The sequence below is a fragment of the Papilio polytes genome, unplaced genomic scaffold (assembly GCF_000836215.1).
Source record: "Papilio polytes unplaced genomic scaffold, Ppol_1.0 DF823731.1, whole genome shotgun sequence".
NCBI lineage: Eukaryota > Metazoa > Arthropoda > Insecta > Lepidoptera > Papilionidae > Papilio > Papilio polytes.
The window spans coordinates 4,197,392-4,262,330 of record NW_013525473.1 but is presented as its reverse complement, the minus strand read 5'-3'; the positions used below and the strand labels follow the sequence as shown (position 1 = coordinate 4,262,330).

The following is a 64,939-nucleotide window of genomic DNA, read 5'->3' as shown; positions in this document are numbered from 1 at the left end:
TATAGCACCGAGCGAGCCGGCCCATTCGTGCGAAGATGTTAAAGCGGGCTCTACCACAATAAAATTTATTTGCCTTAACTAAGCCAGAAGAGTTTTTAATATATTTCATGAATACTGTACAGTACCGCTAAGGAACAAGTTAAAATGGAGCTGAAATAACCTAAATGTGTCTCGTAGAATTTAATATGCGCGGTCTAGCGAGCGCAGGTGCGGTTTATTATAATTTAAAATAACTTACCAAGAAATATGCTGAAGGATTAATTTAACTTTTAAATAAAATATCAAATAAAGAAGACAATGTAGTTACATTGTTAACAATGTAGTTACATAAAAATAAAGATCAATTCCAGGGTTATTTGAGATTTATTTAAGACAATGTAACTACATTGTCTTCTTGGTTAAAATAACCCTGAAATTGATCTTTATTTTTTACTAGCTTATGCCCGTGACCCCGTCTGTGTGAAATTAAAAAAAAATTAAGTTGCCTATATGTTCTTCCAGATTATACTCTACATCTATGCCAAATTTCATCGATATCAGTTCAGCCGTTTAGGCTACAAACTCTTACAAACATCCATCCATCTAAACTTTCGCATTTATAACATTAGTAACATTGTCTATTTGGTATTTTCAGGATGTTTTAATCGAAAAGATAAGAAAATGTAGAGAAAGCCATTTAAACTCATGCTTCTATAGAAATAAATCTCTTTGCAAATTTAAAATTACGAAATTTACAAGCCAAAAGCTTTAAAGATTTTATACATTCTTTTGAGTGGCTTTGTACCGAGAGATATCCCTATGGCCATGAATTTATTTCAAACTCATGCATACAAACTCGGGACGTACTCTTTTTACTTTGAATACCTTCAATGTTTTTATTCAACATACAGATCATGTATGCTTCTCAGTAAAGGGTAAAAGATATATAAAAATATTTTAACTAGGTGTCTAAATTAGCGACTTTGTCATGCTAAATACCCTTTAAGATTGAACGACTTTTACATTTTTTTATAGACATTACGAAACTGGAGACTGCGGTGTTGCATTAAAGGGTTTTGTAATAGTAAAAGCTAAACTTTAGTAGTTTAAACGTAGTATCATTATTTAACAACGAAATTCAAACATAGCAGAGGTTTTTTTGTATATTATAAGTTGGCAAACGAGCAAGCGGCCGACTGTATTCACCGAAATGGAAAGCGACCGCTGCCCATAAACATCTCCAATTGCAGATGCGTTCCTTACCCTTAATTGACGGACGGAGAACCACAAAAAGACACTTCCCCTTCCTATCCGTCTCCTCCACCGTCAAATCCACTTTTCCTTCGCATCCTCTTCTCAAGAAAAGGGTGAAAAGGGAAAGGGACTTAAGTTAGGCCTCCGGCACCACACTCATCAGACAAAACGCGGAATTGCTTGCACTTCACGCCGGTTTTCTGTGTGGTCGTGGTATTACACCGGGCGAGCCGGCCCATTCGTGCGAACATGTTAAAGCGGGCTCTACCACTGTTATAAGGTATGTAACAATATTTAATATCTTTTCTGTTTAACAATAAACAATATGTTGTGAGATCCCATTTACTACAATGTTGTTCTGTATTTTCGCTTACATTTAACAGTTTAATAATAATTACTGTTAAAAATGTTGCAAGATCTAATAATTGGTAACAAAATGTTGAACGGGGACAGTCTAACTGGGGCAATCGATTGAGGGTGGGAATTAGAACTACAAGTTTCTCGCTACCTGCGCCGTTACAGCGGATAATAGCTGTCATTGATTTATGTACAACTTTATTAATATTAGCTCAGCGTGTGTTTAATTAAATTGTTTTGATCGCGTTGTTTGTCGCGTCATTAAAAATTAACAATTAAATAACTAACATTTGTAGAAAAATGAAGAATCAGTATCAATATTATGAGTAAATAATCAAACGTTGGGTGCTATTTGCAATTATAAACGATTTTTATGGTATCGGCAAATATACAACCTAGTGTGAAAAGGAAAATCGATATCGTGCCGATGTAGCGTCGCAACACTAGATCATTGACGTACACGTCCCAACCCTATGACAGCTGTCAATGTCAATTACAAGTAATAAGAAAAAGCGCGCCATTCTTGGCGGTGATTGGTAGGCTTAGAGCAGGCGTACACCTTTGACTAAACTATGGCACAACTGTTACGCGATTGTCGATTGTTTCGTAGCCAATTCAACTGTTTAGTTGCACAACTAAAAATCTAGTAGTGTGCGTACCTCCATATAAGCTCATGGGAATCAAAGCAAGACTAAACTGTTGTGAAAACTAAATTTAGTATTGTAATGTTATAACGTTGTTACAATTCTATTATTGTTCAAAACTAGTAAAGTGATTAGCGCCAGGTTCTCCATAACTGTATTGTACTCAAGATTTGTATTCCTAATCAATTCCAACTACATAGTCATCGTACTAAATGCGATGTCCACGTTGTGAGTTTTCACTTATGAATTAATTATAATTAAGCCATTTACCAAAAAGGGTATGCGGCAAAAGATAATCCCAAAGCTTTAATTATTCAAAAGCACTTTCAACTCGTGGCAATTTATCTGAGGACCCTGTTGTGCTGATTTTTATTTCAATATACGTAAAAAAATACTAATCGATATGTATTGCGTAACGTATTTTATAACATTTTCATGAAAAACAGACCGAATTTATGTCATGACAATGCCAATAAAAGTAGAGTAAGAACGAAGACAATATGGACTGTCAAGGAAGACATCTGTAAGAAGGAAATGCAAATATGTTCGGCTGATACGAGGATGGAATAGTATTCTATACCGTACCTTACCTTGAGTAGGGAAAAAGGCAAGACGACAACCACGAGTACAATTAAAGAAAAAGGGATCCCAGGATTATGTTTTAAAAAATTTGTGATATTTGCTAAGTCGTTTAAATTTTTAGGTGATACTATACAGATTTTTGATTAAATTCAAAGTTCATAGAATGAGCAGGAGTTTACCAAAACAGACCGTTTGACTAGACATACAGTGCATAAAGGATGGGGTAAAATTGAATTTTACAATGAAATACGCGTTTTGAAATGAAAATCCACATCGTTTGAACCGCTTCACCCTTTTCTTTATTATTCAATGGAATGTGACAGCAGAATAGTTAACGTACAAATGTTTTCAGTAATGGATTGTTAGACCATAATTAGATCTTCAAATGTTTTAACTTTTCGAACGCCTTTATTTTATTGCATTAATGATTCTTAGATATTCATTTGTCTTTGAAGGTCTTAAGAATTCAATGTGTTTCAACTTCTATGTTTCTAGACTTAATTTTATATAAAAGTAGTACGTATAAGAGCGGATGCACATCTTTGACTAATCTATCGCACGACCATTGTGCGATTCTAGATTGTTTCGCAGCCAATTCAAGTGTTTAGTTGCACAACTATCGAGTAGTATGCGCACCTCTATATAAGTTTATAGAAATCAAAGCGAGACTAAAACTGAGATTACAACTATTATAAGTCACTATAATCTTTGTAAACTAGTAGAAAATATACCTAGATTTTATAAAGATAATTGACTATAATAGTCAATCAAATAAGGCATCGTTTTATTAAGTTATACATAGACATGTTTAGTTGTTCAACCCTATCACTATGGTCCGCGCGGGTCTGATACCAATTCAGAGATTAATTAAAAGCAAACATGCTCTAAGCAACGCCTCGATTGGCTTGTTCAATTATTATTAAATAGGCAGATTGACTTGTTTTGAATACAAAACAAGTTCTATGGAGTGTTTTGCTAAACTAACTTGTAGTTTTGTGTTGAGGCTTATTTATTTTTGTCCACAATTCAAATTTCTATAAAGTAATATTTGTTAATAGATGAATCCTAATTGCAAATAATTGCTTAAAATATATGGGTTTCTATTGATTTGTAGATAAGAGAAAATGTATAAAACATACTGAAGTCTGGTTCATATTGAATGTAAATACGTTTTCAGATTCGAGTGGTCTTCTAAATAACTCATGGTTGCAGAATTTAATAAATGGGTAACCGTCACCCGAGCGGGGAGCGGGGTACAACGCTACGGCGACGCGCCGGTGCGTTTTATTACGATTTCAAATAAATTTGCGAGAAATACGCACAGAAACGAAATTAGCTTTTTACATTACGCACAGTAAATCTGTTTCAGGATTTGTGAATTTTTTCATTTGGATCAACTTATTTTTATGTTTTTTTTTATACGATTCCTTATAACTATTGTTAAAACATAATTTTTACTATTTTTGTAGATAATTATTATAATAGCGTTTTCATTGTTTTAAAATAAAATGGTGGAATAATTAGAAATGTTTATTTTGGAAGTCGTGTACATTACAATATGGCACTTCGTTCCGTTACTTATTAAAAAACATTATAAAAAGAAACTTAAAATTACTTACATAAATATTTATAAAATAACACAATTACCGAAATACTGGTTACATCGTTTTTAAATTAAATATTCATTCGTGAAGGTTCTACGTCCTACCAAAATAAATATAAAACCTTGTTTGTAAGCGTTATATACGAAATACATAATGTATCGTAAATTTACTTAATAAAATAAGGGAGGCGCAAATATTCAATTAACTTGAAGTACAGTGATTTATTACATTTTTTCGTCTACTCAAAGTAAATTTAATTTACATAACTACATTCACCGAAACAATCTAAATCATGTTATATTAGTATTACATTTTAATTGATTTTTTACTTTTGTGTTAAACGATTAAAGTAATATTACATAGATTTGTACATAATGTGTATGTTTATTTATAATATTGTGCCATAAAATGCAAATGTGACATTGTGATAGCGTCTAAATCTATTAGGTCCACTCAACTATCATCTAAACAAATCTCATTCCATATAGATGGTAAAAAAATCTATATCAAAATTCTACTTTACCTATAACCCTATTAATTCCAAGAGTCCTCTTCAACGATCGGAATTTGTAATGCTTCTAGTTGTAAGATAACCGAAAAGCTTTTCTTTGCGATCGAACGTCGTTACCCCATTTGGTTTGAAGGCTTCACGCATGTGATTCACACAAGAACCAACTAGTCGTGCTAAAAGCGCTAGTTTTACCAACCTACGTCAGCATAGCAAGCAGTACACTAAATGCCCTTATCCGAGTTGGGTTCAATAGCACGACAGGCGTTACAGCAGTACTTCCGAAAGGGAGGTACAACACAGTTCCTTTCGAGCTGGTCTCGAGCGAAGAGTTCACAGTACTGCGTGCCGTCGCTAGCGGGACAGTGCGTGAGTAGTCGCTCTGGGGGCGGGCAGTGGCGCAATCTGCAGCGGCGTCGGTGCTCACGGGGCTTCGGCCCGCACAGCCTCTCGTCTGACGCTGGACACACCAGTGGTCGTTGCGAGATACCTCGTCCACATGTCGCTGAACACTGAAATTTGGAATTAAAATATATAGTTTTAGTTAAATCCTCCATACTTTTCTTTTCTGCATTAGTTTCTATACCAGAATTTGATCAGATGTCAAGTGCTAACTTGTGCAAAGTTTTAGGAATAAGTGCCTTTGTCTAACTTAAGCTATGAAACAAACATTTCATAATTAGATGGCTAGGCGAAGACTAGGCTATTTACCGGAGTCCAGGGCATCTCCTGCCAGTAGGCGGGGCAGGGCAGGCGGTTACAAGGCTGCTGCTTTTCTGGCTTGCTCGGCGGGCACAGCGCCGGCGATACACTACGCCGTACCAGTTCTTTTTTTGTTAATACACTGCAAGAAAAACGTTTGTGGCATAACAGTTGGATGCTTATAGTTGTTCTATTTGCGAAGAGATATAGTAAAAGAGTGGTTTCATTGATTGTCTTCAGGATTGTATATTTATTCTAAGACTGAATTTACTATGATAATTGACCTCGGAAAACTTCTTTAGACTTATTGGAATGAAGATGGTGGGTCCAATGATGAAAGGATAAGTTAACAATATTCAGGTGATTAAAATAAATTAAAATCAACTACCTAATATTAGCAGGTACACAGAATAGTTGTCTCTCTTGTACGCCGTCAGCACCGCAGGTGGCGCTGCACTCCTCCCAGTCACCCGGCGCCCACATGAATTCACAACTAAAAATTGTAAAAGTACTAACGTTAGTATTTTTTATACTCTCTTCTCTTGTTGTTTTTTTTAATTATAATGCATATTTTAAAGTATTTTTAAGTCTATTAGGCTTTTGCCTAATGTTTACGGGAGCTTGTTAACGTCCTAAGCAAAATAATTTTTAAATTGATACTCTGTAGTAAATCAAAATTTATTTCCTGTGCTAACTCTTTGAAGTTTCTAAATATTTTACAGATTCACAGACCTTTCTTTTCAGTTTTAATCCTTTGCAAAAAAACTCGTTGAGAAAAACTTTGAGATCATAAACTTTTGTGAAAAATTATACGAGTAATACAAAGGCGTGGAGGTCTTTTGAATCCCTTCTTAAAACGTCTAAAACTTCTTCGTTTGCGTAAATTGTATTTATGTTCCAAAGTTTATAGTTTAAGACTTGGCACCCGTAATGCGTAGTTCTCAACTAAGCACAGTCGTAAACACTAACAAATGCCCATTATCGCAGCAATTAGTTGAAGTCTGCCAACAAAATAGATTTCGCAGCGAATGGCGTCCATTATTGGACCATTAATTACGATGTTAACGTAAGTTACTGACGGACTGTTTCAGACATAACAGCTTGTCTTGTTTCGTTAATACCTTGTTACCAGATTTTATTACGCTTAGATTTACTTATATTTCTTTTTTTGGTTTCTTCAAATTTTAATATCTTACTAATATTATAAATGCGTAAGTTTAGATGGATGGATAGATGATGGATGAAGAACCCTAGTGCTCGACCACTATCCTAGATAAACAATGTTATAACAAACTTATTAATACATCTTTCAATATGTCCTTTATAATGTAGAATTACCTGTGTGAGTTACAACGCTCGTAGCGCGTGGGCGGACAATTCTGTTCGCGTGGACACCGCTGTCGCACCAAGCGCATGCCGCCACCGCAAGACACTGAACACGGCCCGCGGTCACCCGGCCATCTGTAGAACAGAATATACCTTTAATACCTGTTAAATAGCTGCAGTTGAAATACGACACGCTGGAAAATAATAGCCTAATGGTTAAGAATACGAATTTCCGATCACATGGTAGACTTTAAATTCCGTCAAACTATAAAGTAAACTACATCCTAGTACAAGCTAAGAGCTTCGTGTTGTTAGTTAAAAACAACCTAATAAAAAGGAAGCCACAGTAGTCAGACTGGCTGGCAACAGGAAATTAGATCTAAAGGATAAACTTCTAAAAAAAGGGAAAGTTACATATTCTAGCTTTCGAATTGGAATGGTCAGATACCAAATTACGTTTAGAGTTTACGTAATGCTTATGTTTTTATATAAATCTTTTCACTTTCAAAATAACAGAATTAGTAAACCTAGTTGTACCATCGAGTTCATTTAATATCGTCTATGAAATGTAAAATGTATTTCCGAGTATAGCTTAACATTAGCCACATGGTCTCAGTTTAATGCGGGCTCTGGTATGGCAGGAAGCCAATTTGCTTTAGATATATGTTTTACGACATGCGGGTTGAACCGCATTACTAGACCTTTTTAAAATGAACATAGTAAAAAGTTTATTGTACTACGGTACTTTAAATATGAATAATGAAGATGTTTAAAATGAAAATAGTAATAATCAAAGACTACTAAAGATTTCTTGATAAATTTTTGAGTATCACAGAGGATATAAAAGCAAACGGTAAAGATTTTGTATTAAAGATTTTAAGTGTTATGTTTATAGGAGTGATCTGAAATGTAAGGGAACTTAACGACGAGCCGTTACGCCATTTCGACAGTGCGGAATTAAAAAAAAGTAGCCTATAATGATCTATGTCATCTATCCTTTATTGAAAGTTCAGTCGAAATCGGCTTTGCCGTTTTGGAGATTACCCGTAACAAACATGGCTTGCGGACAAACAGGCAGACATTTTTTTTTTCAAATACGATTTTCGTTATCATTATACATCATCTTCCCGAAATTTAGAATTTTTCCTTTGAAATTACAAAAAAAACACTCCAATTTTATTATATGTATAGATTCACCTATAACTACGGCAGTGTAACCCAGAGAGCTCACTGAAATTTCATTCTGAATAGAATATAATACTTTGTGAATACCTGTATTCCATAGGTCGCGCTTTCGGTGCGGGTGTGCTGTAGTTGACTGACACTACTACGGAGATTTTCTCTTCCAACGGCCGTTCTGGAGCAGCCTGAAAATGACAACATTAAATTATAGGTACAACAGCTTTCGCTCGCTATTCCGTCCGCTTGGAATTAAAGAAAAACTAAGTAGCTTATATTCTTCCAGTCTATCCTCTGCTTCCATGCCAACTATCATCGATTTCCGTTCAGCAGTTTAGGCTACATACTCTAACAAACATTCATCCATCTAAACTTTCCCATTTATAATATTAGTATATCATACCTGTGGAAGGTATTAGGGAAGGCCTATCTCTAACAGTGGGCAGATGAAGAATAATGATGAAGATAATATTATATTAGAACTACACATTTTTGAAATAACAGCTATTGTTATGTCCACACTGGTTCAACCAATAATAAACGAGCCTGTCAACTCAATAAAGTGTTTAATTTTAACTCATCTATACTAGTATTATAAAGAGGAAAGATTTGTATTTTTGTATGTATTGAAACAACTCAAAAAATACTGGGCCGATTTTTAAAATTCTTGCAAAAAAGGCTATGTTATCAGTAATAAGTTACTATATTTTTACATTTTTTTTAAATGCTCGCGGACGAAGTTGCGAGCAACAACTAGGCTTTAATAAACTTCTCACTAGATCATCCAACAAGGCTATTGTTGATAGGCTTTAACTTAACTACGATAAAATTTAGTAGTATAACTTTTACGATAACTAACAGTGTAACAAAACGGTTTAAACTTTACATTAAAGGCGTTACGGTGATTTTCGTCGCAAAGTTTGTGATCCGAGTTCGGAACATCGTTGAATAATTAAAACTGTCTACGCTCTAACCCTCGTCATGAAACGATTCGCTTCGTTAAGCATTTAGTAGTTGGACCCTTTGTTGGACTAAGACGATTATTTTTCGGAGGATTTAAACTTCAAAAGTCATGAAAATACCTAAAAAAAAAAGTTTTATGATACAATACTAAGGGTCTGTCCCACCACTGACTGATAGAGGCTTAGATAGCTTTAAAACGACGTCACTGTTAGATAAAGGAACAAAATCCGATATTTCCATCACATATATCCATTTACACTTTGGATTGTTATCAGATAATTTACAATTTGGTGTGACAGGTCCAAAAAGGTATAACATAAATTACGTGCTTAATAAATGCTATCAATGTATTAGTTAATTTGTCTATAAATTTAATTTCTCCTGAAGAATTTAAGGCCACAATTTTATTGCTTTAAAAACAGAAATTAAATCCCGATTCACAAACGTTTTGAATTACGACCCTTTACAAATAACTTTGAACGAAACCATTTTATTTCTGGTCAAATTTGCCTTCAATGATTTTGTAATTTAAAGAAGAGTTGAAAACATACAATTTTACTTCTGAATCTTTTTCTACGAAGAGCATATAAAACTTTTAAACGTGTGATTAGATAAATAAATTATTCACAACCGAACATTAAATTACTACTAGTCGGTGTTAGAACGATTTCTAATAAACCAGGTGAGAAACATAGATTTATTAACTACCTTCGTTCCAAATGCCAATTCCACTTACCATAATCATTAAATCCGTCTGTAGCCGGGAGTCCGATGTTATAAAGATGTCATTATCGGTCTGCTTCCACCGCACCTGGCTACCTGCAGCAACTACCTCCCCCTCCCATCCAAACCTATCCCCCTCCTTGATATTTATCACGTTGCTATCTACCTCTATTATCTGCAGGTTCTGTGGCACATTAGGATCATACTTCAAATATTTATCTTCTTTATTTTCTAGTTCAAATCGTTTGGCATGATGTTTCGCCAGCTCCAAGATAGGTCTGTTCTTTTTACGTTCTCGGATCGCGATGTTCAATGCAACCGGTGTGGACAGATGGACTGATAGCAAGCGGGCCTCGTGTGGTACCACCGTTAAACGTGACCAACCTAAAACAAAAGGTTTTATTACATATTTAATAACTAGCTAATGCCCGCGACACCGTCTGCTTGGAACACAAAAAACAAAAGTAAGTAGCCTATGTGTTCTATCAGACTTTGTTCAACATCTATGCCTTTCATCGATATTCATTGAGCCGTTTAGACTTCTAACTCCATTAACATCGGGTTTCGACTATTATCTATTACTAGCTTTCGCCCGCGACTCCGTCCACGTGGAATAAAAAAAACTAAAATAAGTAGCCTATATGTTCTTCCACACTATCATCTACATATATACCAAATTTCATCGACATCCGTTTAGCAGTTTAGGCTACAAACTCTAACAAATATCCATCTACACTTTCGCATTTATAATATTAGTATGATTAGTATGAAGTATGATTATTTGATTCATCAGTTCTATAAAATGTATTTTTAACTTTATATTCCACTCATGTCTGTATGCAATGTCAAGGAGGCGAAAGATACACAACGCACTCAAGCGATAATAAAATAAACATTTGTGAGATACGCAAATATTTAGTCTCGAATAGATTCGTCTTAACCACATCTATCATTCTATGTGAGATCATCAAACAAAGAAGAGACGTTTAGTACTTTTTATGTGCCATTTAAATTTAAAACCATTTTACTACAAAAATCAATGTTTGTGTCATCTGTCCAATTCGGTTTCTAAACCAATAATGAGGTTGTGATGAAACTATAATAGAGTGGAGTTTTAAATTTTGATGTAAACGAGCTGTCACACGCAAACTTCGTTGGCGCAAATTTGGACCACCCGTTACGCCATTTTGACAGCGCGAAATAAAAAAAATAGCCTGTCAGCTACCCTCCAGTGAAAGTCCCGTCGAAATCGGCCCAGCCGTTTCGGAGATTACCCGTAACAAACGCGGCTTCCTAACCGACAGACAGACAGACAACATTTTTTCAAATGCGATTTACGTTATCAGGAACGCAAATACATTATCTTTCCGAAATCTGGAATTTTTCATTTGATATTACAAACACACACTAGTTTTATAGTATACATAGACAGATATATGAAAGTAGCATTTTTGGGTTTAATTTTTATGTAAATGATTGTTGATTTGAATTTATTTCTTATATTTTAATTTTAGAATCGAATTATTAAAAAAATGTTCAACGTTTTTACCTTTTCCAAGTGTTCGAGTATAAACATATGTATTGTTATTACAGTAACCATCTGGGCACCAGTTGCAGGCCGGATCCGTCGCGTTACATTGTCCTTTAACACATGTACCCTGTGAAAATGTTAAATTATTTATATCAATGAATAACTTCCTGTGTTGTGGAATTGATGGGAAAATCTATATTAAGAAATACTGAAGATTGACGCATGAGTTGGATTGTTTTGTCTTTTTATTTATTCTTTTTTAGGAGTTGTGTTGTATTTGCGTGGTACTTCAGAATGTAATAATAATAAACGCGATGCTAGCGTTTTTACTGACGCCATTAAACGCAAAATTGATCAAGGGAGAAAAATTTAGGTTATGAAATTTACAATAAAGATTGTTTATTCTTCGTTGAAATACTATGTATTTTAGTTCAAGATTTTTTGTTTTTAATTTTTGATTTGGCGACCACACTTAATTCCGTGTGACTGAAATTCCTGGATCTTGAATACCTATTGAATATAATCAAGAGCTGTCAAAAAGTGACGAAGGTGGAAACCAAAGTTATTAAAACCACATTAAAAATATTCAAGTGTATTGCTAAAATTACTATAAACTGTATTTATACGTACACTATATTTTTTTAATTAGATACTATACAGTTCGTACATGTATTATAAAGAAATATTTGTACAATTACTACGATTAGTCTGAGTTCCACGACGGCGGTGGAAACAATATATTTCATGTCTGTAAGTTGATTCTATCAAATGCTGCTGTTTACAATTCCTAGAACCTTTGCGGTAGGTGCAAACTTCATCAATTTAACATTGTTAGAAATAGAAACATTAGAACTAATCTTTAAGTAGATTAAGTTCTTTTGGTTTCCACTTTCGTATTTGAATATCTTCTAATCATCGTTTATAGCTGTTTTAAATTACATATTAAATAAAAATAAACCTTAAATTACATTACCTGTGAGCAAAGGTCAAACGGTCTCTGGTAGCTGCAAGGCGCACCGTCAGGCAGATGTCCAAATTTAGAAGGCTCCCCTCCGGCGTAGTCTACACACCATGCTTCGCAGTTTTTTGACTCTGGTAAGTAAAATTCTAATTATTTCCGTAGACAATAATTCAAATAGACCTATAACTCTTCTTGAAAAAAATCTTGGGTATTAGTTTGTCTTAAAATCACAATGTAAACTCCATTTTTCATTCGATTACTGTCCAGTAAACATAAAATACACTTGAACGCATTTAAAATTACTTCGTCAATCAGCGCTGACCTTTAAATTGAAACCTTTAATGTACATCACATGTTGGAACAAGCTCATTAATTTTTTCTTCGAACCTTCATCAGTTCGGTTATTCATTACAGTATCATGTTCGCTGTCAGTCATCGTTTGTACAGTCGAGAACATGTAGGTACAGTGGTGTGCAAAAATAATGTACAGCCAAGTGCATTAATGCGTTACCATCTGGTTGCACGTGGGGTATGAGGTGGCTGGCCTGCCGCACGCACATGTCAGCGCGAATGTCCCGCGTGGCCGCGCACGCGGACCCCTTCCAGCACACCGACACTTGGGAGCCGGCGCCCTCGCAAGCACTCTCAGAGACCGACCTGAAATTTAAATGAATTTAGACCTGTTTTCTACTGAGGGAATAACTGCGTGATTAGAACACGGTGCAAATAGTACATGCAGTAGCGCGAGATTGCCTTAAATAAAATAAATCCTATTTAAAAATCAACATTAAATGTTGCGTAAAATATCAAGATCTTTCCTCTAGTGTACAGTGGCTTGCAAAAGTAATTTAGAGGTAATCGTTTGCGAAGACAAGCCAATCCAGTCGTATCCAGTCATGTCGCTTATTTGTTGTACGGCCGTGTTTACAGATTGAAGCCGATTTGATGGATGGAGCGTGTAAGAGATTTACTGAGCTTTACTTGCTTCCGTTGCAAATCTATATCATTTCATTTTACATTAGACTTCTTACAAATATTTAAATTAAACCCAGTGCACACTAATGCTTAAGCTATTAGGAGATTCTATGTTAATAGTTTTTATGTCAGAAAAATACAAAGGCGCATAACACAAGAATTGCTAATAATTTAAAGAACATTAATTGAATTTTGCCTTACAATACCATCAAATGTAATCTTTTATTACAAACTATTAACATTTTGTTACATTATTTAATATCTTACCAAAGATACAGTACGTGGTGTCCATTAATTTTAGAAGACATCGCGAACAAATATCAACTGTCGTTTACTGTCTCTGCTTACCCTTTGTACCGACAGCGTCGTGTGCGTGTCCTGATGCCGTACCCGCAGTCGGCGTCGCATTCGCTCCACGCTCCCCACTCGCTCCACTCCGCGGTGCCTGGACCCTCCCCTTCGTGAGTTTTGCCTTCACCACCGTGACCCGGCATCAACTCGCACACATGGTCAACGCACCACTGTAATAAAGTTAACTACGTTAATCTTGTTCTAATTTTAAATACATGTGTATACTCAACCAACCCGAACTGGGCCGGTGTGTTTGACTATGGTCTAGTCATCTCCTAACTTCGGGAAGGATCTAATACTCTCAATCGGGTCGTATAGATATTTCTATATAGATATACATTTCTACCTCAAACTTTTCCCTTGACATTTATTCAGCACAGACAATCAGTCATAAAACGTAATCCATCAATGGGTTTAATAAGAATTTTTTTCTTCGGGTGGTCATAAAATGAGGTCTGTTGCTTTGCGAGCCGTATGATGCGATATTGCATTTCGCCGTGAATTGGTAACCCTATACCTTTACAGTGCAGCGCCCTCTAGCACGGGATGTTGGTCAATGGACGGTTTATGTGCACGTAATACAAAAGGGCTTGTTGGAATCACATATTCCAGACCTGATTTCCTGTCCTTTAAGAAATAACGATGAATATCTTAAACAATGGCAATACAAATTGTAATATTCTTTACAAAACAAGGAATATTTTTAGCCACCGCAGCAAATAACATGTTAAAAGTTATGTCCTGTATTGACAAGCCAACTTGAATTATTTATTTAATCGATTTATTTATTTAATCAGCTATTATAAAGACCTGAATAAAAAAAATAACACTTAAATAGAAATACTATTTAAATTAGAAACCATAAACTATTATTTTTCTGTGCATAAAATATTTCACACGTGTAAAGACGAATTATAATTCTCACTTCAAACTCGAAATGCATTCCAAAAGGGTTTCAATGAATTTATGCGGACGCACGAACGCGCGGCGTGTACGAATTATACGTTGATGGAATCCATAGTTGCAGTCATATGCACTCATATCTGCATTACATTGGAATACGTTTTTGCATTGAGCGAAGCACTGGCCACTTTACACGCGCTTCGTAGGGTCGTGATGCAAGCGTTCATCGTGAAGCATTAATTAAGTCTGCAATGTTTGCTACAATCTTTTTTTGTAATTTGTACTTTGAATATGTATTACTGTACGAGTATTTTATTAATTTTCTCATTTTATAATCAGTATTGATTAGTAGTTAAAAGTCATTGTATTAGGCCATAAATGTTTATTTTAAAGAAGAAAAATGTTTAAACATTAACGTAATTATGATCTGTCTGTTATAATTTTCATTTGAAGCTCTATGCACCTCAATATTATTTCTTATAAAACTTCTCAGCCAAATTTGGTTTTAAATAATTATAAAGTAAATATTTTATTTATCAAAAACAGCTTACATTAGAAAATACAACACATTTGCGGTTTATAACATTTATTATCAACGAATGCAATTTTACGACGTGATTCCATTGCACCAGATTCCTGATGACTACAGAGAGCTTTTAGACATCTGTTTTCAACACTTAAGCGTCTGTAAAAGACCTCTTACGAGCTATAATAAATGTCTTTTAAATTGCAGATATTTTATTAACTGGCATTGAGTAACACGTGTCGACTGTTGCCGAATACTAAAACGAGCTTTAAAAATTGAACAGCGTTTTAAATAATAAGACTCAGGACAAACTCGAAACTCCATTAAAATGTTGACGGCGTTTTAGAACGGTGTTTAAGATTCGTTTCAGTATACTGCCGAATTAATTGAGTTAATTGTACGTAAATAAAGAATTATGTTATACTAGCTGTTCCCATGCGACTTCATCCGCATAAAATTATAAAAAAATCTTTTTTGTTTACATTTGTCAAATTATTCATTCATTAGTCAAAATGACATGACATGATGTCAAATCATGGCAACCTTGCTTCCTTGATGTTGGCAATAACTTATGGTCTCTTTCCCACATTACGGTTTTTATCCAAAATATTTACCCCTAAGTTTAATGGCGTGAAAATATATAGCCTAAAGCGTGAAGCAATTGTAGGGCTTTTTATTAAAAAAAGAATTATTCAAAAATATGCTGTAATTGCTAAGATCTTAGGAAACAAAGAAGTGTGAGTTTACGCTTTATTATAATAGTATAGATAGATGTATAGATTATCCGTAAACGTTTGTATTGATATCTATTTTTTTATAGAGGGAATAAAATGTATCACAACATGTACGTGTTTCAGCAGTAAATACTTATATCAAAGTGCACTCAGCCTCTGATCCAAGGTTTATCAAGTGTTAAAACAAATGTTTGTATCAAACAAACCGAGGCGAAATATCTCCAAGTTATTTGCCAACCGATAGCCATATCAGACCTAAGTATAGGAACGATAACCATTTATGTACAAAAACCAGTCTCAACTGTACAACTTATAAAGTTCTAAGTATATCGTTTATAATCAGTGAGTCTTGGTTTTTTATTACAATCTATAGAGATACACAGGCCTGGGATAATGTTGGGCCATGTCTTTAAGGTACAAATAAAGCAGTTTACTGTACTGGTTGGTATACAGGTCTAATGTTCGAAGAAAAATATACTCCCATTTACAGTCACAAAGAAGTTTTTATTTAAAGTTATAATATTGCAGCAGAAACAAATAGAGTATTTTTTATATTACATTTTGTTGTTATAAGAATAAGGTTAGCATAATATCTGTGAGAAAAGAATGAATTAAATATTTTTTTAAATGATGTTTTTCTTGTCTAGCCAAATGATGTTTTTGAAAAGATAAGTCTATGAAATGGAATGTTAGAATAAAATAATGCAATACGCGAGCGATATATATAAATGCCAAAGTACTCTTATTTTCATATTGAATCTAAGCGCAAAAATGTCTGCATTTCATACGTCACAACTAAGTGGTTGGATTTATGAACGGCACGTACGAACGCGTACAAACCTCGTTGAAAACAGAACAGCTTTCAGAAGCATTAACTTTGCATTTGTACCACTATATGCCATTTGATTCGGTGTTATACGGAATTTAGCAAAAGAAAACCTTTTCCTATAACTTTAAATCATTTAACGTTTATGTAAGAAAGAAAATTATTTCTTTTATATGTGGTAAAAATAAAAATCATTAAAACCCGCTTTTGCTTATCACAAAAAAAAAATTGAAAAGGGTTTACTAAGCATTAAGCGCCTTGAAACATTCTTCTGCAAGCTTCTTTTCTATGAAATTGTAAATTTTGCACCTATCCATTAAACATATGTTTCTCCAATAGTGTAGAAGTAAAAAGATATAATTTAATGTCCCTTTTTTGAAAATAGTTATAACATGTAGAACGTCAAACTATTTTCTGGTCAATTACTAGTGCACTTACCCTATTAGTGCCACACCGCGTGCCCTCTAGCGGCGGCGCGCGCTTCGAGCGGCAGACGTGCGGCATGGCGCGATGGGCGCACCACAGCTTGGCGCAAACAGATCTCATCTTTATAGATTTGCATACGGAGAACCTGACAACAAACATAACTGTCAAACTTTACGCTGTCAAATGTCACGATAAGTTTCCCCAATTTTATTCCCTTGTTAATGATTAATCCTGATGAAAAAGGTATACTGGACATATTAAAATAAATGACTGCTGTTAAATTTCGTTTTTTATTTACGTGTGTATTTTTATTTAAACAAGGACGGATAATACACAAGGATAATTCTCGCATAGTTCTTTTTGGACTAATGCTGAACAAACATAAGAAGCAATTATGTTCAATTATTTAAACTGAACCATCCCATACCGCAGATAACAATCTAAGGTCCTTTGTTCAAGATAATTAGCCTCAAATTATAGTTTGGAGTTGGGCCCAACCCGAATTCCTGTGACTCATGCGTTACAAACAATTGACTCGACTTCCGTATATAGGTGTTTAATGGTGTTCCTTTTATGTACACATACATGTTGAGCTCAGTCGGCCAAGGCCTCATAGGTCTTTTCAGTGTAATTAAGAGTTAGAAACAAATAAAGACTCATAACAGAGGAAAGAAAGAAAGGAATCAGAATTTAAAGCATAGTTCATCTTTTGGTGATTTTATTTCTACTTTTGTTAACACGAATGGATAAGATACGAAATGACTATATTAGAGGAAATTTGAGAGCAGCCCCAGTGGTAGAGAAGGTAAGGAGTAAAAGGTTAGCATGGTATGGGCATGTTATGGGGAGGGATGAATCGCATGTTACAAGGAGAACGTTAGTTATGAGCGTGGAAGTATATACTGGTAGAGGTAGACTTAAAAAGAGATGGATGGATTGCGTGAAAGGTGACATGATCAAAAAGGGAGTGATGACTGAGGTGACGTATTATGATGACAAAAACTTGTTGCGCTGACGCTACGGGAGTAGGATAAGGAGGAAGATGACGATGATATTAACAGACTTCCCATACGAAGGAGGTTATTGTTTCGTGCGTATGCCATTTTTTCTACGTGCAAACGTCTTTGAATTATACGATTTTATTGTTTTGCAGTATTACATGAGACGTAACTAAAATACGTAACTAAATTATTATTACTACGTTGCGGAGTTTAGTAACTATAACATTTTTATATGGTTTGAAAAACATTTACTTAATTGACTCCATTTGTCGTTGGAATTAGTTAATGCTTATTTCCACTTATTGCCGCGTCGACCGAGCCGGCCATTTGCATAGAATCGTATGTTTCATTACTATTGGCGCAATCACGACTGCCATATGTTGGCTAAAATATTTGCAAAATAATATTAGCGCAGTGTTACGCAGTTAAGCACTCAGTGGAAATAGGCACTAATAACAAAAAAGGATCGTCCATTTAGAGCGAGCACACCTTTGACTAAACTATCTCGCAACTTTTTCGATTGTCGCATGTTTTGCAGTCTATAGAACTATTTAGTTGCACAACTAAAAATCGAGTAGTATGTGCACCATACAAGCTCATAGGAACCGAAGCGCGACTAAACAGTTGTGCGATAGTTTAGTATATGCTATAACGTGAGAATAGTTTGAGATTTGTCATTTTTTATTAATATTAGTTTTAATAAATGTGTCCGCTTCGCTCGATTTAACAAATAAGGAGTGACTCATGTTCAAATACGCTTCGTTGACAACTTATCTGTGCCACTCAGGTTCTTTATTATTTCCTTGTTGATGTCACACGAATAGTTAAATTACATTTATATTACCTTGGGTTATATTTTTAGGCTATTGTTAATATACGTATATCGTCTGGCTTTAAATATATTTTTGTTATCAATTATCATTAAACTGCGATATTTGTACGTTAATTGTCATATTTTATTTATGAAAAAATATAAAACTTTTCTCTTTATAGTAGTTTACCGCTCATCGAGGAAGTCTTAGCGTTTTGTGCATGGTTACAGCTATGATATACTGAGAATCTGTCTCATTCTCATCTTGAGACTAAATTTTTGCTACTCTAGTAAAAAGAAAATCCATTTTTTTATTCACATTTAAATAAATAGTTTTAAGTACTTTTTTCCTCAGTCCTGAATTTTTATTTTATACCTAAAAGTATCGTTGATTCATGTACAGTTTTATTTTCCTTCATTTATCGTATTAGTCATTAGATTAACTTTTTATTATCAGTACTATCTATTGTGCTGACTTATAGAAAAGGAGAGAAAAAAGATTTTTTCCTGTAGCTATAATAAAAGTAACTATTCGCTCGGCTGACGAGTGCCCGCGAATTTCATTATACGTAAATGGATTATCGGAAAAATCCCTGCCCCAGATGTCGCTTCGCAACACGCGCTGTATTCGGCAACTCTTATTGAGACGGACAAGTCGACATCTTGTAGCGAGCCAATTACTGGTGTGTTTACCCTATTTCTAGTTACATAACAGTTTTTTGTACTTTCAGTATTTATTTTTTAAGATTATTTATGTAATATGCAATTATATTGACTATTAAAATTTGGTTAATATGGTAGATCTTATAATTGATTCCAAAATATATCTGGATAGGACAACTAGAACTATTGCCTTATTTGATTTTATCTGTAGATAAATATTATACTTCTAGCTTTCGCCCGCGACCCCGTCCGCGTAGAATTAAAAAAAAAACAAAAGTGAGTAGCCTATGTGTTCTTTCAAACTATCCTCTACATCTATACCAAATTTCATCGCAATCCGTTCAGCCGTTTAGGCTACAAACTTTAACCAACATCCATCCATCCATCTAAACTTTCGCATTTATAATATTAGTATGATATAATATAATAATATGATAGGACTTCATTAAAATCACAGTAAAATAGTAGATGTAATCGTAGACGTCGTCTATCTCATGTTATATTATAAAATCCTTATATTCAACTGACAAAAGTAAATTCTAGTTAAAATGATAAATAATTGGAAATAACCTCATTTCATAACATCAGCAGGAAACAACGTATCAATATTTATGATAAGCAATGGCCGCTGTATGCAGGAGAAATGCATAAAGCACTAATATTAGAAATCGCATCCTAGAATTATGTACAAAGTCGAATGTTTTATTTCGCCTCTAAATATTTGGCTGTTCAAATCTAAATAAACAGAGAACTTTGTTTCTAGTCTACATAAATATGGACTATTTGATAAATTTCATGCTACGAAGAATTTTGAGCAATGTTATAAAGAGGACAGCTGTTTGTTTCAGATTAACTCGAAAACTATTCTACATTTTCTACATTCGGCGAAGAAATTCAAAGATATGTGTGAAGTCAACCAACCCGCACTGGGCCAGCGTGGTTGACTATGGCCTAGTCACCCCATTATTAGGGTAGGCTCCGAGCCCCTCGGTGGGGACATATAGTGAGCTGGTGATGATGATGTTCTTTTGACGAGAAACAACCTAACCTATTTTTTTATTTAATATTTTTAATAACACGTCAATAGCATAATCTGTTCACCATTTAGTTACTTACCCTTCACCGAATTCCGTTCTGCACTGCTCGTCCATAGTGAAGTGAAAATTGGCAAGTTCTTTGGCACCTCCTAGTTCCACACCTTCGTCCTGACTTCGTTCGTGCAAACACCACCACTTCCTAAATCAAAGAAAAACGTCATTAAATATTTTAACATATTAGCAGATTTTTTTAAATACACTTTGTTCAGTAGAAGCAAGTTCATTATGTATTCTAAGAAGGTATTTTGAGATTAAGAGTTTGTGAATCCTAACCATAGTTCTTTTGCTTATTTTAGAAAAAAATACCTTAACAGCATAGAATAGAACACAATTTCCCTTAACAGTAGATACATACTAGTAGTAAACTCTTATTTAGTGTTATGCTTACTTTGACTTCTCGTGGAACTGCTCCTTGGAGCACGAAGACCATGAGAAGTGATGCATCGTGGCGAGAACTGTGGGAGCCATCACTGACCCTCGCTCCGAATCCGATTGGCATTGACCTTCGCCGTCGTGTGTTAAACCCAAACTAAGAACCAAAGAAATTTAGTTATAATGCCATTTGAATAGATTACAATTTCGTCAGCTTCGCAACTCTGCCTATGTGGGGCCGCTGTCTATAAATGAAATGTACAATTTCGACTGGCTAAGTAAAGTAATTAACCCTCAGGTAAAGTCATCAAGCAGAACCAAAAAATTAATAGCAATAATAACAAAGCTACGACTTTATTAAGACAAATTTTAATACCGCAAGGTTGATTTCAAGCTTCGTAAAGACTTAAATTAAAAGATAATTGAAATTATCATTTAAGTAAATTCAACCTTTTCATAACTTCTTTAAGATACATTTTTATTCAACATGATATGCTCTCGTCCAAAATTTCTCATGGGTATTAAAGAATTAATTCTCGCTATGTGATATCTTGACTCCGTGACGCATGACACCATTATCTTTCGTACTAAATGTGACGAGCACAAAGTCCGCGCGGTGCGGTCGCTTTGAAAATTATCTGATATGAATTCATAACACGCGAAAACTTAGTAATTAGTTCCACCACCCTTTCATATACATACCTCTTTTAATAAACAAGTTTAGAGAACAAAATGTACCATGAAATTATGTTTCGTTAGTGAATGATATATTAGTTATTATGGCTTATTTTTTAAATTTGGAATAAATCTAGGTACTTACACAATAACAATCAAACTTGTCATTATCAGGTAGCTGAATGATTCAATAAAATGCGTTATAAAATTTAAATCATTCAATTAAATTAATACTCATCTCGCAAACTAACCTAAACGCAGATTAAATTATGCTTACCAAGATTTCGGAGTCTGTTCAAATGAAATTTGAATCATCACTAAACGAGGGAATAGCCTTAATTAAGTTTTAAAATAAATCCATTCAGTTTAAAGTGAGGGACGTCTCCGAAACAAAGTTTTGGCAAATTCAAATCTGTTTATCAAATAGGATTTGTATTTCCATTAACTCAATAAGGATTAGAGGATACTAAAATAATTAATAATTACTAATTTTTTTTTCATCAATCAGAATAATGAACTTTACTATTACATTTCCTGATATAATTAATTACTTGTTGATTCTTTATCCTTAGATTAAAATACACAGAGTAAATTAATTTCACGAAACCTTTACACGAGTCTTCTCTTTGACAAATTAATTAGAACCAGTAAACGATAATTTGCACTCGTGATCACCTCACAAAGGAATACAGAAACTTTTCTATGCTTAGCAAATTAACAAAATAAGCGCAATATTAATGTAGAGAAGATACATCTTCTTGCCATGTTCGGTATGAAAAGTCGGCACAGCTTGTACTATTTTTCCATACATCTCTATCAGGCGTACTAAGTAAATGATTCCCTTCTTAAGCATATCATACACATATTATATTCAGACTTTCAAAGCAGAAACATACAGTTTTATAAATGCGCGTTTAGATGGATGGATGGATGGATGGATGTTTGTTAGTTTGTTTAGGCTACAAACAGTTGAAAGGATTTTGATGAAATTTGGTATAGATGTAGAGGATAGTCTGGAAGAACACATGGCTACTCACTTTTGTTTTTTTTTTAACTCCACGTGAACGGAGTCGCGTGCGAAAGCTAGTTAAAATATAAAGGCGTTGTGCGAAATAAATTATCATTTTTAAAAGTCCTTCGAGAGTTATAGAAATAAGTATTTTATACCAACTGTACTATTCATACTTTTTAATTAACTGCAAAATATTATTTTAACGTAACGCGTCAATGTGTTGCACACAACTGAAAAAATAACGTTTAAGATTCAACAAAATCATAAAACATTACTCAGAACACATTTGATAACCATAAACTTGTCATACTTTATTTTCCTTAACAGATAAACTAACCACATACACTCGTTAAACTGATCAATGAAGTTTTATTTAGAATTCGGAAAACATTACTTTATAAATAAATAAAATGCACAAAATAAATACAGAAATCTATACTTAATCGGATAAAGTAATCCAATATAAATTCTTGGTTGTTGACTGGAATGTTGAAACCGACAAACCGTGGAATTTCATTGCCGAAACACACGTACAAAAGCATATAGACATCCTCCTCATTCTTATTGAAGAAAAAGAGGTAGTAAAACATATCTGTATAGGTTTTTGGAAATAGAAACCAACAGTTATAAATACCATCGTCTTAGAGCGGGCACACACCTTTAACTAAACTATCGCAAAACTATTGTGCGATTGTCGATTGTTTTGCAGTCCACTGCACAGTTTAGTTGCACAACTAAAAATCGAGTAGTGTGCGCACCTCCATATAAGCTCATAGGAATCAAAGCGAGACAACAGTTGTGCGACAGTTTAGTCAAAGATGTGCGCGCGCTCTTAGTTGAGCAAATTCTAAAGTTGGTTGGCATCCGCTATTTGGGTACGACTAAAAGAATGTATGAATGTGAATTTATAAATCCTGACAACGATACATCTTAAATCTATACTTTTATATCTACGAGTATATCTATACTATTATAATAAAGCGTAAACACACACTTCTTTGATGCCTAAGATGTCAGCTATTGTAGCATATTTTTAATAATACTTTTTTTAATAAAAAGCGCTACACTTACGTCATGCTTTAGGCTATATATTTTCACGCCATTAAACTTAGGGAGTAAATATTGTGGATAAAAACCATAATGTGGGAAAGAGACCATAAGTTGTTGCCAACATCAAGAAAGAAAGATTTGTCATGTCATGTCATGTCATTTTAACATTTGCTATTGATAATTTGACAAATGTAAACGATAAAATGACAGTTTTTATAAATACCTGCGGATGAAGCCGCATGGGAACAGCTAGTTAAGAATAAATAGGAAAATAAAATTAAAGAATGCATCATATTAATAAATTCACATAAAATACTTTACAGTTTTTTAATTTTATTTTAACTAAACCTTTATACAAAGTTCAGCGCAACAGAAACTGATTCCTCTTACGTTTATCTAAAGCTTATCTTGTTAGTTTTACCACAGACCTTAAACTATGTCAGAGTATTATCAGACATAGCCCTCAACGATTTCATCTTAAATCCTTGTCTACTGTCGATTAAAAAACTAAAGAAGTTGCTATTCTAGTTCATATTCGCCATATTAGATAAATCCTTCCGACTTGATAAATAACTAAGTACGGAATTCTTTGAGTATTTGAGACACAATATCATATAAAAGTTATATGAAAAAGCCTTTTACTCGACATAAAAAATTACAAATTTTAGCGATTCATAAAACTACTGAGATAAAAATGTCCTCTTTTGTTTCATTAAAAAAAAAAAACGAATTCTAAAAATGACTAGCAATAAAGTGTAAGAAATAATTACGACAAAGCTCAGCGTTTTCAATCTCTGGGTTGCGACTGTCTGTGTTTGAGATACCATTTTTGCTTCTATCGTTTACTAAGCAATAATCGCAACATGTAACTATGAGACCCTTTTTCTACTGAAACGAAGTGAGTTAGATACTATGACTTCGTTTAGATTTAAATTAGTTAAATTCGCGTTTATTTCGAAAACAAGTTTTAAAATTAATACCTTTGATGTATACTAATGGTTCTTTAAAATTGAGGAAATGCTAATTAATTTCAAACTTCATAATTCATTAGAAAACATGACCCAATTTATATTCACGTCACGTTAGAAGTGATCAAAGAATTTGTTTGTACGAGTGTGGAGGGCATTTTATCGGTAGTTTATTATTGGTTTGTTTACATTTAGGCTGAGATAAGCTTTACAAATATCGTAATTCATTTGAAGTTTTATATCCTTGATGCTACTATACGTTGTCCTTGAGTAAACATGACCCAGATTAACTATGATTTGTTGGTGTATAAATGAAATAAAAACATTATTCACGATTTATGCTGGGTTTCTAAAGTTCCCTATTACTATACCATTACTCACGAATTCATCAGTGTCAGGTTGACTTAAGTTTCATTGGAGTAAAACTCGGAAACGTAAGTTATCGAATCAAAAACGCTAAGGAATGGTTTAAAGTTGCTGGGAAACTGGCCATTAATAATGTGGTGAAACTAAAAATAACACAAAGCTCGTAATTGCTACCGACTCAGGAGCAGGGGAATAAGGCGCGGGGTGTAATACGTTTTTGTCCCCGGGGACCCTTGTTTGAGCCGATGACAGACGACCGCAGTGAACATTTGCTCAGAGCCACAGCATCCTCGTCAAAAGGTCACGCCGCGGCGTAAACTTGAAATATTATTAGCGTTCAACTAAATGAGAAGAGGAATTACACGCTTTTCTTTTATGACTTTTATGATGTTCTAAAAATATTTCTTTCGGTGGAGCATATTTCATTTAAATTAAAATTATATGCGTCTTAAACAATGCGTTTTGTTTTGAATTTATTTCAAATTCTCTGTGAAAATATAAGATGTTTGTTGGCAAATAACCTAGTAAAACAACTCTTCGTTCTCTGCAATATCAAAAGCAAACGTCGAGAAATTTTCCAGTGAGCCGATAAATTGCTTTCGATAGATGTCAATAAAACAGCGGCTGATAGTAAACTTGCGTCGGAGAAACGCATCTGCAATACGAAATAACCTCGCGTGTCCTCATCGCTCAGCTTTGAATCAATCGCCACAGAAATAACGCTAGCCGTCACTCGAAAGGTGTATTTTTTGCTTCCTCTGATCACCGGCCATCAATCTCTCAGTAATTTCTCTCCTCTGAAGCAAGCGACACACGTTAGGTTTTGCTCAACGGTTTTAACCTCGAATATAACTACGCAATTTCGTTTTACACGCGATATGGTTTGCCTGCAGATAATGTAGGGCCAAAACCGTCATGTCAACTAACGTGAGGGGCCTGCTTTATTGATTACGTAATGACATGATTACAGACAGGCCGATTTGTGAGAAAAATCATATTAAAAAGTCATCGACTTGAAAGCAAAGACGTGTAATTTCAGTTCTTTCGAGGCTAAAAGTACCGTTGTAATGTCTTTTTGATTTATTTAATAATCGTAAAAGATTTTTTCTCGTGACATTCGCTAATTTCGTTGACAGCCGACAATGCGATTTTAATTTTCTTTTGTTTTTGCAAGAGTCACGTAAAAGAAAATAAATTCGGTTGTGTTAAAAATTAAAAAAACACTAATTACTTTTATAAATAACAATAATAAAAATTATGTTCGTTAACTTACAAGAGATTTATTTTAAGCAATTCTCTATATCATTGTAAGTTCGATATTAAACGTACTTTGTGAGTTATTTGGACGTCAATCGAAACGAAAACAAAGGGATTCGCTTTTAGAATGCAAATAGGCTAAGAATATTATCGGTTATTTGGTACATTTAAATATAAACACGATGAGGTCATTACTAAAACATTCTTAGAGTACAAAAACTGTAATTTATCGTTACTAAGAATTTAATAAGAAAGTATAATTATATTTTATTAGAACAATTTGAAATTTAAAGAAATATCTCTAATGTTTACATAAATTAAAGATAGTATTATTAATGTTTAGGCAGAATAGAGAGCCAATTTACCTTTCAAAGGGTTTGTCGCGAACAATCTGCCACAATTATAAAATCTGTTTTCGTTAAATAAATGTTGCCATTACTTGCTACGTTAAGTTATTGGAAATTCCTGTATCGTAAATCAATAGCTCCTTATATTTATTAACGTAATTAAATAGAAATTCAATAATTTTATGCTTTGCACAATATTAATGACTGCGACAGTAAAATTTATCACCTATGATTTGTAGTGTAACATGCTGAGCCTACTAAAAGTTTTTCAGTTTTATTAAATTAAAAATTTAATAATAAAAAGTTAAGTCAGTTTGTTTGATATGATATCATTTTAAAAGTGCATATTTTTATCTTTGGAAGTTGTCAAAGAAAATACGATTTTTCGTTTTATGAACAACAATAGTTATTTACGTATGTTGACAAAAGTTTTTTTAGTTTAAATACATCGATAATTTTACTTTACTTTGCTTGATTAATATAAAAATGTATATTTTTATCTTTCGAATGTGTCAGAAAATACGATCTTTCGATTGATGGACGACAAAAGTTATTTACTTTTGTAACACATCATTGGAGTTATTCGATCGTAAAGCTTATCTTCAGACCAAGATTTACGTTTGTTGTCATTCGTTCACATCATACATCACTGACATTTATATTTAGTTGTTGGCATAGATATGTATAAATAGATAGGCGTATATTTTAAAATGCCAACATATACTTCGTTCCGACTTAAACTTCATTAAAAACTTTTCCCCGCGACCAAACGGAACCATCAGCGCCAAATTCACGAAAATCAAATAGACACAAAATACCACAGTTTACGAGTATAGCCTGTCTATTTATAAAGATCAGTGGTTGAGACCTTAAAAAGCTAATGAATACTCACAGATGACCAAGTTCGTGTGCGATAACAAAAGCACTGGTAAGCCCTTCGTCCCTGTCGATGGCGGCAGAGCGCGTGCGGGTGCAGATGCCACCGACGGAGGCGAAGCCCGATGGCCCGCCCAACGGCGCCCGTGTCAGCCAAACGGTAGCATCCCAACCAGTACTATCTATTGAAAATAGGATAAAATAAATAAATAAATGAAACAAGAAAGTAGTGAGATGGAGTAAGTGTCAAAGAGAGAAAGAAGAAAGATCGAAAAATGTATGGATAGTTTAGTAAAGAAGGGAACGGGCAGAAACGGACAAGCATTTCATCAGTAATCAATAGCAACAGTTCATCTCATAATAAATCTAACAAACCTAACGGGGGTTATAAATGTACCAATATCATAATTTCCAGGGGTTCCCCCGCGTATCTCTAGAATATCATTCAAAACAATATTGACATTGCTTCGGTAAAATGAACACAGAGTGAACTCGCAACTTTGTTAACGTATATTATCTAGTTGGGTTTTTGCACAACTCCATTGTCCAAGGTATTAAATAATAAGAGATAAATATGTAAGTTTCTTAATTATGTTAATAAGATTTTTAATTGTCAAAAGTATTACAAATATTAATAATAATAATAAAATCCAAAGAATACCTCAATTAACGAATTATTACTAGATTTACATTTTTACATGTTAAGTTCTACAAGAAGTTGCTTAGAATAATCTATTGTCTGTATTGATAATTTATTTAACCTTATGCTAAAGCTGTTCATTGAATATTTATTAGACATTATCTTATTTAGTGTCAAAAACATTACGAAATAACTAACCTGCAGGTAACTTCATAAGATGTCTGTAATTCCATTTATTTGCACCTTCTAATGATTTTCGCACATTTCCATATTTTATAATTGGATCCTTTTCCTCGTACATAAACAAATTGTTGATGACGAGAGTTATGTTTGAATTGAGCGACGGGTCATTGAAGATGGCACTGACCTTTAAAGTATTACATAAATATGAGTTATCGGCCGCAACACTTCGCAAACATCACGCTCAACCATACTTACAATGTTCATTAGAGCTAAAATGTAATGCTTCACTCGCTCTTGACCGTGAAACTTCAACATCGTATGGTCGGCCACGATAGCCATTTCGAGCCACAGGCCCTTCACGCCTGGAATAAAACAATACAATGCATTTCCATTCACAATCGCGCTGTACAACAAAACTATACACCGGCACACACACCTGACACCGGGCGGGTCACCGGGCGCAAACCATGAAAGTTTTGGACGTCATCCGAGTGGTCACTGTTGCGCACGTGCACATGCGGCGAGGGCGGCTCATCGTCGAAGTCAAACTCGAGGTCGGCGACCGTGTCACCGGTGAGGTTGTAGGCAGCGGGCGGGTCCGACAGCACGACGTCGCGCCGCCGCAGCACATGCGACTGCCTGCCTTGTGGCCGCGTCGGCTGCAGCACGAACTCCTCGCCGCCCACCTGCAGCAGTCCGTACAGCTGCCCGCCGCACTCCGTTACTGTCACCGAGGACGAGTCCTCGTACAGCACGCGCCCCGTGTAAAACTGGCACTCGGTGTAGTACGGCGAGCGGATAGCGTGGTTCTCCTGCAGCTCCAGGTGCCATCCGAAAAGGTGCATGTGATGTATGGAATGAGCATGGCGCGTGGCGCGCATGGGCGCCGCGGGCGAGAGCAGCAGCGGCCGTGCCGGCGGGCGCCAGGCCTGCGCGCTCGCCAGCAGCGTCAGCGCCCACAGCCAGCGCGCCATCGTCCGCGCGCAGCCGCCGGCTCCGCCTCTCTGCCCGTGCGCGTGCGCGAGCCCGTTGCCGCGCGTCGTTGCCGCTGCGCTCACGCATCTACGCACATGGCGACCGTCTCGTCGCATGGAAGGTAAACGACTCCGCGCTCCGTAGATTGCATCGAGCCTCATGCCCCACGCCTCTGCGTCATTTAGTAAACAAAGGGCGAGCGCCTGTTTTGTTTTATAATCGCCGCGCGTGTTACACATGCTTAATTAGGTACGTATTTATTTGTATTACATGTCTAACATGTCTGGTTTAATTAATCGGCGTCTGGAAGTAAACGTGCTACTCTTTGTTATAATTATCTTTGGTTTTAGAATCACAATTCAAAAAAGTTAATGACCCCAGCTTCTGTTGTAAGTATAGCGATGGAATAGCGGAGTTCGCATTCTCTGAAGAACGGCGGTGGCCTTTGAGGGAGCATTTTTTTATCGAAATGAACTCGAGCATTCGGAATGTGCGGCAGTAAAAATGTGACAGAAACGCGACATCGTATAAAATCTACAATAGTATTAACATCAGCGGTCGCCGGCTGACGGCAGATACNNNNAAAAAATAATGAGCGACCGACGGAATGGAAGAGCCCGCTCGGAATGCAATTATGAGCGTGTAATAATAGATATTAAATTTCACGTCGAAATGAACCTGAACTATGATATCATCGTAGTAAGTGAAGCCGTACTGGTATGATAGTGGCACGACATGAAGTGGGCTACGCGAGGCGGGTGACTGACCGCTGACTGCTGACTGCTGACCGCAGCTGTGACGTCACGCCACCGGGCAAATTATCGATGAAGAGATAACTTTGCAAAGCAATGAAGTACATGAAGTAATAAACGAAAATATGCATACAAAAATAAAACAGTAAGTCACATTTCATAACATAATTTTCTACCGAAGAATAAATTAAATGTAATAGCGTATAAAACTGTAATATAAAGTTAAGTATAACAACATAATATTAATAATACATATGAAATGAATCATAGAAAATCGAGAACAATATCATTATTTAATTAGTAATTTATCACAATAATGACTAAGATAAGAGGAATTACAAAATAATACAAAGAACGTGCATTGAACATTGGTTATTTCGTGTAGCGCACATAATTTTACACAGGATTTTCCTTACACTACACAAAACATCTTTACCGAATTATATTACTACTCCATTCTGTTATTATTCTCTGGTAAATAGTTGCGTACAAAAGCTCTTATCTTGTCACTCTAGTGTTTTTATTGTTGCCTATACTATTTTTAAATTTCTACCGGCAACTGTTTGAAAATGCACTTTTATTTTTATCCCGTCGTGGCGCTCTTTCAAGAACAGCTGCCGCTATCGTAATATCTCGTTTCGCTTTATTTAACACAATACAGTATCCACCAACATAAAAGAGTAACAAACTACATACTTGCGTTTATTAATCGCGCGGGGAAATAACGCCCCATTTCACGTTTTTATAACTTTTTCTTATATTATATCATTTCATATTTTTTAATATTATGATTCACCTAAATTGTATCAATTCCGATGAACGATATAAATATTTACTTACAGTTTTATAGCTCTTTCTAGCAATTTTTAGCCGCGCGGCGAAAAAAAAAACGTCGCAAAAACAAGTGGGAGCTCTTAAACCGGGACGTGGAAGGTACAGTTAATTTTATTATATTAAGATACAATTTGTATGGACAAAAAAATTACAAACGTATAATTAATTTTGAACTAGTATGGAAACAACATCTTTATTATGCTAAATGTTAACCAGATCTCAGACGATGACAAGAATGGAGCGAAGTGGAAGTCTAATCGGGAAACCTCGCCGTATAGGATACGAGCTACAAAGCTAGAAAGAGAGAGTGTAATTAAATATTAAAATTAATCTAACTGTAAATTCATCACATACATTCTAACCGTCTCGTTGAATGAAACGTGCATCTCTAATCGCCGTTAGATAAAGCGGATTCTCAGTAATCAACTCAAGTGAATTTGAATAAGATATCCAAGTCATTTCATAAGACGATTTATTTACATATTCATTAGATGACACTAATTAAAGGTAACATAGAAACTGAACTGCTATCTCTCGTATTACCTGATTGACACGATCTTTGCGTGTGTTTTTATGTATGTCAATTACGTTGTGACTAGTACCGGTTATAGTGCATTTAACACCCCTGGGCGAGGTTACTATGACGCCCTTTTGTACCTGATATATGAATAACAGGCTTAAATGAGAGTTAGTTATTCGTTAACTTTGGCGCCTCTTTCTGTCCTTTCTGCCACTCCATTATAAATGCAGCTTAAACGACTATATAGGCAAATAACGCGTCATTAAATTCGTTTTATAGTGTCATAGGGGTACAGTTAATAGAGTTTTTTTTTTAATTCATTGTCAAAAAATCTCTCAAAACAGAATTCGTAAGTTACGCTTCGAATAGCATTGAAATTATGCTAGTAGGTATACACTTGTTAAATTTCTCAACTTATATAAAACTACATATGTAGTTATGACGTGTTGTATGAGTCAAGAGTCTAGCCTCTAAATGGCCCTTCTTAGATTCCAGTGCAAGGCTCTTATCAAGGTTTTATCTCCATACATAGCATACATTCCTCCGGACATGTTAAGCAAGTTTATCAAAATACAACTCTAGCTAATATAACGTGATTCATAAAAGTATGAACAAAATTTACATGAATTAAATTTCTCCAACTAACGATTATGAGATTTCACTTAGGGTAGGATTCTCATACCAAAGTCACACGAAGAAAGATCACTTAGTGACTGAGACCTACATCGTATAAAAAAAATTCAGCTCTCATTGTCTTTCTGTCTCTGTTACTAAGATCTTACAAACCACGCAACGGTTTACAATGCAGTTTTTTATATAGATTTTTTTTATAACATAAGGTGGCAAACGAGCAAGCGGCCACCTGAATCCGCCAAAATGGCGAAGCGACCAATACCCATACACCTCCGCAATTGCAAATGCGTTGCCTACTCTTATCCGACGGAGGAGGAGACGCACATGAGGAGGATATTTCCCCTTCCTATGCATCTCCTCCACCGTCAATTCCACATCCCGTTCCCATCCTCTCCTTATAAGAAAAGGCTGGTTAAGAGAAAAAGACTTAAATTAGGCCTCCGGCAAGAGACAGTTTAAGACATGTATTCTACTGTGATGTAATTGTATTATTTGCGCTTTCACTGTAAATTACAATAAATAACTACTAGGTAGATCAGACGTTAAATAAGATGAACAACTATCGCCCAACAGTTGTGCGATTGTCAAATTTATCTCTACCAATTCAACTGTTTAGTTGCACAACTAAAAATCATGTAGTGTGCGCCCAATAAACTCATAGGAATCAAAGATAAACTAAACAGTTTTGCGATTGTTTAGTCAAAGTTGTGCGAGAGCTTTTAAACTCAAACTTCAAAACTTTAAACTTCAAAACACATGGTCGGAGAGCTAGTAGCAGTATAAACCTTTTTATGTACTGACGGGATAAGTTAAGAATTACAGTTGTATAGTGGGAATGAAATACAAAAGAGCATAAATCGTGATAATACGAGCAGTAAAGTTAATTGAAGACGGCGGCACTCACCGCTCCTGTCATCAAAGGAGACCGCCTTACTGGTGGAGGAGGGGTTAGATTGTTATTTAACTTTGTACATCAAGTAAAACGTATTTAAAGTAATTAATTTCTTTTAAATAAAGACAATTATACTGTATTATTTCGTTAATGTATTATGAAATACAATCTCACAAAATTTATTTTGTTCTTGCATATGTTATCCTTTGATTTATAAGTGATTTTTTTAAGTTACTTTAATAAGTGCTCTAAGAATTTCTACATAGACTTTATATTAAAAGTCAAGTATCAATTATTAATCATGTCGAGTCGTTTTTTCTTTTTAAAACTTGTAAGTTATTCTATTATTTATATTTATAATTACCAAAAAATATCACACTTATTCTCACTGCCTTCAAATCTCTGACCCACTGAACCTACCGTCTAAAGATGAATGCTAACATCAAATATATTTCTGACGCGACGATTACGTAGTCATTATAATAGGAAGTGTCTAATATTTTATACAAATAAAGATTATATTAAATTATGACGATAAGCAATATAAAAGCAAATAGTCACGTATACGTTAAATTTCACACAAAGAGCTAGAAATCCGTTTGGCACAGACATAGTTCTTTTGTTTGACTACGTCGAGATTCAAGGAAGAAAATTAATAATATAATATTTGTAAACTTGGCAACCGCAACGATTGTAGTACACACAAAAATGGCAATGACGCGTTTACTGTTACTTATCTAAAACTAGCTTTCGCCTGCGACTCCGTCCGCGGGGAATTAAAAAAAAAGTGAGTATCTTATGTTCGTTCATGCTATCCTCTAAATCTATACTGAATTTCATCGAAATTAGTTCAGCCGTTTAGCTTATATACTCTTACAAACATCCATCCATCCATCTAAACTTTCACATTTGTAATATTAGTATGAAGTATGATATACAACTATTACAAGGTGTGGTATTCAACATAAATATTGTTACAGACTTTAATACGTTTTATTCAACTACATAATAATGTTTTATTTTAAAGAGTAGATATTTCTCATTGATTTCTTTGAATGGATAATTTGTATGCGAACTTAGAAGCAATCCTAAAAGGCATAGCGAACGTTTTGTTTAAATGTAAATAAGTTAAGACAATGGCGTTTTAACATGTCAATACGAAAGCCGGCGGCATTTCAGTTATCTAAAATCTTAGTATACTTTGTATTTAATACGAGATAAAATTTTAGTATGCATGTTATCAGATTTGAACTTCAATCATTACGTTTGTTATTAATTTCAAACTCTATACCTAACCTATAAGTTATTAAAGTGACCTCGAAGTTCAAATATCTTAGGTTATGAAATTATCTCTTTATGATTCAAACACCTGTTCACTATTTATGTGGCCAATGCTGAACTTGACCAATAATTCACTGAGATATAAATTTTAACATTACTATGTTATATAATGTTAGTAATCTGTGGTAAACTCTATGCGGTTAAATGTAGTGTAAACGATTGTATGTTCAAACTCCGAGTTCGAGCCTGTTCTACCAAATTGTAAATTGAAAACAATCCAACGTGTATAATATGAGATGAAAATATCGGATTTTGTTACCTTATCTGACAGTGTCATATTGAAGCTATCTGACTCTCTATCAGCCAGTGCTGGGACAGGCTCTTAGTTATTGGAATTAAAAGCAAAATAATTTACATCAGACTTAAGCAGGTTTAAAAGACTTGAGCTAACAATTTACCAAAGAACAAAAGCTGAAAACAAGCTAAAAAAGAAACAGGTCACCAGAAACATTTTATTAATTAGGAGTAAACTTCGAATAAATCAGTGTATCATCTAGAAATACAAGATTTTTGTGCCTATAAATTTAAATAAATTGTAAATGTAATAGTTCATATCTCCTTAACATGTTTAGTTTGCAAAGGTAGTGCAGACACTAAATAACAGATTGTGTTAAAACTTTAGACTTAATGTGTATGTGAATAAAGTCCAAATTTAATCTCGACGAAATCGAAGCAACATCGTCAGTGCACTATACGATGTTTTCACCAACTGAAACAAAAGTTTTTTTTTATCGACGTCTAACAAATATCGTCTTACAAGACGAGCCGCACCCAGAGTCCTTAATTGATAGCCATCGAAGCAAGTAGGTTAAGTCTATCAACACTAAGGGACGATTTAATTAACCTTAAAATTACCGTGACAATGACGAATGCGGTACGAAATCTTTCTCAGAATTACACTATCAGCGGTAGAGAGTTAAAAAAAAACGTTACAAAGAAATCATGTCATTACCACTTCATACACGTGTCTTATTTAAACGACGACTCATTTTGATATCCGATCGCTAATGAAAGTGTTGCACGCAAACTCAATATTTGCAAAAAAATACAAACACGACTCAAGGCTAACAAAGAAATATTAAAATTATTTCTTGTACAAATACCATCAAATGGAATATTAATACTTTACTTACACCAGCTACTTAGCATATAAGTAATCACTTAGCATCGTTATAATTTTATTGACTTAGTTCATATAATACTGCCTTCTAACAATGTAAGATGAAAATTATCTAGCTAGATTTGAATTTGTTAATTTTAGCACAGGTCTCCTCATTATCATCGTTCTTGTTACCATCACTATCATTATCATCGGATTATTCCCAACCGTCACTCCGATCTGTCGCCACGTGGGGACAGAAGAGTATAAAAAGTTTCATCCCTCCCAACTTTTAGTCCCATTATCACCAATAATAATGACAGATGGAACCGTTAAGAAATAAAATAAGTTACAACTGTCCCCTCGTCGCAGAGAGTGACGAATGAATCTTTTTAGTCTCATCTGTCCCCACGCGGGGACAGAGTGGGGTGACGGTTGGGAATAATCCTTATCATCGTCACCATCACCATCTTCATCATCAATACATCATGTCAATGTCCTAGTCAAGTTGCATCCATCACTGCTGAACTGGTCTAGTTCAATGTATTTCACATTTCTTATTTACATACATTAGCATATGATGCCAATGACAGGTCATACATTCCTCCGGCTGTGAGGACCAGAGGTTTATTAGCTCTAGTGAAGACCAGGAGTAGAGTAGACCGGACGCCAGGGATGGAAGCCAGGCCACGTTCCCATCCAGAACAGTACACTGTAAAACCAATACCCTCGCTCTGAAAACAAAAGCAATGAAACTGCCAGTTAGTGTAATAAATATACTTATATTACACTATGGTTGTTAGGAAGTTGAAAGGGGGATTTGTTCTAAATTTTCAACTATTACCTGTATGGATATTTCTTCACACCAACGGCAAAGAATATACAGTACAACCATGTTGTATCCAAGATAGAAAAACGCCATCAGCGATTTAGTTAAGTTTACTGAAACGGACTGCAAAAGAAATGCAACTTAAAAATAATTAGAGAGCATTCATTTGTTTTACCGTTAAAAAAATCTGACGTGTAAAATGGATGATATTATGCATTGCAGAATTAAGATGTTCTTTGAATATAGCTTTAGTTTTAGCCAAGAAGAAGTATGAAGCAATAATAGATTTATTGTGTTTCTTTCAAAGTAACCACCACCATAACTCACCATGACAATTTGGTAGCCTATAGCACAGATCAATACTGTGCTTGTTGCCAGGTGTCCTAGCATTGGACCACTTAATATTTCACGAAGATCCAGCGTATTACTAAAAAATCAATAAAACACAAATCTTATATTACTGATAATACAGAGGAATACAGGACACGTAAAAGTCACTTACTTTAAAATAAATCTATGTTGGTTGATCAAGTCCCTAAGTCGTTTTCTAATTCTATATTGAAATCTTTCGTCGTCCAACAATTGAGTTTCTGTCATCCCTAAAATTACAAAACACGTAGCAAATTATGCCAACAGAGTACACGAAGATATGAGGATTGGTGGTACCAATAGCTTGAGATTTTCTGATTAATAAATACTATGGAAATGTAACAAAAGCAAAGATAATTGTAAAGCAGGGTTTAATAATTTTGAATCTGAGAAGATTCCAAAACAAAAGAGTACCTTTAAAGTCTTCCGCACAATCACTCAATACATTAGTAAAACAATCCTGTAACACCGCAAATTGGCACAATAGTTGCATCAAGTAAACCTGAATGAGAATATCATACACCATCACGAAGTACGATACGTAAGTAAACATTACCACTACCGTTGTGTAGACTATTGAATATGTAGAGGGGTCGGTGTAATCAAATGGCAAATAAACAGGCACCATCAAGTTATAGTCAATATCGTCCATAAAAGGATACCCATACCTGAAAAATTATAGTCTATGTGTGTCAAGGGGCTAATAAACCAATAAGTATAGGTAAACTTAAAAAAATTTGGTTACATCATTGATGCTTGTAAATAATTTTGAAGATTTGTCTTTTTGCTTGTATTGAAATAACTTAAAAACTACTTGGGCTATTTCAAAAATTCTGTCAACATTAAAAAGCTACATTATCAGTGAATAACATAGGCTATATCTTTTACTATTTTTAATTTTACTCGAGCGAAGTCGCGAGCACCAGCTAGTCTACAATTAAGTTGACACCACCTAAACATGTTATAATGTGAAAATAATGCATATTGAATACTTTATCCATCAATTTTAATGTAAAATTAAACCACATTTTTTAGAAATGAAATCTTACCAAGCAACTAGGGTACAAGTCCCGAGCCTCAAAAGAATCATTAAATACGTTCTATTTCTTTTAACCCACACATCCACTATTTTCCTCCTCGCTTCATTAGATATGTCAAAACTCGGTGATTCCATTGCCGATGCTAAAATTCTGAAGGTTTTGCGGTATTTAATCTGTGAAAACAATGTACATGTTTCGTATTTTTTTAATTCCCAAACTTCCATAACGAAGAGTACGAATAAAATCATTAAAAGTGCGAAGTGATAAAATATTAGGTCATCATTTATTTAACCAACCGTAAACATAAATAAATTAAAAAAGTACTATATCATATAATCACATACATCCTCTTTTAATTTTATTACAACAATTTGATTAATCGGCGAATGTAACATTTCACTACATAATTCCCAATCAGAATAACGGCATTCGAACTTCGCAAATTAAGTTGATTCCCCTTCGATAAATTATGCAATTAACATCAATGAAAGGGGCCTTTGTGTTGCTTGTCCGAGGACCGAGTGGACCGTATGAAGATTGGAGTAACGGTATACCTTGATTGCGTTCACTCGCTCGTTATGACTATATTCCTTATAGTCTCCTTTGAACGGATTAATACTCTAAGATCTAGTACTTTACAGTATTCGGCAACCATCCTATTTTTTAAGAGTTACGCAAATTTAAGAGTTACGCAACATTTATCGTTATCATAGTAACAATTTCCATAAACCTTTAGAAGATAACATTTTACTTCAGATTTTAGAAGACGCGGTACTAAAGAGACACTTACCGAAGAATACTGTAGGGTCTGGTTGGTGAAATGATATGACGACCACGAGAGGTTGTAAATGGTTACTTAAGTATTTTACTGCAGTTTTAAATAGGAAATCTAAACTAAAAGGTACCCTCTGTGACCATATAGTTCTTTATATTGAGCCTTCTTTTAACTTTAACGGCCTTCAGATAGTGAGGTGAAAGAAGTAAAGTCCAGTATATTTATAAATTATTAGCGACTCCGTCCGCGTAGTATAAAAAAAACAAAAGTTAGTAGCCTGTGTGTTCTTCCAGACTATCCTCTACATCTATACCTAATTTCATCGAAATCCGTTCAGTCGTTAAGTTTACAAACTCTAAGAAACATCCATCCATCTAAACTTTTGTATTTATTGAAATATGATTATGTGATAAAATACTCATACATATTATATTAGTCGTAATAAATACATTCTCACCATGTTGCGATACTTAAAAAGTGAGCTGAACTGAATAAAAGTTGCATTTATGCTTTCAGTGGCCACGTCAACGGTCCATGTTATGTTGAACATATACCATATCTCTCCGAAAACTATAAGCATAATAAATAGCTTTACTATGCTACTGTATATAAAATATCCTACGCTATTTTCAACTGTCGACAACCCTGAAAATAATGTTTATATATTCGAAGGAAGAAAGTAGCGCCAGTGGTGGAGAAATTGAGAAGCAAAAGGTTAGCATAGTATGGACATGTTATGCGACAAGACGATGGGGACATAAACCAGAAATTGTTAAGATTGAATGTGGATGGCTACAAAGATAGAGGAAGACCGAAGAAAGTATGGATTGTGTGAAAAAGGATATGCTTAAGAAAGGAGTGGATTCAGATATGATGGCCGATAGAGATGTATGGAAGAGCAGCACATACTGTGCCGATCCTCCGTAAGGATAATGGCAAGTAGATGATGATAATCGAAGGAAGAAATAAGTTTTTTTTTATGACTTTATCTTCTCAGAATAAAAAAAAATATCAGTTTAGGTTACTTACGCACATATAAACTTATTTCTAGTAACAGTCCATTTAAAATAGATCCAGCCGTTTTTAAGATAACTCCGAATGCGGTTTTGCACAGACACTTTTCATATTGGATTTTCGTTGAAAGTAATGCAAAAATATCATTTTATGTTTTTTGCAGACCATTTTCATCAATTGTATAGATTGTATGATTCTACACGTGGATTAAATCTCGTACTAAAAATACTTCTTAGCCCCTATCTTTTATTTATTTTCATCAATCAAGAACAGTCTTAACTCTTCCTTAAGTGTTTTTTGCAATTAATTGTCTAGTGAATTTCAACCTTTTATCAATTGAAGATAAAAAATAAGTACTTTATTTTTTCTAAACTAATGTATTCAAATTTACTTTTATTTATCAATTCCCTTAATAAAAAACATCGATAATTTATATAGAAGATCTTTTTTCTTAAATTACCTGTGACATAAACAATTCTGTATATAGTTTCAAAGAATCTTGTCTCCAGTTTGCCGCTAGAACATTCTAGAGCCTTGTTTTGTGTCAGTTTATTCCAGAGATGGGTGATGAACGTCATTTTGTCGCGAAGGGTCAACTTGTAATGTCTAATTATCAATCTTTCCCTTTACTGAACGGCTACCTATTAATTGTCGGATACAAAGTCTTTAATGATCCGAGAATTAATTACAATTCACGTTTCCATTCTTCGTTACGATACGATTTGTACTCATGCATCGTACGTTATTCACGTGTACTTATTTTCTCCATTAATTAAGTTTTTATCCCTTCCTTTTTTTAAGCCAATTGTGGTTCCATTTCTATTACACATTTCTTCACATTTTCATATTTCACTATAATCTTACTGATATTAAAAATGCGAAAATTTAGATAGATGGATGGATGGATAGATGTTTGTAGTCTTAAAGTGCTGAAAAGATAACGATAAAATTTGGCATAGATGTAGACGACGGTCAGGAAGAACACAGAAGCTACTTATTTTGCTTTTTTAATTACACGCGGACGGAGTCGCAGGCGAAAGCTAGTTTGTTAATAATCGTCAGTGAATGGAAGTAAGTCACATTTCAAAGAGATTATCATATATTATTTTCACATTAGCATTGTGTTTAAAATTTCATTAAAGTGTTCAAGCAGCGTTTAAATATCGCTTATCATTTTACTAAGGAATTATTTACAAAGAGTAAGCGCGATTTAACGCTTGTTGGCGTCTTTCAAATTTAATGGCATGTTAATTAAACTTAAATTACAATTAATAAAATATATTTTGTATCTTATTTTGACTTTTAAATTATAAAATATTTTTTATCTTTTGTTAACGACATCGTCGGCACGAAAATATAAATAGTAGCGTACAGTTCTCCAAGATTATGATCTACATCTATGTACATATGTAGAATTTCTAAGAAATATGATGAGCCGTTCTGCAGATGCCTTTTAACAAACATCCATTAATCTAAACATTCGCATTTATAACATCGCTAGCTTTCGGCCGCAACTCCGTCTGCTTGGAAATAAAAAGTGAGTAGCCTATGTGTTCTTCCAGACTATCCTTTACATCTATGCTAAATTTTATCGAGATCTGTCAAGCCGTTTAGGCTACAAAAATCTATCCATCCATCTAAACTTTCGCATTTATGATATAAGTAAGATTAGTAAGAAGTAAGATTGTAGTTAATAACTTTAGTGAGCACATTCCTACGTTTACAGCTGCACTGACACTTAGGGTTATCCTTAGTGGCCTTTAAACTGTCCTCAGTTAGATTCCTTTTATATTTGAAAACTTATCGAATGCGTCCAGTAACGAAAGTGTTGTTTATTCTTAGAACAGTCAGACACAAGGGGATATGTGTCATACAAGCTCCTTTCGTAATTAGCCGACATGTCGGATCCATTTATCGTTGTACACTCAACTGCATAAATTCATACATCTACTTTAGAAATTTGAATAGGCGTTCGTTTTAAAAGTAATGTATGCAATTATCCGGCAATATGTATATATGGTCGAAAAAATACGGAAAGACCTGATTTACATGTCTTTTAAACCGAAAGAGTAAAAGTAGAAGTTTCTATAGCTTGGTAAATGTATATTTTTGCAGCTGACTGTACTTAAATTACGCATTAACGCATCACGCATGTTACAATAAACTAGGACTAATTGGTGATGGGTAGATGTGCAAATGCAAGAAATCTCTCTTCATCTGGAGCTTATCAAGATTGAAAGAAGGTATTCGTAACATCGTTGAGAAAATTCATATTAGATATGTGCAGTTAATATATCGAATAACATTAATAAGTCTCATACAAATTTTGTAGATGTCATTACGAATACTTTCTCGCATATTTTCGAAGTAGGCCCCCATCTTAATTAAGGTGAAAGAATCTAGAGTAAGATAGAGATTTTTATATATAATTTTACTAAAAAAATACTGTACTTAGTAAAACACGTTAATTGTCCGTAAGAACGTGGCCTTTACGCTTTATGGAGACAAATTGCCAAGGAATTATTTAATTTGGTGCGTTTAACACAGTTCAACACTTGTGGTTAACAGTTTAATCTCAAACACATGTATGTGAAGACTACATACTTGATAAAATCCCAATGTTTTTATACAAATAATTATCTTTAAAAGTCAGAGCGGGAACATATAGTAGCAAGCACACTTGCATACTAGTTACTTGGACGTGCCAGCTGCAACTGGCAACAACTGACAATCAAGTTGCTTGCACGACTTTTGATTTTGTATCAGCTAGAGGCATACGAGGTATGGGACTATGGTAAGAAGATCGACACTGACTTCTCCTGTCTCGTATGATCTAGTAAACTGGTATGCAAGCTACTATTCTATTACTGGAAAGCGTATTCCCGCCTTTAGTTAAATAATATTTAATTGATATATCCTGGTCATCTATTACATTGTTTAGTAACTAAATTGCCTATAATACTGAGTTATAAAGCTATTAAGAACTCGTAACGAAATTCTGTTTGTCTAAGTATATTGCATGTAAAAACATACAATTCGGTACGATGTCAGGGTTTCGAGGTATGTTTAGATGGTAGATAAAATACCATTACTTAAATTGCTAAGTAAACTCGTTATTTTTTTATCAAGATCAAAAAGTAAGATAACGACTTCCGGGGTGTTATATCTTGCCATGTATTTAAGAACAATTTACAGAAAAAAAAATTGTTACATTAAACTTTCTATAGAAAGCTTTTCTTACGAATATTTGGCTTTTTTTAATGTATCTGTTCTCTGTACTGAGGTAAACTGTATCTCATGTTCATTGCATGTAAAAAAATATTATCATCATATTTAGTACTTGGTTATGAATCCTTATACGTTGAAATTGAATATCATGTCAAGGTCGTATCTACCACATGTCACACAATTACACCAGTCATAGTATATTCAAGGTCTCCTATGACGAAAAGAAGCTGCATATGGTCTTACTAATTGGCCTTGTTTGGTACAAACTACTAACCATAGACAAACATATCACTCTTAAATTCATATAATATATTCTACAATATAGAGTAACCAGTATCTTTCAGCCGCGATTCAAAAAACAAAAAAAAAACAGAAGAAAGTAGCCTACGTGTTCTTCCAGACTATCCTTTACATCTATGCTAAATTTTATCTAGCCTTTTGGGCTACAAACTCTAGCAACAATCCATCCATCCTTCTAAATTTTGCCATTTATTTAGTAAGATAATAAATAAGATTATTAATACACTATTTAACAAATAATTGAAAAAGTTAAACATTGCAATAGCTGGCACGTATGAAATTCGACTTTTATCTGTTATTTAGTGTAACTACTTGTAGTCTTATGAACTATAGACATGACACGAAAATAATGTTAAAACACAATTTCTTAATAAATATTTCAATAGACAATACTAACTTTCGAAAACACAACTCGAACACTTACGTAGCGACAAAGTTCCAGCACATGGCAATAGCAAGGTAACTTGAGGCACAAAGTGCTTTAACTTGGTTACAGCTGCTTCGTAGAAACTTGAGCGCAAAAGTTATACAACAATATCTCACTAACTTATGTTCAATTAGCAGATGAAACAGTATTTATTTACGTTATAACATTGTTAATATTGATAATGCAAAATGTGAAGAATAATAGCCAACAAAAAAAAAATGTTCAAAATACATTTAAAAGCAATCGGGAAAATGTGTCAGATTTTAAATACCTAAACTTTTTTTTTCCAATAATATATTTGAGTCACGTTTTTTATCAAGGCCAGGTTATCACGTATCAAATTCTTTTACAGTCAGTAAATGAATATATTTAAGTAGCAGCCTAACAAAATATCTTCCTCGCCATAAAGTCCGTCGCTATTAAAGAACCCAAATTTTATAGTACGTAATAAAACGCCAAGGCAGCTTTTGACTTTCTAGAAAATAACCATAAAATAGGACTTAAAATAATCTAATTTAGATCGATGTAAAGATACATTTAATTCTTGTCACTTCACAAATCTAAATTAAGTAAAAGTAATAAGTTTATTTTTTAATTAAGATAAATACAGAAAGCAACTGTTTGTTACTTCTATATATTTGTAAGTCTACATTCTTATTTATTGGTATGTTTCTTACATCATTGAAATATTTCCACACACGTCAAGGGGAAATGGTAAAATGTAAAGAAAGGTAATGACGTATTCAATCTTGAAAGCGAAGCAAAACAGTCAGCATGCTGTAGGAAGTTTTCATCAACTGCAAACAAAATTACAAATAACCACCAACGTTACGAAAACATGACACAACAATAATTTCTCAAAAACCCATTTTTCAGAATAATACATTTTGGAAATGAATTTTAAAGTTTCGACATTAAATCTCTCTCCCTCTCTCTCTCTATCTCTCTCTCGCTCTCTCTCTCATTAAGTCTCATACATTTGTAAGCAATTTACAACAATTGAAGTTAAAATATTCATTTGTTTGGCAAATATTTCTTAATGTCAATTTGCTACCTGAATTTATTTGGTATATGATATATATTAGTTATTTTTTATCAAAAGTTCTTACCGTAGTGAACGTGACAAGTGACAGGTCAAAGAATCCACCAGCTGACAGCGCGAGCGACTTCTGAGCACGTGCAATAACGAGCATAATCCTTGGACGAACTCCTCGCATGAGCGCGACACCGGACTCCCAATTAGAGCAGTATACTGCATTACTGATGTTTTCACTCTACAAACGTAAAAGAGACAGATTTTAAAAAGATAGTGGAACTTTCATTAAAGAACTTGATAAATATGTATTTACTAGCTTACTCCGACCGTGTAGAATTAAAAAAAAACAAAGGTGAATAGCCTATATATCCTTCAAGACTATACTCTACATCTATACAAGATTTAATCCAAATCCGTTCAGCCGTTTAGGCTACACGCTCTAACAAACATCCACCCATCTAAACTTTCTCAATTCTATTAGTTAGACTAGTAAGATTAGCACTGATTAAAAATATTTCCCAGTTAACCCTTGAATTATAATTTATTTTATCTCTGAGAAGAGTACATTGCAGTTAACCTTCTATAAGTGGAATCTTCATTGAAAAGGTTTGCTGAATAACATTCAATGTACAAGATCAATCGAAATCATAACAAATTGATATTAAACCACCAAGTTGGATCAATCAGAATCAACATTACATCATTAACGAGTGTACTTTGAATATCAATCGTGGAAATTGGGATGAATTTGTATTTTCGTATTAATTAAAAAAGGTCAAAGGCGAGGGTTACGTTCAAAATAACATCTGACCTGAAACTTAATTTCATCGCACCATCGACAGAATATAAACAATTCGAACACGTTGTAACTTAAATACAGCAGGCTTGCCAAAAATTTTGTTATGCTCATTTTCACCGTCTGTAATTGAGAATGTATTTCATTAATTTACAAAAGCTTTTATGATCTCGCTAATGGATAACCTTGTAAATATACGTCGTATTGTAATACGAACGAAACTATTCACGGACACATCTTGCATATTAAGATTGATTCGTCATTAATAATGTTGCAACAATTTGGAAAATTCTACACTCTTTGAGAAAATCAAGTTACATCAAGGAAACTAAACCCGTGATAGATGAAGTCTCAAAGGCTAGTAGGTAGTGGTCCAATAATTGTCTACAGATTATACTTTAATGGAACTCCATCACCCCTAGCGCGATTACCTAGAACTACTTTTGTATCATTGAGTTTAAATCATTTTTTTATTGAAAGAAGACAAATATGAATATAGAATACTAGCTGTTGCTCGCACTCGCATGCAATTAAAAAGTAAAACATACTGTTGTAGCCTTTGTTACTCCCAGATAAATTATCTTTCTAATGGTGAAAGAGTTTTTGAAATCGACTCAGTAGTTTTTGCGTGGACCAAATACAAAAATTCAAATCTTTCCTCTTTATAATAAAAGTATAGAAGTATAGATAACTACTTATTTGTAGAGTTACAATATAAAATTAGTCATAAATCCATTCATACCAATGCAACTTGATATCCAGCAAGACAAATGAGCATACCACTGGAGGCGAGCTGACACAGCATCGGCAAACTCAATGTGTTCCTCAGCTTCATTGAATTCCTTTAACGTTAAATTTTCAGACAACAAAAAACACATTATTATTCCTTATAGCTTCTTCCCCTTACTGACGTGAAAAGAGCTAAATAGCCTATGAGATCCGTTGGAAGGAATTATCTTCTAACATCCATCTAAACTTTCATATTTATAATATTAGTAAGAGTTGGTAAGAAATTAGATGTAATGTAAAATGTAAACTTACTTTAAAATAAATTTATGCTGATCTATAAGATTGTCAAACCTTTTTAAATACTTCATCTTGAATTTGTTATTAAGATTTAACTTTTTATGACCAAGGCCTGGAACAAAACAAGTGTTTACTTCTGAATTTAGATTCTTATATCTTGATCGTTTGTTTATTTCTTTAGTGTAATAACATCAAAATTTCTTGTTCATTTACCTTTGTAAGAACAATCCGTCACAATGTTCTCAAAACAGTTCGCTAGCACAGCGTATTGGCAGATAAGATGTATCAAATGTGCTTGCATTATTATATCATTCGTCATAACGAAGAATCCTATTTCATTGAAAGCCAGAACCGTTGCGAGGTAAGTAGGAGGATATAGGGTGGGATTCCGAAAGTCATAGGGCAGCCGCATTGTTACAACCAGATTGTATTCCACGCCGTCTACTAATGGGTAGACATACCTGTAAATATATATTGTATTTACATGTAAACTATTATTCACCCATTGTTGAAAATAAAGTATAATTCAAAATAAAAAAAAAACAAATTAGGTTTAGATTTATGAATTTCTTCTCCATGTTAATTTAATCTCTGTCAAATTTCGCGTTCACCCTTTACCTTCCTAAAAAAGAATTGTTTACTTTACGTATTAGTCTAAGGGCCTGTCCCACCACTAGTTGAAAGAGGCTCAGATAGCTTAAAAGTGACCGTACAAAAATCCGATACATACAGTACCAAAATCCGATATTTCCATCGCATATTTTATACGTTGGATTGTTACGAAGAAATGTGGGACAGGCCCTAAGCTTACTGTATATTTCTTTAAGATGGATGGAATTTTAGAACTGTACGGTTCAACACAATTCTATGTTCACATAATGTCTTATGAAATTATCTATTTCCTACAAGTCTTCTGGTATTAACGGACAGTAACCTCATGACAAGCTTTGCTCGGTCAACTATGATTTTAAACATTTTTGTTAACAAAATTAAATTGTTTATTACCATATAGATAACGTGCACATTCCTAATGTAAGCAGTAATTTCAAATACTTCTCGTTTTCAGATGCCCAAAAATCGACAAGTCTTTTCCTTTCCTTAGTCGATACATCGAAGTTCGCAACTTCTGTGGAAGCTGCCAGTTTCTTGTAGAACAACTTATTAGAAGCCTTGAAATTTATAAATTGCGATTAACAAACTGATAATTATGTTATTTGTATAGATTTAATATTGTAAGCATATTTACCATATTCCTATATCTATAGACAGCAATGATATGAATAATAGTCACATTTATATTGGCAATAATTCCATCTAGACTGTCCGTTTCGCTCACCAGGTTCCAAATTTCGGCGCAAATAAATAAACCAATAATTGTTTTAATAATTCTACTATAAATAGCATAGAAAATACCACATTCGAATGTGGAAAGACCTGTAAGAGACCATAATTAGCTTTTTGTTTTTCAACCTTCATTTGTTTATCAACAAATATTTGTTTATTGAATTTCGGTCATCTGATCAATTAAGACATTCCATATTGAGTATACGGTAACAACAAATAAGGAATGGTTAACACTGATTAGAATTTAGGGAGACCTTGATTTTATGTACTTTATGCTTACAAAACACTGTGGATACTGTTCAGATAAAGTACTAAAAATAACCTTAAAAATCCCAATGATGTATTGAATATTTCATAACAACGAAACAGTCAAGAAAACTGTTTAGTTTTAATACCAGCTGTAATATAAATGATACTTTAGCGACAAAATAAAAGAAAAAACTAATAAAATAAATGTAATGGAACAATAAACAGAAATAAATTATCTAAAAGTACTTTTATTAATAATTTAATTTTACCAGTGATATAAACAAGTCTATATGTAGTTTCGAAAAATGCTTTTTCCAATTTCCCGCACGACTTCAAAGCTTGGGTCGGTGTTAGTTTTATCCATGCAAATTTTAACACGTCCATTGCTTACGTTCATCAATAAAACTACCTACGTTATGTCCACAGTTTAAACATACACAAATGTATATTTAAAAGCCTTTAGTGCAAATATTTCATGTTTACATTCGTATTGACATAACGGAATACGGTTGGATATTTTCTGATAAATACAATACGTAATTTCTGTCACTAATACAACAGCCGGGTCTAAAATTGAAATGTTTTTAAACTCTCTGTGATATCAAGTAATATATGTGCAACATTTTAATTAACTATACACTTAAAACATAAAATATTTAAGGTTCTTTTACTATTATTATGGGTATTACCATTATTATCTATACTTATATAAAAAAAAAGCGTAAACACACACTTATTTGTTGCCTAAGATGTCAGCAATTACAGCATAATTTTAAATAGATCTCTTTTTTATAAAAAGCCCTAAACTTACGTCACGCTTTAGGCTATATATTTTCACGTCATTAAACTTATGGGGTAAATATTTTGGATAAAAACCCTAATGTGGGAAAGAGACCATAAGTTGCTGCCAACATCAAGGAAGCAAGGTTGTCATAGTTTGTCATCATGTCATATCATTTTGACATTTGTAATTAACAATTTGACACGTGTAAACAACAAAATGAAATATTTATAATTTTATGCGGATGAAGTCGCACGGGAACAGCTAGTGTTTCAATAAATAAACATCTTTCATATAATATTTATTTAACAATATGATATATCACAAGAATTTGAGATCTTTTATACTTCTCGATTATAACAATTTTAAATTAATTAATGTCACGTGAATATTTAAATATCTCTGTGAACTCTTACTCTAATACTTATTGCTAAAGAGAGCCTGATGTTTTTGGTTACTGGTAGTATCTTCAAACCGATTTGTCTTTGTGCTTACCCCTTTTGTAATTTTAAACAAATATTGTATTAATAACAATAACTTTATGCCAGTAATCAAGGTACAGAGAATTGCTTATTTATTTTGTGGGGGCAAACGAGCTGTAGATCATAGTTGATCCGACAATCATGATCTTCGTAATACTAGAGGAACCGCAGATGAGTTGCTTTAAACAAGTGAATGCATGTTTCTTAATTTTTTTTTACGATAAACAAGACTTTACTGACAGCAGTTATCAACAAATTTATCTAATTATTCCAACACTCAATCATGTCTATACTAATATACAATGTTAATATCATTTGATTCAACTCTTACAACAGATCAATATTACAGATCGAGGTACGTAATCTTAGTCGCAGTGAAGGCAGCGGCACCGGCCAGTATGGCGGCGACAGTAACCACCGCTGCGGTAGACCCCATCGCCTTCACCGCAAACCCCATGATGAAGCTCACCAACAGCTGCGCCACGAACACGCAGCTGCTCACCACTGCCACATCAGTCCCGATGCCGCGCTCCTCACCGCTACCACCGCCCGCACTGTCCCACTGAAAGTGCGTAGTACAGAGTTGGTGTCGACGTTTAAAAAGTTTAACAAACTACAAATGTTAAAATTAAAGAACTAGCTGTTCCCGTGCGGCTTCATCCGCAATTAAATAAAAACTTTGTTTTATTGTTTACATTTGTCAAATTCTCGATTAAATATGTCACAATTACCGATATACCATAGTAACCTTGCTTCCTTAATGTTGGCAGCTTGTAGTTTATGTCCCCTTTCCCACAAGAAGGATTTTTTCCAATTTATTTACCCCCTATGTTTAATAGCGTGAAAATATATAGCCTAAAGTATGTCGTAAATATAGCGTTTTTTAACAAAGAGTAACAAAGTGCATAATTAATATAATAATGCATTACAATGATGTACAAATAAAACGCACCGCACGTGTACTTAACTTTGTAAAGAACAGTTTATCGAATGTTAATTACAAGGCATCGATAATGTATAATTCTGTTTGGCGCGTCGTCGTGTCGTGTCGTCTAAATTATGCAGTCGTCGTCGCCCGATCGCGAGGTAACCACAGTCTTTGCATATTTTATGTTAACACAAAGTGCAGTCGGGGTGGGACATCCTTCATCAATTATTTTCAAATAACATCAGTATTTTTACGAAAAGCTAATTTCATTTTCATAACAGTAACTGCGCAAACCGATATTGTACAAGAATTAGGGCCTGTCCCACCACTGGCTGATAGAGGCTCAGAAAGCTTAAAAATGACGATTTTATCAGATAAGGTAACATAATCCGATATTTTCTTCACATAATTTACAAGTTCTATTGTTATCAGACAATTTATAATTTGGTGGGACAAACCTTTAGAGTATTGTTTTTTCGTCCATGTCTCATTTCGTACATACAAAATTATACAACTACAGATGTGGAAGTAGTTAAGTACACATTACTCAATTCAAATATGTTACCATTTCTTTGGAGACCTCACTGACATATCGCTTTTAGACAAAGTAATTAATTTATGTTAAAAATTGTTGTTGCTATCTTAGTTTTTTTATAATTTCCACACAAAAATTGAAAAGTCAACGACATCCGAAGTAATAAAAAATATTTTAAGTACTTAAAGTAATCTACGTAGCGATAAATCGACTTTTCCATCAATGTTCGACTTTTTGTTTCTGACGGCTCTTATCTTAAGATATCAATCAGTTTATTACAAATGTTTTTGCGATGAAAACCCCATAAATAACACAACAGCACCAAGGCTCATTAAGTAGTCACCATGGCAGTCTCTTATTGTAGATTTATATACTAAACAAAAATTATAACATTAAGGGCCTTTCCCACCACTGGCTGATAGATGCTCAGATAACTTAAAAATGACGTCACTGTCAGATACGTTTGATTGTTGTCAAGCAATTTACAATTTTTCGGACAGACCCTAAACGTCTTAAATGCGATAGTTAATTATGCGTGATGGTACCAGGATATCATAAAAGCAAGGTGTAATTACCATTCCCGTTGCATGGTAATGCGCTACCAAGAGATACGGCATGGTGAAGAGTGTGGAGTACATGACGCCTGCCGTCCAGCTAAAGAGGATTACAGCGGCGCGAGCTCGCAGCAGACTCAGTAGCATCATGCCGCAGCTGTACGTGCACAGACCGCCGACATAAACCTTCTTCGCCCTGGAAGAGATGCAAGACTTTGAAGTACCAGGCAAACATAAAAGACGTAGAGATAAACGGAGATAGAGTATGTCCAATCTTTGGTTAAGAATTGAGTGATGCGTATGATGTCGTTTATTGTACGATCTATTTATAAGCAATTTACTATAATTAGATATTATCTTTCTAAGGCGTCATACTTAAGAATTGATTTTCTGTAATCTCAAGGAAGCCAGACAACTTAGCTCGTGTCTGGTCGTCTTCGTCAAAGTCAAGGGCCGTCTGATCCCATTACAAGAAGTTATTTCTAAGCATTTCAAGTTGAAGGGTAGTGTACCTTCCTTGTTTTTAATACTATAAGCTGTTATAATATGAGCCTTGTACTTGATTTATAATAATTTCTTCCTGATTCCGATACCGATATATCTCTACTTGTAAAAATGTAAACAAATAATTTTATATTTATTTATATAGCAAGTCCATAAAAAGACTGTCCGAAGGTTTGATTTGTGATCTACTTTAGAAATAGATTTTATTAGTTCATGCGGGTGGATTGTCATTGGTGTTAACTTACCCAAGTCTTTTTATGAGTTTTTCAATGATAGTTGAATAACAAGCGCATGAGAGCGAATACATCGCCATGCCCCAGCAACCGAATCGAACTCCGGCCTCGTACTCTACTCTGCTCGGACTGCCCACAGGCGCCTGGAAAAGATTAATAGCAAATATAAATTAATGTAATTTAAATCCGTGAATCTATTAGGCGCTAGACTACTTTATTTCATGAATTAAGTTTTACTATTAAAATGAAATGGTCTAACTTACAGCAGGATTTCCACCGAACACAGCCTCGCCTACAAAGTCCGTGAAGTAGAGTGAATAACAAACGTGTGCCATCCAGCAAAACAGATTCGTTAAACAGACCACGCGCAGTGAATTTGGCATCACCACTATAGACTTCAGGTAATGTCGCAATGACAGAGGTTCACCATCGTGTGGGAGCTCCGGAACATTTAGTGTTATATTGGTAATTTCTTCCTGGAATCAATCAAACAAGTCATTTTAAAAAGCAATAAATCCAACTGAGCTGTATTTCATTCATTAAAACGGGTCAATATGACTAGCAGTATATTATTACAGTGTCAACTAAGCCTTACTTCTGGTTGATTCAAAGCACCGTATGAAGTATTTTCCACCTTCAAGCCATTTTTCTCAACATCCTCGTCACCTGCGTCAAAACTCTCCCGCAAGCGTTCACACTGTGCTGGCTTTCTGAGCTCTTCGTTACCGTGCAACTCATTCAGTGGGATCTCTTTGAAGCTGGTCACAGTGGCAGACACGCACGCGATGAAGATAATAGTAATGAGAGAAAACACCGCCCTCACATGCCCACCGAAGATGGCTCCTGGAAAATGTTTCAAAATAATCTTAAACTAGATTTAAAGTAAATCTAGCAAGTTTTATAAATCTCAAGTGATACAAAAAGTTTGCTGTCCAAACTATAACACGTAATAACGATTGCTAAATGAGTCATCTATCATGTGAAAATTACGACAGTGTATTGCATAAGAAACTCTGATTTTTATGCGAATTAAGGCGATGTACAAAAATCGAAGAGAACGTCGAAAATTATGCTTCAAATAATAAAATATTAATTTTAATTACCTAATGTAGTTTCATCCCAATTTATTCCACCTAAAGCATATCCCATAAAACCTCCTAATCCAGCCATTATCGTAAAGGTGCTTAGTCCTCTCGCATGGTCCTCTGAAAGTGAAAAGTTTCATTTAAGTTACAACGTTGAGAAAAAAATGTACCATATAAAAGTACCTAATTATAAAGTTTAATAATTTACACTTGTGGTAAATTTGTTAGTTCCTAATGTCAGATGATAACTATGTATGTTTAAATTTAAATCAACAGAAAAATGGGAAATCATTGTCATTAGAGGAAGATCATAAACTGATAGATATACAGTGAAGAATAAATTGTTTGAAGATGCTTTATCAAATTAACTATAACTTGTAGAAATTTCCTTTAACGATTATAATTCACGAATAAAACAAACACTGTTCTTAATCAGAAAATACATATTTTATTATGATAACATATTTGGGCTCCTAAAAAATTATTTACTTATACTAGTGATATAAATCACCACGACAGTCAGTGTGACAGTTTTGCATTGTAATATTAGCAAATATATTATAATCATTTTGTGTAAACATAATAATTGTTTGGCGAGACACATCGGACTGTTGTCAGCTGTAATCATGAGACATGACAAAAAAAGTTAAAAAAGCACTGTCTAAATCTGAGTTTAAATTCTCATTTGAACACTAGATAACAAAGAAAATCTTAGCGCTTAGAATAGCTAAGGGTAGAATCAGGAAAAAATAAAATTTATCTTTAATTGGGGAATTAAGAAATAACATATTCATGACGATTGATGTGGGCACTAAAGTAATCTGAAGTATTCAAATACATGCGATAAATTACAGACAGACAAACTGAATACAACATTTAAAAAGTTAATAACAATAAAGAACAAACGCTCGTTTACCCCGCCTCATACTTATATCAGCACACAAATTAGCCATGAGCTACATAGCTTGAATAAATTACGACAATCAGTCGGTTGAAGTGGGAAAAACACGAAAAACGAAATCTCGCCTAGATAAATCAATCATGGCTGGAGATAATGATAAAGCGGTTCATTTTTACGAATACCAAAATCAACAGAATCACTCAGTCACATGCCGTGACGTACAAAAAGCAAATGTTTAATTGTATTAGGATCCATCAATCTAGGTTAAGGATACGCTACCAGTGGTATGCAAATATTTCCGGCGAAATACCTCTTGATAACAATACTTTTTGTTGAAATCTTTTTATGTTTTACAAATGTAAATAGTGCTACTGAATGATAATGTAATAAAAGTTTCTAGAATAAGGAAAATGGCATTAAGAAAACGCTGCGCAGATTCACAAGAAATTGAACATACTAATTTGTGAAAATAAATGAGTTAAGGAATTGAATACACAAAATCAATTAAGATATCTGATTGAAGAATTGATAGTATTATTGAAGATCAGCTTCACAGATGGAGATAACTTTGTAGATAAGTATGATCTAGGCTTACTTTATCTTCTTTTCTAATAACTGCTTTCAAAATTTGACATACAATAAATCCTAAGGAATCAAAGCTATATTTTCAGCTGAAAATAGATCTACATGCCTCAGTATTATCACGTAAATAATTTTAAATATAAATTTTGTGTAACAGTCAAGTCTATTTCAGGTAAGATAAGCAGTGGCTCATCCACTTCACTGCGGTCTGAGTGCGTGTTGATCCAGTTTATTGTGTTTGCACACTAATCCAAGCGAACGTACGCTTTAATTAGATTGAAACAGTCATTCTATTTGATAATTGTATGATTATCGAAAATGCAATTCAGATAAATGCATTGCGATAACAGCAACAACAAAAATAGAAATTACAATAAACACTTTCTTGTTAATTCCTGCTTCTACTTTCTATCAATCTTATAATTGACTGATAACAAAAAACTTTTTTAATTCCCTGGATTATTGCAAATGTTTACGCTCGTTATTTACTCCCACGTAAGCTATCAAAGGAATTTATTTGGATTTGTATACTGTATTTACTTTACACTTCGAAGTTTAACAAATATAGTAAAATTTACTTAAAGCCTTATAATATATTTTTTTACACACTACTAACCTGGAACAGTTACGTCGAGAAGATAGGCCCTCGCAGGGCTCTGACATGCATCAGCATCGAAGTCCAAAAACACAGTACCCAGGACTGTGAAGAACACACCCCAAGGGTGGTGACTGGTGCCAGGATTATCCAGGACTGAGCTCCGAGGCCCCAACACCGCGGGGACTTCAGTCCTATTGATAGTGCCCTGGTCTCCCAGAGCGTAACCTATTGATTCCCCATTAGGCACTAGTAACAGACCTGGAAAATACAATTGTATCGAATTCATACAGATTTTTTTAGTCTTTTACGTGGATTTTCTATACCATTGCAATGATAGTTAATGTGTTATTAGCAAGTGATTACATTCTTGATAGACTGATATACATGACGCTATAAATGAACGCCACGGAAGCGAAGCCTTAGAAGTTAGATTATAAAACATACATATAGATATAGGACAAACAATTATTATAGAGCAGAGAAGTACTTGCATTGAACAAAGGCGATTAAACCGTATAGAATATAAAGGTAAAATAATTAAGTTACACGAGACATACTCTAACTAATCCGATGGTATCTCACCTAATAACACTCCAAATGACATTAGAACAATGAAGGGTCTTCTCCTCCCGAACCTGGAGTTGCATCTGTCGCTTAACGAGCCGAGGAGTGGTGTCATGAAGAAGCCGATCATGGGAGAGAGTGCCCACACCAACGTCATCTGTTGGTGCGGCACGCCTATCTGCAGCAACGTAGGCGACACGAAGGCTGTCTCCCCGGCGTATGAGAACTCAATGCCCATCACCGCAGCTGATATTCTCATAAGTTCTATCCGGCTTTTTCGTCTATAGAAAAACATGTTTGTCTTACTATTTATGAATTGCGATTCCTAAGCTATTGCTTTGGCTTTGGCTATAAAAATTAATCGATATTGATTTAAAAAAAATAACCAAAAAATGTAAGGGTTTCACTCATATTTTTTTAACATCTTTGGTACTTGGATTAATGCCAGTTATCATTTGAAAAATTAAACTGTCTTCCTAAAAAATCCATAACAATGAAAATATGCAATTGAATTCTTATCTAGAGATTTTAATTATAAGGTACCTGTATAAATCGCTATAGTCTCCACCCTCGCCATCTTGGGTCACTCGTTCTGGCGCATCTTCAGACGAGGGTATACCGAAGAACGTCTCCCGGAACACCTCCCTGATGCCTCGAGGATGTTCCTCCTTCCACTGTACAAATCTTTCACGACAATTATCTTTAGCACAATGCAGTCTTCCTGTTATACCTTGGTATTCATTTAACTTTTCAGCCATGGTTAACGTAAGTTAAAACACTCAATTCATCACAACTTGACTAGATATAAAATTTACCGTTTTAGTTAGATATAGAGTAATAAGGTTTTTAACTGTATCGAGACATTATAAGATGTGAAAACTTTGTCAACATTTAACGATGGAAGTTGTTTGTTGAGTGCGATATCGGTCAGCCTCGGCCGCGGGCTCGGGAGACGGAAGTGGACTGGAGCGCGCGCGCCGCCCCCGCCCGACGCCCTCGCCCTCCGCCCTCGCAGCGCCGCCCGCCCTAACATTAATAATACTAGAAGTGACACTATAACAAGGAGTATTGATTTTAAATTTATTTTATTAATGTACTTTTGTTATAAAATAATGTAGAGTTAATAAACTGTCACATTTAAAGAATTTAAAGGAAAATATCTACACTAAGCGGACTAATAAATAAAAATATAAAAATGATAGCGAATCATCCTTACCATTAAATGCCGTATCTTCATTTACGTCTCTGGAAAAAAACATTAAAGTTTGTATTTCACGTTTGATATTATCGTATGCATTTTCATTACCGCATATTCATAACAACTTTACTGAAAAAACAACAGTTTGTTTTCTCAGCAAATCTGTAAAGCGTTATCTTCTCTATACAGAGATCGTCTACGTCACAGATTGCCGTTGATTGATGTTATAATCCACTGTCACCTGTAAACACACATTTAAAAAAAAATACATAGCAACTGAGGTTGCTCCTAAAAATAACTACCAAACTGATATGAATGGAAAAGTTAGATAATAAAAGCAGACTTATTATGATCGTTATTACGAACCAAAAAATTTAAATCTATTGCAATATTTCTGAATTGATTAAATTCTGATAAGACAAAGCTGCTTATAAAACATTTGTCAGTCAGTCTGAGATTACGTTTATTGCGTCCCGGGGGATAGCCGACCGATTCCTTTCTACAATATGGCCCTAAATAAACAAACAAATTGTCTGCCCGACTTATTGCTTTCTTTTCTTAGTTCGCGACAATCTTATGTGAGCCTACGTAGATTGAATTTACTGCATGGAGTTTGCGATGATCTTTATCTCTGACTTTTAAGAGACAGGACCTGACAAGCGCGCATTTCCTTCTGTAAAATACAAACGAATAAGTTCTAAACTTGTTTGCTTAAACTTATGCCCTATAGGTGTAAGCTTCTGGTTCATTATACTTTCGTAAAACGTGCCACTTATACTTAAGTTAACATGATATCCACATGTCTGATTAACATATTTCTTACTCCTGCAAAAAATGCAAAAAATATAATTTCGATTTTACTACTACGCGCGCCGCACCGACTCTTTGCCTGGTCCGTTTTTCTATAGTCAAGGAATTTTATAGCGTTTTTATTGTATCGCATCCGTTTCTATTTACTGCTATTTACATTTGATTTGAATTTGTGAAAATGTTCGTAGAATTGTTTACTGTTGCATAACACTAAACAATTACTGAACCCCAAAATGTGTAGTGAATAATTTTCCTTGGCGACCAATTTAATATTGTGCTCTGCATCAACTTTTGCTATACTATAGGCTAAAATTTGTTAATTTATTCCTGTACTTCAAAATTATTTAACAAGACCTCGAGACCAAGTTTAAAGTCATTTGTCAACCTTCTTCTCATCATTATCAATATAAAATATGTACAGAAATGTTTACCGGTAGCTATGAATGATTGCTCTACGTTATTTACATAGAAATTATCTATTTAAATGAGATTAACATTGTATTGTTAATTAAATACATGCAAAAGAAACAAGGCTGGCTCCCGCACGATCCTTTGCCACCCCTCGTATTTCTACAAAAGAACTACGTAGTACATGTTTTGTACCGAGACTCATTTAAATACCTTTGTGTTGAGACCAGTGATAATGAAATATTGAATACGACATAGGAAACGTTACACCAGACAGATTTATTACTGGCCATTCAATTTCAAATTGTAGCGTGAACTTTTTCATTACAAAAATAATGTAACTTCATTTGTTTTAATATTATGGTTGTCTATAACTAAATCTTTATGGGCTAGATTGATAGCGTTAACTATAAATAGAAATTTTAGAGACAATTTTTTTTAAAACTGGCAGAACCAAAGAGTAGCCTTTATTAAACATTTCCTCTTTGCTGCTTTGTCTTATATCGCTTCTCTGTTTCTGTTGCTCATAAACTGACCAAGTCCATAGATATTTGTCCATGAATTTCTGTAGCTTAAACGGCTAACCAATCGAGCCATCGAAAGCCATCGAGTCTATATTCAATACTTATTTATTCTTTAATTGATGATTTTGTTTTTTAAATTGTCTTCATTTCTGTTTGTGACATACGAATGTCACGTCATCATCACATGGCACACTAACCTAACAACAATCGATACGAATGCAGTTAGTATCTAACGACGTACATCCTACTTTATTTGTGTAAGTAAGACTTGTTTGTACTGGAATAAGTTACTTATAGCACCAAGAACAGTATCGTTACACAAATACTAATGATTTATTAACGGTTATTTAAAATGAAATTAATGGATTGCGGCCTAGAGATTCGTAAATAAGATAATTACTTATGTTCTAATGCATCTTGTTACGTGAAAGACGTGTTTTATTCAATGGAAACGTTCAAGGTCACGTTCATTACCGTGTCCGCACACGAATGATTCCCCTGGTCGTGCAGACGGCCTCGCGGATCAATCACCCGGTGACAGGTGACAGGTTATTAAAAAAACAAACTGATAGCGCTCCACAAAAGAACGGCCTGCGAGGATTTTATTTGAGAGATGTGAAATAGAGTTGTTAGTTATTTTTTAATTTTTCTTTTGATAAATAAAGTCCAAGGAGTATTTTATTGGAAAGTTATTTTTGTTTACTAAAGTCTTTAAATGATTTAGTAGGAAAATCTAAGAAAATACATTTCAGTTACAATGGGATTGTAATTTTGGTTACTGATTTATTTAAATAATTAGAAGAAACGGCTGGCGTATAGTATTTCGTAGAGTTAAATACAAAAGAATTGATAACCTCAAATAATTTAAGCCGGTTGAAATACACATATAAATATAACGAACGAAACCAAAATCAGATCACTAGTGCTACAGATATCGCCCACATTTAGAACAATGAGATTGAAATATTTGCGAATAGATTTACATTTGATAAAACTTCCTGCTTTGCATATAAATCATCCGTCATGAAACTATCGTGTCGTGATATGAGATATTTGTATCACAAATCTCATACTTATCACATTTTTTGACAGATTTATCTTTAGCAATACATTTGGGAATATTTATTACATCATAGTATTTAAATCTTACTTAATATTTTTAATGCAAAAGTTTTGATGGATTGTATGTTTGTTAGAGTTTCTAGCCTTAACGGCTAAAAGGATCTCGATGGAATTTGGCATAGTTGTTGAGGATAGTCTGATAGAACACATAAGCTATTTGCTTTTTTTAACACCGCGCGGATGGAATCGTGGGCGAAATCTAGTAAATAATACTTTAGAATACGATAGCTTTCTAAACGTTATACTGACTTGAAGTGGTAGCATTATTGAAATATTATGAAATTAAATCAGTTACTAAACTTCTTGGATAAATAATTGTTACTAGAATCTAAAAATCATGCCTCTGAATGGTACTTTATACTCCCGAATTAACGGTCTAAATGTAAATTTTATGAATTAAAATAGTTTGCAAATCAAGAGAACCAAGAAAAAAAATTAATAATTTTTAGAAGGTAATTAACTTGTTACCGACAGCCAGGGACCCAAAAACACAAAAACTTTTAACCAAAACAACTTTATTTAACTAATTTTACATTACAATATAATAACTGAAAACAATATCGATCACATCTCGCCTACGATACGCTTTTTTCTTCTCTTGTTTTTACAACATCTTTTATTTAACAAAACCACGCAAGTCTCGTTGGCCAGTATGCAACCCCTTTGGCTGTATTCATACTTTTTGTCAGCCAAAGAGGTTGTATTTTGCCATGAACAGAAAATTTATATGTAATTCTGTTGTTCAGAACATTTTTAACATTCTTATTTATTATAGTAAGGTTACACGTGAATGTTGTCTACAAAACGTTTCTAACTCAAGTAATATTGTAATTTTTAAGGAACACATTATTTTATAACGTATTTGTAAGTATGTGAACAATGAGTTAATAGGATTGATATGTTTAGGGCTTCATCAGACGTGGCTAAAGGCGGCTTTGTGCCTTTATACTTCGATACGTTTAAACACTGAAATATTCTGATAACTCCTGTTTCTTTACATAATACTAATATTATAAATGCGAGTTTCGATGTATGGATGGATGTTTGTTAAAGTTTATAGTCAAACTGCTGAACGGATTACAGTTGATTTCAAATAATAATAGAATTTGACAATAAAATTTGGCACAGATGTAGAGCATGATCTGGAAGAACGCATAGGCTACACTCTTTTTTGTTTTAATTCCACGCGGACGGAGTCGCGGGCGAAAGATGGTCTTACTAATATTATAAATGTGAAAGTTTAGATGGATAGATGTTTGTTTGAATTTGTAGCCTAAACTGCTGAACGGATTTCGATGAAATTTGGCACAGATGTAGAGGATAGTTTCAAAGAACACATAGGCTACTCACATTTGTTTTTTTTTTAATTATACGGGTTTCGTAAACGAAAGCTAGTTATGTAATAATTATAATTAAAGATTTGATTGCTAGAACTTTCTTAACTGTCTTAGTATTTAAATACTTCTAACTAGCTGTCACCCGCGACTCCGTCCGCGTAGAATAAAAAACAAAACAAAGTAAGTAGCCTATATGTTCTTCCAGACTATTCTCTACATCTATACCAAATTTCATCGAAATCCGTTCAACCGTTTTGGCTACAAACTCTAACAAACATCCATCCATCTGAACTTTCGCATTTATAATATTAGTATGATAGTATGATTACTCATTTCTTTGATTGTTTAAATGATCTATGACAGTCTTTTCGTTAAGATTATCTTACTATATCTAAGACTAAGACTCTTAGTTACTATTAAACTCTATGTGTAGTTAAAATTAAGTTAATTAAAATGAATCCACTATCAAACAAAACTAGTTATAAAAATGTATAACTTTTTCTGTATTTAAATACATAAACAGGAAAATATTTACATCCGTTCATTCAGGAAACGATAACTTTGCCCTAATAAGGGCTTCTCGTAACCTCATAATATAAATAATTGTAAGAAAGAAATCATTATTTTTCCTAGTTCCGAACGTATCGATATCACAAATATTTGATATCTAGCTGCGATACAATTTAGTCATTTTCTTATTGATTGAATTATTATTAGATATTGAAACCGCCAATTAAATTAAGGTCTATTAAAAGCCAATTTAGTTTATGTTATGGCGCACCACCGATACTTTATTTAACATATCAAATGACGTAGTTACTTCAATTTTGATTACCTTTCTAGGTCAGCTTAGGATTAAGCTTAGTATTTATCAATAGATAAAAATAACAATTTAAAAATCAAATAATATAACATCTGGTGCCTAATTAGAGAAAATAATGAAAATAATTACAATTGTCTACAAAAACTGGCAACCTTAACTTCATAACTACAACAAAAATGTTGTTTATTATGAAGCGTTACTATTAACAAAAATACGTTTAGTAAAAAATAAGTTACTTAAGCATAATTAATTTAAACACGACGAAGTATTTAAAAATTGAGTAGTTAACATAAGTGTCTATAAGCAACTTTTTTGTACATAATATAAAGTATTTGATCGATATAAAGAGATGTGTATAGTTATTTCGTAACAAACAAGGAGGTCGAGGTCTGCGTGTCGATTTGTTTCCTTTAAATGTTTTTTATTATTCCCTCCGCGGACATCGCTGACCCTCCGACTTATTACGTGGCTTGTGTTACCTAATTCCACACCATCATAACTGATACTTGTAAACAATCGGAATACACTCACTGACAGCAGTTACTAGTTTTTAGGATAAGGGCTGAATGTAACGAAACTTATACACTACGTGGCTTACAATCTGACAGACGCCAAAATTTTAATGTAATATCCTACAATGGATTCAAAAGGGAAAAGTACTCTACAATTATACGATTGTAAATGAAGCAAATATTTAATCTATAAAAACGCCTCGAGTATTAAATATCACTGGTCATACTTATTTGTATTTTTTTTATAATATATTTTACCTCAACACATCAATACGGATTTATAACATTTTGCCCAGTGTAAGGACATTCATTAGTTATTCAATCGAATGTCGAAATGGTACCCTAAGGACGCGGGCAACAATGTTTTGCATACAAATAAATGTTATTATTCTAATGGCATATTGAGCTATCAACATTGTTACTTACAATTGCATAAATCATAAGTTTACTAAGAAAATTAAATTAAATCACACGTCTGGTTATCTTAAATCTGAAAACATAAACCGAATTATTCAAGTTTTTAATAAAGATTCCTTAACTATTATACTGCGTATACTGCGTACCTACTATACACGAAGTAACAAAACATAATATTCAGTAAACACTAAAAATGCATAAATTCATTTACGAGTAATTCTATACAAGTTCATTTAGATTATTTAACAATTTCATACGACATAAATTGCTCAACTTCGATAGTAGAAAACAATGTCATTTCCTTATGCATTTCAGGTAAGAGGCAACCCTAACGTGTTCCTATAGAAGGCAAGCTGTTACACTTGACCGCGCGACGCGGGCGCCGCGGAGCCTTGTGCGGCCCTGAGCCGTGTCGTACACATTACTTTGTTTTTGATGATGCTCTCCAACATAACAAACTGATTTTCAATATACTTTTACCCGTCTGATTAAGGACTATTTTTGATGTTATCATAATTCAAAAGTAAAAGCGAAAACTGACCGTCAATGTTGGTTATGCTTGAAGCAAGTAACTTAGCCGACCACCATACACCTAACTTCCATTAAAATTTTGACATCTAATTAGTTAACTAACTAACTAAGGATTCTAAAATCGGCGTTCATGAAGTGTAGTGTTTGAGATTCGTTTCAGAGTTCATCCGTAAGTAAAGTTATTTGTAAGGAATTTACACTTTTACCTCCTTTACAAATATATATTCAATTAATATTCTAAACACACTTTACTAAAAGTAGTGAGAATCAAGTCACGTTTATAGGAAATTCCTTCGGTTAGAATGATTTTCCGAATTGTTAGTTTTCGTTGTCGATTTGCACAACACTGGTCTCTATACTACGTTTGATCCTTGACCCTGTACCGAACCTTCCTTGTCTTATTGTGTATGCATAACATCGGATTAACACCTCCCTAGCTACTAAGAAGTCGTAAAATTAACTCGCACGACCACCGTGTGGCACTGAAAGTGTTAAGGAAAGCGAGAACGATAGACAATGTAACTAGTACACAAGTAGACTTGCGCGTATACAAATTAATACATGTACAAATTGAGATTGTTTTAAAAGTTAGTTTAACGTAAGAAATGAAAGCTAACTGTAATAAATTAGATAATTTTCCATCTTCCTGGCCACTATAACACCGTCCTTAAATATCTAAAAGACAAAACAAATGTAGATACATATTGAATTACGATTATTTCTCGCTCAAATGGACAGATTTACCATTGCTTTTATGAGTTATGTTCTCCTAACATGTTCTTTACAATATTCATCTTGCAACAAAGCAGTAGATACCAGCGTACGTATAAAAGATGTGACAAATCGTTTGAGTACATCTCGAGTAAGAAGAGAAGAAAAGAGAAGTTAACTAACTTACTTAATACAGAAGAAACATGAGATAATGAAAACGATAAAAGTTTCCCTCATTTAAACTTTGATGATTGAACCGGCATTTTGTGCAACAATTGCTGCAGTTATCTTTACGACACCTTTGATTTAAAGAAGACCTATTTAATATGACCATGAGTATACCATAAAGTATCTAAAAGACAAAATACAAACGATAACCTAGATGATAAAATTTACTAGGAAATTATCAGACGAATTGTTATTTTTGTAGATTATTTATTAAAACAAATTTACATTTGGCAGCTTCCTTGTTATTTATGGCAGTCGGGAGGCGGGACAAATCGCCTTATCTTGTCGCTCATTAGTCGCTGTGCTGCCGTCACCGTTCCCGGGTCTCCCAGGAGTATTATAAAAAGCGATGAAACAATCCTCTTAAGTAACCTAAAAGTTTGCCAATAATTGCTCTACGATCTTGTTGAATTCGCTCAAACCTCTATCAGAGTTATAAAATAGTTGCTGCTCTTCTCAGAAACAGAACGAACACTTGATTTCCCAAACTGTATCAACATTAAGGATAACTCTGAAAGAAGAGATTTAAATACGTTTAGCAATATTGCTTTTTATGCAAGAAACATTTATGTTCATGACGAATTATTCTGCATTCTCAACTTGCTTCTTAATATGTTATACAGGTACTTATAAAAATGTAGAAACAGCATTATGATAAAGCCTATGAATATATAACACAGCGTTAACGCAGTTCAATGAATATGATTCACATTTGAATTC

General features: G+C 34.0%; 4 protein-coding genes across 4 annotated transcripts; all 4 read right to left on the bottom strand.

Moving 5' to 3' along the window:
* Positions 1-4,902: 4,902 nt before the first annotated feature.
* Positions 4,903-29,601, bottom strand: LOC106103683 (A disintegrin and metalloproteinase with thrombospondin motifs 14-like). Its single transcript, XM_013283509.1, has 17 exons — positions 28,809-29,601; positions 28,628-28,734; positions 28,388-28,556; positions 27,566-27,731; positions 21,015-21,155; positions 20,646-20,765; positions 17,067-17,199; positions 13,637-13,809; positions 12,825-12,970; positions 12,326-12,444; positions 11,371-11,479; positions 9,835-10,205; positions 8,229-8,323; positions 6,969-7,091; positions 6,019-6,123; positions 5,640-5,772; positions 4,903-5,440 (listed from the first exon to the last, which is right to left on the bottom strand). Exons 1-17 carry the CDS (start codon positions 29,584-29,586, stop codon positions 5,153-5,155), a joined length of 3,276 nt encoding a protein of 1,091 aa, XP_013138963.1. The 5' UTR covers positions 29,587-29,601; the 3' UTR covers positions 4,903-5,152.
* Positions 29,602-34,971: 5,370 nt separating this feature from the next.
* LOC106103497 (odorant receptor 13a-like) lies at positions 34,972-40,023 on the bottom strand. Its single transcript, XM_013283275.1, has 9 exons — positions 39,906-40,023; positions 38,889-39,076; positions 37,666-37,829; positions 37,031-37,284; positions 36,750-36,846; positions 36,575-36,674; positions 36,263-36,370; positions 35,988-36,152; positions 34,972-35,028 (listed from the first exon to the last, which is right to left on the bottom strand). The coding sequence occupies exons 1-9, from the start codon at positions 40,021-40,023 to the stop codon at positions 34,972-34,974; spliced, it is 1,251 nt and encodes a 416-aa protein (XP_013138729.1).
* A 4,084-nt stretch (positions 40,024-44,107) lies between these two features.
* LOC106103494 (odorant receptor 13a-like) lies at positions 44,108-48,400 on the bottom strand. Its single transcript, XM_013283274.1, has 10 exons — positions 48,121-48,400; positions 47,505-47,692; positions 47,264-47,427; positions 46,472-46,719; positions 46,393-46,433; positions 46,274-46,338; positions 45,975-46,074; positions 45,248-45,355; positions 44,510-44,674; positions 44,108-44,197 (listed from the first exon to the last, which is right to left on the bottom strand). Exons 1-10 carry the CDS (start codon positions 48,233-48,235, stop codon positions 44,144-44,146), a joined length of 1,248 nt encoding a protein of 415 aa, XP_013138728.1. The 5' UTR covers positions 48,236-48,400; the 3' UTR covers positions 44,108-44,143.
* Positions 48,401-49,443: 1,043 nt separating this feature from the next.
* Positions 49,444-56,418, bottom strand: LOC106103684 (proton-associated sugar transporter A-like). The gene is made up of 9 exons (XM_013283510.1): positions 56,142-56,418; positions 55,617-55,879; positions 55,053-55,292; positions 52,972-53,073; positions 52,464-52,711; positions 52,132-52,344; positions 51,881-52,011; positions 51,153-51,327; positions 49,444-49,676 (listed from the first exon to the last, which is right to left on the bottom strand). The coding sequence occupies exons 1-9, from the start codon at positions 56,354-56,356 to the stop codon at positions 49,458-49,460; spliced, it is 1,806 nt and encodes a 601-aa protein (XP_013138964.1). The 5' UTR covers positions 56,357-56,418; the 3' UTR covers positions 49,444-49,457.
* Positions 56,419-64,939: the final 8,521 nt, after the last annotated feature.

Excerpts from the sequence above, each read along its gene's own strand:
- LOC106103494 (XM_013283274.1), bottom strand. The coding sequence starts at position 48,235 with ATGGACGTGTTAAAATTTGCATGGATAAAACTAACACCGACCCAAGCT. Across the intron at positions 46,434-46,471 it reads GACGGATTGTTCTTACAAAG|AAATAAACAAACGATCAAGA; the intron begins GTAAATGAACAA and ends ATTACACTAAAG. Across the intron at positions 44,675-45,247 it reads GCGATGAAATTAAGTTTCAG|AGTGAAAACATCAGTAATGC; the intron begins GTCAGATGTTAT and ends TTACGTTTGTAG.
- LOC106103684 (XM_013283510.1), bottom strand. The coding sequence starts at position 56,356 with ATGGCTGAAAAGTTAAATGAATACCAAGGTATAACAGGAAGACTGCAT. Across the intron at positions 55,880-56,141 it reads GACTATAGCGATTTATACAG|ACGAAAAAGCCGGATAGAAC; the intron begins GTACCTTATAAT and ends GTTTTTCTATAG. Across the intron at positions 52,012-52,131 it reads TGTTCGGTGGAAATCCTGCT|GCGCCTGTGGGCAGTCCGAG; the intron begins GTAAGTTAGACC and ends AATCTTTTCCAG.
- LOC106103497 (XM_013283275.1), bottom strand. The coding sequence starts at position 40,023 with ATGACGTTCATCACCCATCTCTGGAATAAACTGACACAAAACAAGGCT. Across the intron at positions 37,285-37,665 it reads ACTTGTACCCTAGTTGCTTG|GTATGGGTATCCTTTTATGG; the intron begins GTAAGATTTCAT and ends ATAATTTTTCAG. Across the intron at positions 35,029-35,987 it reads CATTGGCATCATATGCTAAT|TTGGTGAAAACATCGTATAG; the intron begins GTATGTAAATAA and ends CTTTTGTTTCAG.
- LOC106103683 (XM_013283509.1), bottom strand. The coding sequence starts at position 29,586 with ATGTGTAACACGCGCGGCGATTATAAAACAAAACAGGCGCTCGCCCTT. Across the intron at positions 28,557-28,627 it reads TTTTAGCTCTAATGAACATT|GTCAGTGCCATCTTCAATGA; the intron begins GTAAGTATGGTT and ends AATACTTTAAAG. Across the intron at positions 10,206-11,370 it reads TACTCGAACACTTGGAAAAG|GTTGGTCACGTTTAACGGTG; the intron begins GTAAAAACGTTG and ends CTTTTGTTTTAG.